At 33.4% G+C, this 51,921-nt stretch overlaps 3 protein-coding genes across 3 annotated transcripts; all 3 read left to right on the top strand.

Annotated features, from left to right (window-relative positions):
- Positions 1–1,585: 1,585 nt before the first annotated feature.
- LOC111712179 (uncharacterized) lies at positions 1,586–23,740 on the top strand. Its single transcript, XM_023486760.1, has 21 exons — positions 1,586–1,639; positions 2,708–2,788; positions 5,604–5,951; positions 6,196–6,461; positions 7,439–7,526; positions 8,073–8,218; positions 9,586–9,636; positions 10,363–10,407; positions 10,949–11,068; positions 13,074–13,163; positions 13,797–13,870; positions 14,942–15,032; positions 15,379–15,473; positions 15,548–15,605; positions 17,389–17,472; positions 17,647–17,688; positions 18,121–18,315; positions 19,681–19,920; positions 20,682–20,743; positions 21,186–21,369; positions 23,654–23,740. The coding sequence occupies exons 1-20, from the start codon at positions 1,619–1,621 to the stop codon at positions 21,353–21,355; spliced, it is 2,367 nt and encodes a 788-aa protein (XP_023342528.1). The 5' UTR covers positions 1,586–1,618; the 3' UTR covers positions 21,356–21,369; positions 23,654–23,740.
- Positions 23,741–27,959: 4,219 nt separating this feature from the next.
- On the top strand, positions 27,960–31,114 carry LOC111715704 (uncharacterized). Its single transcript, XM_023491103.1, has 6 exons — positions 27,960–28,053; positions 28,189–28,227; positions 28,594–28,751; positions 29,548–29,761; positions 29,956–30,192; positions 30,664–31,114. Exons 1-6 carry the CDS (start codon positions 28,045–28,047, stop codon positions 30,733–30,735), a joined length of 729 nt encoding a protein of 242 aa, XP_023346871.1. The 5' UTR covers positions 27,960–28,044; the 3' UTR covers positions 30,736–31,114.
- A 17,004-nt stretch (positions 31,115–48,118) lies between these two features.
- On the top strand, positions 48,119–49,193 carry LOC111713546 (uncharacterized). Its single transcript, XM_023488460.1, has 2 exons — positions 48,119–48,196; positions 48,459–49,193. The coding sequence occupies exons 1-2, from the start codon at positions 48,167–48,169 to the stop codon at positions 49,035–49,037; spliced, it is 609 nt and encodes a 202-aa protein (XP_023344228.1). The 5' UTR covers positions 48,119–48,166; the 3' UTR covers positions 49,038–49,193.
- The last annotated feature ends 2,728 nt before the right edge of the window (positions 49,194–51,921 follow it).

Here is a 51,921-nt window from a genome sequence, read left to right as displayed (position 1 = left end):
TTTCCTTTCTCTCCTATTATTGGTTAAACCGTACAGTAACTTTGTTCTGATTGGTTGAAATAATGTTGAGCTGATTTCCTATTGGTTGAAGGATCACGTGACCTTGCTGGAGGACGGATAGGGTAGAAAAGGTAAAACAGAAGGTAGGCTTGACAACGATGGAAAACCTGCTTTCTGATTGTCAGTGTAGATCTCGTCATCAATTGAAAACCACAGAATAATAAAAATATATAAACAAGTTAAATATAATAACGCGGTGGGAAAAGTCTATATTTTGCTACAAAACTAACACTAAACAGATAAAGTGAAACATAAATATTACAAAACTATTGTCTAGCTGTTTAAAAATATTGATATTTTAAAAATAGAACATAGATTCTATTTATGCATACAATTAAACCATTTGTCAATGTCATTATGAAAGTTTAGACATAACAAATTTTCATTCAATCTATCTTACAAAAAAAAAAATTTTGGTGGTTTATTTCAAAAATCAATTTAAAATGAAGATATTAGTTTATATTTAAAAATATTTTGATATTGCATGATGTGAAAAGATAAGATCTATCTATTAATACATATCCTGCATACTTGAATACCAGGACAGTGAATACATATCCTGTATACTTGAATACCAGGACAGTAAATACATATCCTGCATACTTGAATACCAGGACAGTAAATACATGCCAGAATAAAACGTGTTGCATATTTAAAATGTACATGTCTAGTGCTACAAAAAAGTATACTTAAGTTGGTGAGGTTAAACCACAGGCCTAAGCGTTGCGACAATTTAAAGTTGAGGCTGTCCAAACAATTGTTTCAGAATTGTCTAGCATTGTCCTCTAGTTTTGATTTTATGTAGCTCTTCAATAAGAAGAGTTATGATTGAAAACATTTTTAATCTTCCGTGCTATTTACTTGAACTTAACTTGAGTTTAACTTTTTATTTAATTTACAAAAATTGATTTTTATCCAATATTTTTTAAAACATTTAAAAAATAACATATTGAAATACTGCAATTTCAATTTAAAGTTTTTTAGATAAATAAAAATAACTTAAAAATAAAGGAAAAAAAGTTTTTAATCATGACTCCTTTTTTCCGATGAGCTGTTTAGAAGAACAAAGAACTTGAATTTCTTACATACAACCAAATAGATTTTTTCTTATATTGAGGAGTAAAATTAAGATATAGAGATTACAAAATCGTACCAGTTCTAGTAATTAAAAAAAACCTAGAAAAATTATTTTTAAATATCCGAAAAATTTATTTTAAACTATAAAAATTGTGACTTGACGCTGAATAGAATAATTATTAATATTTTACTTTGAAGTTAGAATTGAATTCCAGTGAACAAATAACTAACTCTATAACATGCACCTCTGTCCCTTTAGTAAAAGTAAATTCAACATAAATGAAGCATAAAGTCTGACCGCGTCAACCTTGTCGCACCGGCTACTCCTGTTGATTGTCTGCTTCATTAACCCAATGTCTGTGCGGCACAGTACAAACTGGGACCGGAAAGGTTGACCCGGCTCGGAAATTCAAATGTACTACGGCTGCCCGTGATAATAGCAATTTGTGAGTTTCCAGGGAAAAATGCAGAAAAATAAGCTATGCACGGGATGATTAAGCAGGTAACCGCTTCAAAAAAATACTTATGTTTTGTAAATATCTGTTACCATGATTACTACAGAAAAAATATTTGTTTTGATGTTCTTAATCTGACAATGAATTTTCTTCCTCTTCCTCCCTGGAACCTTCTGCACCTAATCATCAAATTCAATTGATTTATAAAATAAACATACATTGCTTGTATCCTTGCATCTTTTTTAAAGTTTAAACAATTATGCTAGTTTCCTAGTATTCTATTTTATTAGTATCTTTTCATCCTTTCATCCTTTACATTAAGTTCACAGTAGTATACTAAATAGTATTCTGTTATTCTGTTATTCTAGTATCCTAGTATTCCAGCATTCTTGTATTCTAGTATCCTAGCATCCCTGTATCCTTGTATCCTATAGTATTCCAGCATTCTTGTATCCTAGTATTCCTGCATCCCTCTATCCTTGTTTCCTAGTATCTATTTATATACTTTGCTTGTCTGTCTTGGTGTTATGTTTGTTTATATCCAATAAACGTTTAAACAGTTTACCCCGATATCGGGCTTAAATTGTTTGTGGGACCTCACGTGACCCCAGGGAAGGTTTATGAATTTGTCTCTAGCTAAATTCGATTTTTAAAAATTCGGAAAATCCAAGAATTTTTTTTTATAAAATCTACGAAATCTTCGTTTTTTGTTTTATAATGTTTACAAAGAGAAAATGTTTACAATTGAAATAGAAGATGGGCGCGAAGCACCCTAATAGCCAAGTATATATATATGCTTTGTTTGTCTATCTGTTTCTTTGTCCAATAAACGTCAAAACGGCTGAACCGATCGGGCCCAAATTTTTTGCGGGACCTCGCGTGACCCAAGGGAAGGTTTATGGATGATCGAATTTTCAAAAATTTGCCTGTAACAATATACGATTTTTGAAAATTTTGAATATCCACAATTTATTTTGATAAAATTCACGAAATTTTTGTTTGTTTTTGTTTTACAATGTATTCAAAGAGAACATGTTCACAATTGAAAATAAAATAGAATATGCATGGTGCGAAGCGCCCTAAAATCCTAGTATATTATATTTTATTTCCTTCAGTCTACCCAGCCTATACTATACGGTCAACCCGTGGATCCATCTATATTCTCTCCTATACCTGGAAACTTGAGAAACACAAAGGTGAAAAAGTACTCCTTCGATTATTTCATAATATGTTAAATTTCAAACTTAATTGAAATTAATGATACGCAAAATTCCCCTGTAAACTTAATATTTGATGGATTTACTATATGAATGTAAATATTTAACCACAGAGTGTCCCACGAAACATGACATTATCCCACCACAGAGTGTCCCACGAAACATGACATTATGCCACTCATTTTTTCAAAGATCTAAAACTACCTTCAAGTCATCACTTAATTTTCATGTTTCGCGGGACACCCTCATCTGTATATCTCTCTCTAATCTCTAATCTCTATTCTCTATTGTCCGTCTTCCTATCTTTCTTCTTTTCTGTCTATCTGTCTGTCAATCTGTCTGTCTATCTGTCTGTCTATCTGTCTGTTTATCTGGCCGTCTATCTGTCCGTCTATCTGTCCGTCTATCTGTCTGTTTATCTGTCTGTCTATCTGTCTGTCTATCTGTCCGTCTATCTGTCCGTCTATCTGTCCGTCTATCTGTCCGTCTATCTGTCTGTTTATCTGTCTGTCTATCTGTCTGTCTATCTGTCTGTTTATCTGTCTGTCTATCTGTCTGTCTATCTGTCTGTCTATCTGTCTGTCTATCTGTCTGTCTATAATGGAAGGTTTATTTGTCTACTCTACTCCTGTTATTATAATTAATCAAATCTGACAGACTTCTTAGACCAACATTACAATTTAGATTAAAAATGCAGAGGTCTTCATTAATAATAAATAGTTTATATGGTTTTATGGTTAGAACTCTGCAAAAACCTTCAATTTTCACACACTATTACAAAACAAATATTTACAAAACTATATTTTTAGTACTCAATCAGAAATAAAATCGTACGCATTTTCCACTTGTTTGGAAGCAAAAGTTAACTTGGAATTTATTAAATTTCACTGAATCAAAATCACCTCCGGCCTGTTAAACAAAAAATGAGTCTTTGCCACAAACTCTGAATTTCTAATCTCTATGTATGTGCAATCCAACGTCGTATACCTTAGATATTTCGAACTTTGATTTTTGATATATCAATAATCCAAGTTTAAGCTATTACAGGTTTCCACAATCAGGTTGCAAAGATATGCCGTACTCTTAAAAGTTCTTCACATAAACTGTATCAGTCCAGGTTCAACTAGTCCACGATTCAATTCTAACAGGACAGAATCCACACAGCTACAATCCCAGGAACTATCGGTGTCAATACGGACACTAGCAATCAATTGATCGATGTCTCAAACAGGACATGATCTACACCGCTACAATCCATTGGCTATCAAATAGATCAATACCAATACTTAAGGTACGATCTCACTTCGTATGTTTCAACGAAACCCAAATTACTCTACACAGTAATCAAAGCGGAGTTCTGGTTATAACTGATGTCTATTTCTAAATCTCCATGTTACATGTAGGTTCCAATACGTATTCACAATATTACGCTAATAGAATCGCATTATAAGTTTTACGTATTTAAGGATTGACGCAGTTAGATCCTTAAACATTGTACAACGCATATATATAGGTATGTTCAAACAGCATTTATTGCAGGGCTTAGACAATTTGAGTTTGTGGTAAAGAATCATGTTCCTTTTAGTTGACTAAAATCTGTGTTTTGTCATTCAAGTCTATTTTGGTGCTTTAAAAAATCAAAATAAATATTGTCCTTTTGGCAAAATAGTTCCGCAAGAGAAATTATTTTTTTTTAATGCTATTGTAATACGCGGAAGCATTTTTATTTTGAGGTATCCCTTTAGCATGAATAAAATAAAAGATGTAAAAATCATTAATTAGATATGGCTAACTTATGGTTTTCAGGATTACTTTTGTAACATGAATGAGTTAAAATATATCGAGAGTTGGAACTTTTAAATTAAAGTGTCTAAAATTGTGTAATAATGAATTTTAATAAAAATTTTAAATTAAATTCTGAGAATTGTCAGTTAGATTTTGAAAATATTTTCAATATCAGGAAAATATTGATTTGTCCTTGAAAACTTCAACCTCTGGTATAATGTATAGTGTATAAAGTAAAGGGTGTCTCAATAAACATGGGAATGACGAACCTTTCAGCTAGTTTTCCATAAATGTTAACAGATTGTATCAGGAAAAGGTCATACGTCTTACAAGCATTCCAAAACGTGGTCTGTTTCTATTTTTCTTGAAAATATTTGAAGATTTTATTTATCTATATATACATGTATAGGAAATATTAATTCAATATTATTATGTTCACGGGGAAATGACATATGAATCATTTGATATAAAGGTATTCACTTCATTATTATGTTTTTCAGGTCAAACTGTATCTATATATAAATTTGGCTTGTCTGTTTGTTTGTCTGTTTGTTTGTATCCAATAAACGTCAAAACGGCAGAACCGATCGGGCCCAAATTTTTTGTGGGACATCTAGGGACTCCAGGGAAGGTTTATGAATGATCAAAATTTCAAATATTTGTCTCCATCAAAATTCGATCTTGATTAAATTTTTGAAAATTTTGAAAATCCACGAAATTTTTTGTGAAAATCCGCGAATTATTTTTGTTTTGTTTTACGATGTACACAAAGAGAACATGTTCACAATTAATTTAGAAGATGGGCGCGAAGCGCCCTCTCAGGCTAGTAATGTATATTGTAATACAGATGACATGGAATACCAATACTGTAAATAGAGGGGGAGGCGTATACAGCAGAAAAATTACTGTATACGCCCCTGTTTAGAGAGCTGTATAATGATGAGTGTAAAAGTTTGAATCTGAAATGAATAAAGTTTATGTTTATAGGAAGCGAATAAAACTATTTCAGGTTGAAAGGAAGGAGAAACATGGAGGTGCGACAAGACAGGACGGTTTATCCGGGTTCTCTCAGAGTAGGGTTGGGAGCGGATCCAGGGTTGGGAGTTCAAGCTCTAGACTGGGAAGTGGTACACTCATAGGAAGTGCGTCACGATTAAACAGCACATCAGGACTGGGAAGTGTGTCAAGAATGAGCAGTTCGTCAAGAATAAACAGTGCGTCAAGAATGAATAGTGCGTCAAGATCACGAAATCGGTTGATGAGTCGTCAGGAGATGAAACCCGATGTTATCCGGGATATTCCTGGGTTTGGGTTCCAGCTCCAGGACGAAGACGGAGATAAAACTCCGGTAGCTCAGGTAAATACAGCGAATTCTTGCAACCAAGAGCTTAGAAAACAAAGTACTCCAGACCAATAGTTACACTAATGATTTCAATCCAAACTTTTAGTTTTAGGCAATTATAAAAAGATCCTTTCAATCATCCATAAAATCAAAAAGTTGTCTGGCATGAAATATTAAATAAATTAAATAGGAAAATAGTTAAAAATAAAAATACATTTATTTTTAAACTATTTCTTTCAGAGAAATATGACAATAAGAGTTGAGAATAGGAACCAGGGAACCCCACTACGGAGGAACCAGGGAACCCCACTACGGAGGAACAAGGGAACACCAGTACAGCGGATCCAGAGAACCTTTTGGTGTTAACTCCTACATGGAACCAGGATACATACAGAATACTTCAAGAGAACCATCCAGAACCCTCCAGTCGTTTCAAGAACCATATTCCCTTCACTCCTTCCGGGAACCTTATCCGCTCCAATCCGTCCGAGAGCAGGATGAGGAATGTTACAACAGAGAACTCAGGTAATAAAACTTGGAACAGGAAACCTGACAAGGTTATTAACAAGGGGAGGAGAAGAAAGGAGGTAGGTTGGATGAAGGTACTCACAAGGGTTACAAAAAGTAGAATGAAATAAAATAATATATTTAAATAAACAGGATTTTGTAAAATGTGAATATGATGTGTATTGATTGAATTCTTTGGTTCAGACAAATAGTAGAGGAACTGAATTTTTAAATTAGATAAGATAAACTAAAAAAAGGAAGAATTACAGGACGAAAATGGGTCTTGTTTCTCCTTGTTTTGCATATAGATTAGAGGAGTACAGGACGGGGATGAATCTAGTTTCTCCTTATATCATATTGTATTAAATAGAGTAGTACAGGACGGGTGTGGATCTAGTTTCTCCTTATATCATATTGTATTATATAGAGGAGTACAGGACGGGTGTGGATCTAGTTTCTCCTTATATCATATTGTATTATATACAGGATTACAGGACGGGTGTGTATCTAGTTTCTCCTTATATCATTTTGTGTTATATAGAGGAATACAGGACGGGTCTGGATCTAGTTTCTCCTGATATTATATTGTATTATATAGAGGAGTACAGGACCGGTGTGGATCTAGGTTCTCCTTACATCATGTTGTATTATAGAGGAGTACAGGACGGGTGTGGATCTAGTTTCTCCTTATATAATATTGTATTATATAGAGGAGTACAGGACAGGTGTGGATCTGGTTTCTCCTTATATCATATTGTATTATGTAGAGGAGTACAGGACGGGTGTGGATCTAGGTTCTCCTTATATAATATTGTATTATATAGAGGAGTACAGGACGGGTGTGGATCTAGTTTCTCCTTATATCATATTGTATTATATAGAGGAGTACAGGACGGGTGTGGATCTGGTTTCCCCTTATATAATATTGTATTATATAGAGGAGTACAGGACAGGTGTGGATCTGGTTTCTCCTTATATCATATTGTATTATATAGAGGAGTACAGGACGGGTGTGGATCTGGTTTCTCCTGGTCTAGTTTATATGACAGAGGAACTGACAGCTCGCTATCCTGGGCTGATGATGTAAGTGTTGAATTTAAATATTTGATTTCTTAATCCACGCATAAATTAACAGTGCATGAGTCGTATCTTAATATTTAAGTCAAATTTAAATCCGTCATTCAGCAGCCATTAAAAAAAAACTTAATAAGCCGTGCGTTTAGCTCCCAAACAGTGCATGAATTAAAACATACGTTGCATAGCCGATTGAAAAGAAAGCTATGAAAGGGAAGACAACCAATCAATAAACCCTTAATCACCGTGAATCAGCAAACGGGTGAGATTTTGAAAGCAAAGGAAGTGATCATGCGCTTCCAAATATCTAATCTTTGTACATACTTACTTGATGTCGTGAGCCTTCAATATTTTAAACAATGAATTTTGGCCGGTCAAAAAATCAAAGTTTAAAAATATCAAAGTTAAGATAAAATATCACATTGTAATGTAATTTTCAAAAAAAAATATTCTTTAGGAATTGCTTCTTTTTAAGTCAATAGGCTTCAAAGATACAGGAATTTGCGAGTAATCAGTTCCATTTTAACCCAAATGATAATATTAATATATTTGTAGGAATGTGAGAAAGCAACGACTGAGAATGTTCGGGTTATGTTGGACAGGATTAATGATTATTTTTACGAACCTAAACCCAGCTCCGGGATCCTTTCTGCACAGGAGATAGAGTGTCAAATCTGGAAGGATCATTTTCCCCATCTAAGGTGAAATTCATATCAAATTAATAAAGTAAATTTCAAATTAGATTAAAATCTTACACAATCTGCTTTTTGGTTAGAGATATTTAGAAGAACAAAAAAGATTTGAAATCATTTTTAATACTAGGGCGCAATATTTAAACTATAGACAAAACGAGATAAAAAGAAACCGTACAAGTAATTTAACAGGAGTCTTATTCTTTCCTTTAAAAAAGAACTTTATAGAACTCAGATTCGCAACGCCGGTACCCATAGGAGCTTTGTCTGATGCTCAAGATATCCATTATTTTCTTTTTGAAAATTGATTATTTTTAACTTTGTTTCTCTTTAAAGTAACTTGGAATCAGCGGAGGAAATTGTGAACATTACATAAAGCATTAAATTATCGAGAGTCTATTGAAATATTTTGCATTGTCCATTTCCTTTATATACGTAGTCTTCGAGATATTGAAAATTTTATTCTGTCTCATACTAACTCAACGGTTCTGTCCTATTCCCAGCAAGCTTTTACTTTCGATCACAATTTGACCGATTAGACAAACAATTTGCGTTGCTCTCCTAGATCTGTGGTTAGTCCAGGGTGCACACATCTATCACTGGTTAGTCCAGTGTGGACATATCTAGCCCTGGTTAGTCCAGGGTGAACACATCTAGCCCTGGTTAGTCCAGTGTGAACACATCTAGCCCTGGTTACTCCAGTGTGGACATATCTAGCCCTGGTTAGTCCAGGGTGAACACATCTAGCCCTGGTTAGTCCAGGGTGAACATATCTAGCCCTAGTTAGTCCAGGGTGAACACATCTATCCCTGGTTAGTCCAGGGTGAACACATCTATCCCTGGTTAGTCTAGGGTGAACACATCTATCCCTGGTTAGTCCAGGGTGAACACATCTATCCCTGGTTAGTCCAGGGTGAACACATCTATCCCTGGTTAGTCCAGGGTGAACACATCTAGCCCTGGTTAGTCTAGGGTGAACACATCTAGCTCTGGTTAGTCTAGAGTGAACACATCTATCCCTGGCTAGTCCAGAGTGAACACATCTATCCCTTTTTAGTCCAGAGTGAAGACATCTATCCCTGGTTAGTCCAGGGTGAACATATCTAGCCCTAGTTAGTCCAGGGTGAACACATCTAGCCCTGGTTAGTCCAGGGTGAAGACATCTATCTCTGGTTAGTCCAGAGTGAACACATCTAGCCCTGGCTAGTCCAGGATGAACTCATCTATCCCTTTTTAGTCCAGAGTGAACACATATAGCCCTGGCTAGTCCAGGATGAACTCATCTATCCCTGGTTAGTCCAGGGTGAACACATCTAGCCCTGGTTAGTCCAGGGTGCAATGTAGGGAGAACATTGTTTTAATCATTATATTTTCAGAGTGATAGGACAAGCAATTCATTTAGAGAAACCTTCTCATTTCAACCCCAGGCAATTATTTATATTTTTCTTCAAACGAATTGAAATTTTAAACTCTTTCAAAACATTTAAAATTTAATTAAATTTTCAACATTCTGTCAAAATTGTTTAAAATTAATGAATTTACAAGAGAGAGAGACTCAATGATAGCCTAGAATTATGTGGATTTGTTGTCTGAATTTAAATATACCCAAGATTTGAAGAAAAGATCTCAAATCTGCGTTAAACAATTAAATACGATTAGTTACAGGGTGTCCCAAAAAACATGGGAATTCAGTGACGAATTTGATATCGTCTTTGTAATGAATTAGCATTGTAATACCTAATTTCAAAAGCCATAATATTATTATGTCTGCTAGAGCTTCTTTTATGAAAAGGGTAAAAGACTGTAAAGATGTGTCTATAATGTCTCCGCAAGATGAACAGTGAAGACGGACAAGTTTACTCTGTTTGTTTACTGTAATTTTCTTGTTTTACTACAACCGTATGCAGTCAAAACATAAACAAACAAAATGTAAACATAGCAGACGAAACTCTTACAGATTACAGCTTCCTCAGTAGGTATCACTACACTAAATCAAAGAATTATTTGAAAAGACGATATCAAATTCGTCACTGAATTCCCATGTTTTTTGGGACACCCTGTACAATTTATTCTTTGTAAAATCAAATTTTTTTTCATATTAATTTATTTCAAAAAATTTATAAAGACGTATAAAAAATATCTGTATATTATAGTAGAAGTTCTTCAATGACTGGAAAAAGAAGAAATACAATAAAAAGGTTGGATTTTTAAAACCAATTTTGTTTATAATAAATTTGATTGTATGTTGGTATAGGAAATAATATACCTGTGCACTGTCCAATAAAGATTATTGTAAAATCTTTATAATTTTGCAATGCATATATTGCATATATTGCATATCTAGCTAAACCCTCTGGTTTATAATATTCAAATATGAAGTAGATAAAATTAGATTGAATCTTTCAACAGTTTATATATTATTATTATTATTATTATTATTATTATACAAATTTAACCCCCCCTCCTTGACATTTTAAACTTGTAAAAAAGGAGAAAAAAATGTAATGTTGCCAATTTCCCATTTTTCCTTCAAAGTTCTTGAAAATCATGTCAGTTCTCCCTTTAATTCTTGAAAATCATGTCAGTTCTCCCTTTAATTCTTGAAAATCATGTCAGTTCTCCCTTTAATTCTTGAAAATCATGCCAGTTCTCCCTTTAATTCTTGAAAATCATTAATTCTTAAAAATGAAAAATCCTGCTATTATTATTATTATTATCATGATTATGATTATTATTAAGATCCAAGACTGGAATGCTGGATAAGGCTGTGGATGAGAATGGGGTTGGGAGTACAGGGAGTACAAAAAAGAACTCAAAAAGAGGAGCAAATAAAAAGGAGAAGATTGCTGATAAAGAAAGGTTACTCTCATCTTATTATCTAGTGTCTCATGTACATTTATGTGTCCTATTACCAGAACCCTCTATACTTATTATTGCACCAAGTTATATTTTTCTTATCATGCAAATTATACATATGATGTGACCTTAACCAGAAAACTCTGAAATAGGAAGACGACTTTTATACTCAATTTAGGAAATGAAAATAAAGTTAACATTTACATTAACATTAACATTAACATTTACATTAACATTAACATTGACTTTAAACAATTCATTAAAGTTTTTGCTTGAAGGTTATAGTTGTCAGTATATAAAGTTAACATTAACATTAACATTAACATTGACTTTAAACAATTCATTAAAGTTTATGGTAAAGTAAACATTAACATTAACATCGATTTTAAACAATTCATTAAAGATTATGCTTGTCAGTAAGTTAACATTAACATTAACATTAACATTAACATTAACATTAACATTAACATTAACATTAACATTGACATTAACATTAACATTAACATTAACATTAACGTTAACATATATTGAGCTTGAACAATTCAATAAAGTTTTTGGTTGTCATAACATAAAGTTAACATTAACATTAACATTAACATGACTTTAAACAATTCATTAAAGTTTATGCTTGTCAGTATATAAAGTTAACATCAACATTAACATTAATATTAACATTAACATTAACTATAAACAATTCATTGAAGTTTATGGTTGTCAGAATATAAAGTTAACATTAACATTAACATTAACATTAACATTAACATTAACATTAACATTAACATTAACATTAACATTAACATTAACGTTAACATTAACATTGACTTTAAAATTAACATTAACATTGACTTTAACAATTGATGTTTATTTATAAGTTAATATCAATTAACATTAACATTTTTATGTTAATATTAACATTAATTAAATTTATTAAATCTTCAATGGTCTCATATAGAGCCTCTAATGTGGAGATCAAAGTTCATGTGAAACATTTGTACTGAATATATCCTTTGTTGCATATCACAAACTCCACTAGACAGAAGGTGGAGATCAAAGTTCATGTGAAACATTTGTACTGAATATATCCTTCGTTGTATATCATAAACTCCACTAGACGGAGGAAGAGATCAAAGTTCATGTGAAACATTTTTACTTAATATATCCTTTGTTCTATATCACAAACTCCACTAGACAGAAGGTGGAGATCAAAGTTCATGTGAAACATTTGTACTGAATATATCCTTCGTTGTATATCACAAACTCCACTAGACGGAGGAAGAGATCAAAGTTCATGTGAAACATTTTTACTGAATATATCCTTTGTTCTATATCACACACTCCACTATACAGAAGGTGGAGATCAAAGTTCATGTGAAACATTTGTACTGAATATCTCATTTGTTCTATATCATACACTCCACTATACAAAAGATGGAGATCAAAGTTCATGTGAAACATTTGTACTGAATATATCCTTTGTTCTATATCACACACTCCACTAGGCAGAAGGTGGGGATCAAAGTTCATGTGACACATTTGTACTGAATATATCCTTTGTTCTCTATAACACACTCCACTATACAGAAGGTGAAGATCAAAGTTCATGTGAAACATTTGTACTAAATATTTTCTTTGTTGTATATCACAAACTCCACTAGGCAGAAGGACCTCGTAGCACCTCTAGTTCTAAATTTACGCACAAGTTTATAAAAAGCATATTCTATTCGGTTTTATTAGAATTTCAAAACTTGCAAGATTTTAATTTAACTTGAGGTTTACATATATTTTATGTCTTGTATCCTATATCAATTATTCTGTATCTTATATCATGTGTATTCTGCATCCTGTATCTTAAGTCATGTTTTCCTGTATCCTATATCTTATATCCTGTGTGCTGTATCTTATTTCATATATCCTGTGTCCTATATCTTATATCCTGTATCCTGAATCTTCTGGCATGTATACTACTGTATCCTTTTTATCAATTGTTCTGTATCTGTATCTGACTAAGGCCAAATATGACTGAGGAAGACGACCAGGAAGAAGTTTATGCTGAACATGGAATCCTGGAAGACGACATTACTGTACCTGCTTATATAAGGTCAGAAACATTTTGTATACAAACTTTTAAAATATGTTTGATGGCTAATAGTGTTTACGATTTTATTTTCCTGATCTTGCAGAACCATTTTTTTTGCAAATCAATGATATATGCAAATATTCCCGTTATGCATATTTTTCCAATGATATTTATATAAAGAAACTGATTAATCGCCTTAAGCTCGAATTTTCTGAATTTCTTCCAAATAATTTTGCAACCATTGATTGTTTAGTCGAACAGTGAAACCCTAAATATTAAGAACATCTAAAGAATTTATGAAATGTTTACGGAAGTCTAAGTATTTGCGAAAATAGATAAATAGCCATGAATATGCCGGAACAGTTTAAAAGAGTTTCGTATAATCATTTAATTAAAAAACTAGATATCTGCAACATTCCATTATCAGAAAGTGAAGAATACGACATTTGCTACGTTCTTTTGATGTATTTATTATTTAGGGTTTAACTGTAGGATATTTAGACCTTTGATACTTTGATCATATCAGAATTCTTATTTTAAAACAAAAGACACATCCTGTTGCAAAGATAAAAGAATGAGAAAATCAAAGTTTGTGGCAAGTAATCAGTTCCTTTGATGTAAAAAAACTAATTTTACAATTATTTATGATTTCAGTGAAAAGTATGAGAGTAATCCGGAGAAGTATTTTGAGGAGAAACTGTTTTCTGCTTTACTGGATAAATTAATAGGTTTGAGGATTAAGATTATCAAACTTTTTTCATTATATTTTATCCTGATAAAAAGTAGTATTCTGTATTAAACCGTACACACTACACAGGGAATCTATATATATATAAATCTTCAAAGTTCATAGTTCTTCAAATGAATGTATAACCTTTATTAGGGAAAAGAAATTGAGTCTTTGCCACAAACTCAAATTTTCTAAATCCTATATCTATGCAACCGGATAATGTAAACCTTTGACATTTCAAATTTTAATTATTTTTTCTATCAGAAATTATTGTTTGAAATATCTAAGGTCTAAGAAATCGGGTTTCAAAGATAAATGAATTAGAAAATCAGAGTTTGTGGCAAAGACTCAATTCTATATCAATGTAAATATTTATGCAAAACAGAAAAATGCAGAGTTTCGGTGCATAGAACCGTTTTGGACAAAAAATATCCGCTAAAAATAAAATAAAGATTTATAAGTTTTTGTATACAGCTCATTCTTCACCCCTGTTGTTTTTCGGCAGTACCCCTTTAAAGGGACAGACCGCCAATGTAAGGTAGTTAAACTGAGTATGCAGAATTAAAAAATTAACTCTTGTCATCAAAAATAAGTATTCTTATTCAATTATTAGTTTCTATAATCTCTCTTTAATCACAGTGATTTTCTGCAGATTTTCTGGAATTTTTATAAAAAAGACGACATTTGAAGAATGTGAAGAAATCTGCGAAAAAATTCATAGAAAATAAGAAATTCAATAAAATGATGAAAAAGGAAATAATTATTTCTAACTTCAATTTATTGACAAATTTCTTTTGAGAAACATGTTCATAAACATCAAATTAGTTTTCTATAGAATTTTTACTATATTTTTAAATGTCATTATTTAATATTTTTTAAAAAACCGATTATGAAAACGTCCCACCCAAATTCATGATATTGAACGTCGACTTTGCGCTAAAACTTAGTAATTATACATAATGGAAACGTTTTATATGTATCAAATGAATCCTAAAGAATGTGTGCTCAAAACTGCATACCCAGTTTAATTACTTTACATAGTCCCTTTAAGAAACAACTTTTTCCCTAGGATGTGTTTCTGGTAATTTTAATCCAGCATTGACAGCTCTACAGGAGAAGATGCTGGAGAAAGAGGAGAACAAGATTAACAATATTAACGGGTAGTTTTTGACAATTGCTTTTTAATAAAATGAAGCAATAAATAAGTGTTATGTGTTCTAAAATGTTCATGTCTAAATCTACAAAAAGTTTATATGAGGTGGTGAGATAAAATCAAAAGCCAAGGAGTTGCGACACTTTAAAGTTGACCCAGTTTTGCAACTCTCCATAGCATTCTGGATCTATGGGTTGGGGCGAGGGGGTGGAGGCAAGATCAATGAGTAAATAGTATCCATCTCCTAGATATGCTCAGTATCCAGATCTCAGGTATGCAATCCATCTCCTAGATATGCTCAGTATCCATATCTCAGGTATGTAATCCATCTCCTAGATATGCTCATTATCCAGATCTCATGTATTCGATCCATCTCCTAGATATGCTCATTATCCAGATCTCATGTATTCGATCCATCTCCTAGATATGCTCAGTATCCAGATCTCAGGTATTCGATCCATCTCCTAGATATGCTCAGTATCCAGATCTCAGGTATTCGACCCATCTCCTAGATATGCTCAGAATCCAGATCTCAGGTATTCGATCCCTCTCCTAGATATGCTCAGTATCCAGATCTCAGGTAATCGATCCATCTCCTAGATATGCTCAGAATCCAATCTCAGGTATTCGATCCATCTCCTAGATATGCTCAGTATCTAGATCTCAGATATACGATTCATCTCCTAAATATGCTCAGTATCCAGATCTCAGGTATTCGATCCATCTCCTAGATATGCTCAGTATGATTCATGGCTATGACTCAGGGGTATGATTCATTTGGTGTACGTAAACATTTTACCGTCAGGCTGTATGTATATAATAGATACAGCAATCCCCATAATTGTTAACCTGAACTTACCTAGATATATTAAACATGAGCTACGTAACATGATTGAAACATGCATTGAGCTCAGATTTAATACGTTTATATCAATCCATCTTAATCCTTTAAATAAGTACATTTCACTTACATTTCCCTGAGAACATGTGTGGCTTAGCTACATTATATCAATCCTCGCTAATCTTATAAATACGTACATTAAACTTAAACTACGCTATATATATATATATATATATATTTCGACATAAAACTTGTAATCACATCAATTCACGTTAACTTGTAACATAAGATATCTAAAATAAATTAGTTGATATAGAGACTCAGCTTTTATTACAGTGTTGAGAGTAATTTGGTTCTCGTTTAAAATATGAGCAGAGATCATGGCCATTGGTTTGGCATTGCTAGATTACAACCTTGTGTCCATGTTGACATTGATAGCTGACAAGATCGTGCCCATTGGTTTGGCATTTATAGCTTACAAGCTTGTGTTCTTGTGGACATTGATAGCTGACAAGATCGTCCCCATTGGTTTGGCATTTATAGATTACAGCTTATGTCCTTGTTGACATTGATAAGTGACAAGATCATGCCCATTGATTTGGCATTTATAGATTACAGCTTGTGTCCTTGTTGACATTGATAGCTGACAAGATCGTGCCCATTGGTTTGGCATTTATAGATTATAAGCTTGTGTCCGTGTTGACATTGATAACTGACAAGATCGTGTCCATTGGTTTGGCATTTATAGATTACAAACTTGTGTTCTTTTTGACATTGATAGCTGACAAGATCGTGCCCATTGGTTTGGCATTTATATTACAAGCTTGTGTCCGTGTTGACATTGATAACTGACAAGATCGTGCCCATTGGTTTGGCATTTATAGATTACAAACTTGTGTTCTTTTTGACATTGATAGCTGACAAGATCGTGCCCATTGGTTTGGCATTTATAGTTTATAAGCTTGTGTCCGTGTTGACATTGATAACTGACAAGATCGTGTCCATTGGTTTGGCATTTATAGATTACAAACTTGTGTTCTTTTTGACATTGATAGCTGACAAGATCGTCCCCATTGGTTTGGCATTTATAGATTACAGCTTGTGTCCTTGTTGACATTGATAGCTGACAAGATCGTGCCCATTGGTTTGGCATTTATAGATTACAAGCATCTACTACATGTATAGTTCTGAAGAAGATGATGATGATGATAAATGATAATGATGTTGATGTTGATGTTGATGTTGATGTTGATGTTGATGTTGATGTTGATGTTGATGTTGATGTTGATGTTGATGTTGATGTTGATGTTGATGTTGATATTGATGTTGATGTTGATGTTGATGCTGATGTTGATGTTGATGTTGATGTTGATGTTGATGTTGATGTTGATGTTGATGTTGATGTTGATGTTGATGTTGATGTTGATTTTGATGTTGATGATGATGTTGATGTTGATGTTGATGTTAATGATTAGGAGGAGGATGATTATGATGATGATAATGATGATGATATGTATTCTAGTGATGATGATGATGATGATGAAGCAACTGCTCCTGTATCTCTACCAACTATCCGAAGTATGCCTGCCTCTGCTCCTACTGCTAGGAAACCTAGAGAATATATCAGACATTTAATAAATTTAATCAGACAATACTAATTATTTATTTCAAATCAATGTCAACTTGTTTGATTTAAATTGCAAAAAAGAAATTTATGTAATATTCTGTAAAATAAACTCTCCAATAATTTCTTATCTAATAAATTATTTCCCTGGTTCAGATTACATCATCCTTTCACAAATTCATCTGTATTAAATTCAAGGTAAAGAAATTAACATTCCGAATAATTACATGAGTTGGATCTGGGGAAAACTAAAAAAAAGTACTATTCTATGCAGGGGTGGCAATTGTCCGATTTACAAGTGACAAGGGTAAACTTAAAAGCTTTGTCTGAGGAATTACAAATCAATATTTACAATTTTGAAAACTGATCATTCCTAATATTGGTTTTTTAACGAATAAAAACGATAACATCTTGCACATTAATGATCAGATACATGCTTCAAGGTTCCTTTGTGAATCGGGCATTGCCATCTTGGCATGGAGGGTCACTTGAACTGGCAACATTCTCCTCCATGTTTATGCTTTCCCCAAAAAATTCATTTAATTTTTATCTGGTGGCAACAAAGATTTTTCAAAGAGGGGGGAAAATAATTTTTCAAATTAATCGATTGGTAAAAGTGTTTCATTTAAGTCGGACAAAGAGATCGAACTCGTTCAAGCTTGAAAGAAATAATATTTCAAACCGAACCCCGGAGCGGAGAAGAACCCCGGAGCGGAGAAGAACTGCAGGAACAAGATTAAATGATGGGTTGGAGAAGAGAAGAGAAAATATCAGTTTACAGAAAACTTCAAAACTTGGAAGTTCAACCAGCCTTGTCAGCCAAAAGTAAGTGACAGAGACTTTATCTGATTGGGACATATATATAGTACATATATACAGCTCATCTTCAAATTGGGATTTAAAGTGGCAACCTTTTGGTGGTAACCAGAAAACATCGGAATGAAAGGAGTATTTTTATTCTTATTTTACATGAAATGTTGCTATAAAGGATTTTTTATTTCTAAATGATTATTGTGTACTGGGACTGAATATAATGAAGTTTTAGCTACTGAATTACCTACTGCCGCGCAGGTTCAAATCTTGAATCACCGATTCAAAGTGAAAGGTTCATCGCCCGTCAAAAGTAAACTTCTATGTAAGGATCTCTGGTTTAAAAAGGCGGGACAACTTCCTCGCAGGATGATTTATTTTTCTATAAGAAAGTTCCTATGCAGTACACGATATACTTCATGGAGTACGTTGCATAACATTCCATTGAAGGAAGGACAAGTTCAGTTCTCATGGCATTGGGTCATTTTGAATCTATGTCCCGGAAAAAAAGTTTCTAGAAAAAAAACCTGGAAATAAAAAATTTGGAAAAAAGTACGAGATTTCTCAAGTCCTTGGAAAAATGTCACTTTTTGATAAAGTCTTGTGTTTTAAATTCCTGGGACTTTTTTCCTAAAATGGTATGGGGGCTGCCAATACAGTCTCAGAAAATAATATCACAGGAATAAAAGTCCTGAAGAAAATAAATCCAAGGAAGAAACACCTAGAAAAAAGGCCAAAGTCTTGGGAAAAGAAAAAAGTCCAAAGAAAGGTTGAAAATAAAGTCTCGAATTGGCAGGACTTTATTTTCAGAGACTTTTTAGTAAAAGGACTTTTTTAGTGCGAAATCTTAGGAGTTTTTACGGAAACTTTTTTAAAGAACCGGTCATTTTACAGTACGCCACGATGTACTGTCAAATGACTCTATACTGCCTTAGAGCTGAACTTTTTCTTCGTTTACTAGGAATGTTATACAACGTACTGCATGTAGTATATAGTGTAAAGTATATGTACAGCATGTGAACTTCCTTATAGAAAAATAAATCATCCTGCGAGGAAGTTAACCCGACGTTTTAAATCAGAGATCCTGACAAAGAAGTTTACCTTTAACAGGCGGAAATACGGTGCTCATTAGTATTTGAATCGGTGATTCAGGATTTGAACTGGCGAAAAGTGGTTCAGCAACCTGATTAATTTATTAAATTCGGTTCTTGTACAGTTTTAAAAACATGTCAGTCACAACAATATTACAAAATACAATTTTCTTAGCGACATTTCTCAATGAGAAGAAGAAACAAAGACGACTAGAATTTCACTGATTCCTGGTTACAACTGTATTTTACCGTATAGTTGTAAAGATTTAATAAGCAATATGTTTTCCAGGTCGGGTCGGAGAAGTAGGAGTGAGTCAAGTTCTCCGCCCTACACCCGGAACCCTTTATCCCTCCCTCCCATCACCAGGCCTAGAACTATGGGCGGAGAACGACCTTCAACCCTTGGACCTGAGAGATTAGTAGACGGGGAGAGGCCGAGTACCATGGGAGGGGTTCAGGTTCAATTCTCCGGAATTCTTGAAGGACGAAACCCTGATCCTCAGATATCAATATCTGGGAAAGGATTAAGGTAAGATTTTAACCTTGGTTGAATTGAATTTGAGATTTTTCAGCCTTAGGTTTGCATGACATTGATGAATATAAAACTATTCTATATTTAACATGAGTTTTCATTTTATACATTTAAATTTAATTGAATTGTTTTATTACAATACAAGTTACAACAAAGTGAATATTTTTGTGAAATATAAAGATTACTAGCTTAGGAGCCAGACAAACAGAGATTACAACTTTACATATATTTATATATATTTATATAGATTAGTATTGATCAGAATATACTTGATTTACTTCTAGACTAGAATATCTTTTAGTAGGACCTATAAAAATTGTGGAATAGTAAAATGATATTGAAGCAATCTTATAATAATAACCAGAAAACTCTGAAATGTGAAGACGACTTTATGGCAATACTGAAGTGTATATTGGATGTTGTTACAAAGCAAATTGTTTTACCAGACACTTATTTAATGAATAAATAAGTAAAATGGGTCTCTGCACAATTACCGTGCCCGTGTCGCATATTCATTGGACTATTTTAAGTCATGGCTTGAGTCTTAAAGTCGTCTTCCTATTCTAGAGTTTTCTGGTTGTCACTGTATGTGTATTTTGTGCTGTTATTAAGCAAATAGTTGATTACTAGTAGCTTGAAAATCAACGTTTTAAGTAAAATGTGTAATTGCCGCGTTGCATGTTCATTCATGAGCCAAGTCGTCTTCCTAATCCAGAGTTTTATGGGTTCCATTGTAGTTTTCAATAATATCTGTTTAGAAGAATGAACGAAGACACGAGTATACGTCCTCGAAGCAAATCTAAATCTACGCAACACTGGGGTGAGTGCAGTACGCTTTACGCAATTTACAGCACGTAGCCTTTTTTAAATTGCATACGGAAACAGGGAAACCTCTTTAAACATAGAAAATTACTCTATAGATGTTTTAATAACGATATCCACTTTTCTGCTTAGTCATATTTCATCTTTATAGAATTTAAGTAAATTAATAATTTTTAATAAATGATACAAATCAACATGTGAATTTCAAGAAAGCTTTTAATTAATCTAATATTAAAATATTTAGCAAAAGTGTATTATTTTGATATGTCATCATTTGTCGTTAAATAAAAGAGCAATAGTTTAATAGTATTTTACATGATTATTATTAAATTAAACCAAACTGGACGAATCTGTTTAAAGAAGTTCCCCGCGAATAATATATTTTGTAGTTGTAGTAATTAAATATATATAGATGTATTTAGCTGTTGTAAATATTATAGATTATGCCGGGATTAGAATCCCTGACCTTGAGTTGACCGACCTCAGGTTGGAATCAGCTGATCTCCAGGGGAAGGAAGGACCGAGGTCACGTGGTCTAAATACTACATCAGCGAAGAACAGATCTCGTTCTGCTCCTAAGCTTAGAAAACTTCGTCCTCTTAAGATTTAACAATTTCATAATAGGTATCACCTTACTCTTCCTAGATAGGTAGCACCTTATGTTTCCTAGATAGGTAGCACCTTAATCTTCCAAGATAGGTAGCACCTTACTCTTCCTAGATAGATAGAACCTTGCTCTTCCTAGATAGGCAGCACCTTACTCTTCCTAGATAGGTAGCACCTTACTCTTCCTAGATAAGTAGCACCAATTACTCTTCCTAGATAGGCAGCACCTTACTCTTCCTAGATAGGTAACACCTTACTCTTCCTTCCTAGAAAGGTAGTACCTTACTCTTCCTAGATTTGTAGTACCTTAGTTTCCTAGATATGTAGCAAATTACTCTTCCTAGATAGGTAGCACCTTACTCTTCCTAAGTAGGCAGCACCTTACTCTTCCTAGATAGGTAGCACCTTACTCTTCCTAGAAAGGTAGCACCTCACTCTTCCTAGATAGGCAGCACCTTACTCTTCCTAAATAGGTTGCACGTTACTCTTCCTAGATAGCCAGCACCTTACTCTTCCTAGATAGGCAGCACCTTACTCTTCCTAGATAGGTAGCACCTTACTCTTCCTAGATAGGTAGCACCTTACTCTTCCTAGATAGGTAGCACCTTACTCTTCCTAGATATGTAGTACCTTAGTTTCCTAGATATGTAGCACATTACTCTTCCTAGATAGGTAGCAACTTACTCTTCCTAGATAGGCAGCACCTTACTCTTTCTAAATAGGTTGCACGTTACTCTTCCTAGATAGCCAGCACCTTACTCGTCCTAGAAAGGTAGCACCTTACTCTTCCTAGATGGGTAGCACCTTACTCTTCCTAGATAAGTAGCACCAATTACTCTTCCTAGATAGGCAGCACCTTACTCTTCCTAGATAGGTAACACCTTACTCTTCCTAGAGAGGTAGTACCTTACTCTTCCTAGATATGTAGCACCTTAGTTTTCTAGATAGGTAGCACATAACTCTTCCTAGATAGGTAGTACCTTACTCTTCCTAGATAGGTAGCTCCTTAATCTTCCTAGATAGGTACCATCTTGTCATCTTCCTAGATGGGTAGTAGCACCTAATACTCTTCCTAGATAGGTAGCATTTAGTAATCTTCCTAGATAGTTAGCATCTAGTAATCTTCCTAGATAGATAGCATCTTGTCATCTTTCTAGGTAGGTAGCATCTTGTCATCTTCCTAGATAGATAGCATCTTGTCATCTTCCTAGGTAGGTAGCATCTTGTCATCTTCCTAGATGGGTAGTAGCACCTAATACTCTTTCTAGATTGGTAGCTCTGTACCGCGTACGCTCTTCCTAAATTCAGGGTGTCCCACGAAAATGACAGTTGGTGAATAGTTTGAAATGTCTTCTTCCATGATTTTTAAGTTTTTTGATACTAAAGAGATTAAAAAAATAGTATACGACAGTCGTATTATAGTAAAATTGATTTCAAAGTAAAATATATTTTTGTAAAAGACTTTTTATCTAAATAAACTGCACAAAATCTCTAATACAGTATATGGTAAAAGACATTCAAAACTATTCGCCAACTGTCATGCTTCGTCGGACACCCTGTAGGTTGAAAGGTAGAACAAAATACTCTTTCAAAAAAAGGAGCACTGAGTTTATGATTTTATTTATAAAAGCTTACTATCACTCTTCACTTCAAACTAAATAAGGATAAAAATCATAACAAATCAATGATAAATGTTAAATGTATAGGAAATGTGCTTTTATCTTGGAGGAAACAATTAAAAATTTAAAAATATGGTTGCTGTAAGATTGATCCTTGATAATTTTCTTGATTCTGTATTGTTTTCAAGACAAAAAAAATATTCAGATACAGGTTGTCCCAATAAACATGGGAATTCAGTGACGAATTCGATATCGTCTTTTCAAATAATTCTTTGATTTAGTATAGTAATACCTACTGAGAAAGCTGTAATCTGTAAGAGTTTCGTCTGCTATTTTCACATTTTGTTTGTTTATTATGACTGTACACGGTTGTACGCAGTATACAAACAGAGTAAACTTGTTCGTCTTCACTGTTCATCTTGCAAAGACGTTATAGACACATCTTTACAGTCCTTTCATAAAATAAACTCTAGCAGACATAATATTTTGAAATTAGGTATTACAATGCTAATTCATAACAAAGACGATATCCAATTCGTCACTGAATTCCCATGTTTTTGACAAATGCATGAGATCTGTTTTATTGTATTTACTGTGGTTTAGTTGAATTTCTAAATTCATTTAAATTGTTTAAGTTTTATGCTGCTCAAATTCAGATTTTTAATTGTAAAATTTATTTTTAGGTTCTCGCGCAAGTGTTAATAATACAAAGCCAACGAAAGAACGGAAGACGACTTATAACAACATCATTTATTCATGAACAGAGTAGTTATTATAATGTTTGAGAAAAGATGAATAGGTTTTATATATAGCAACAATTCTTTCTGGTTTTACAGACTTAAACCCCTTTTCCAAATCTTTAATCTACTTTTATTGTTTTTATTATTCATGTTTGTATCATAGGTCAAAATTATTTTAAAACCTGTTTTTATAATCATGATGGATTAAAGAAATCCAATCTCATTACATTATTGTCGTTAGCTCATGAAAATTGCAGATTGTAAAATTTTAAATTTAAATCTCTATTGTTTCTGAAATGTTTGATTCCATGTCTGGGGCCTAATTTAATAAATTGCAAGAAGTCGTTAAACTACGCATAGAGGCGGTTCAATCACGTGCAGGATGTCCCACGAAACATAACAGTTGGTGAATAGTTTTAAATGTCTTCTTCCACATACTGTATTAGATATTAAAGACTTTTTCCAGTTTATTTAATTAAAAAAATGTTTAACTCATTTATATTTTACTGTGACATTAATTCTACTATAGTATAACTGTCATATAAAAAATGTTATTAGTATCTTTAGTATCAAACAACTTATCAAATTATGGAAGAGAACATTCTAAACTATTCACCAACTGTCATGTTTCGTGGGACACCCTGTACGTACAGGGTGTCCCACATCATATAGTATCGTTCATAGCTCTAAATTTAGATTTAAGAGACTAATCAGAAAATTTAAAAAAAATTAAAAATTCAGAAAATGTAAAAGGCTAATTTAAAAATTTTCTTGTTGAAAATACCACGTTATTCGAGTATTATGTGCGTATTTGGCGTTAAAGCTTGAAGATAATTCAATGTGATATGGGACACTTTGTATCTTTTACTTAAACTTTGAATCCGTGATTCAGGATTTGATCCTGTCAGCACTTGAGAAGTAGTTGAACCGGTGGAGGGTAGTTCAACGACTTCTATTAAATCAGGTTCCTGGGAAAGACTGCTGTTTATTTCGGTTGATTGACTTTGACATTTAATTTTGAGAAACTAACAAAAAAATAATTAGAATTTATACTTTCATGGAAAACAATTGTTAAAAACATCGAATGCATTTACATTTAAATGATTAAATGTTTAAATGTTTAAATGTTTAAATGTTTAAATGCTTAAATGTTTAAATGTTTAAATGTTTAAATGTTTAAATGCTTAAATGTTTAAATGTTTAAATGTTTAAATGGCTTAAATGTTTAAATGTTTAAATGTTTAAATGGCTTAAATGTTTAAATGTTTAAATGTTTAAATGTTTAAATGTTTAAATGGCTTAAATGTTTAAATGTTTAAATGTTTAAATGCTTAAATGTTTAAATGGCTTAAATGTTTAAATGTTTAAATGTTTAAATGGCCTCTTTGATGATTTACCAAGAAAAGAAAAAGTTTATTGTTTATAAGGAATCATGAATATAAGGAGAGGAAACCGATTGTATAAATTCCGTACGTCTCATCTTTTGTGGAAAACCCTGTATTTTTGTAGATTTATCTGTTATATTTTCCAGGTTATGATGGATATTTCTTATTATAGTAAAGATATCTTTGAATACTAGTTGCTAAACTCTGATTGTATTTAATAATTTAATTTATTTTTAGAACTGAAGTACACAATAAGTAATTTTGAACTGTAGTTTATCAGACTAATATTTTCTAACTGATTACTTGTGCCAAACTCGAGCTTTAAGGGACTGTACACGAAATATTCAGTGGACCTCCTTACCGGTCTGATTCACAACGGTACATTTTAAACCTTTAACTGAACAATGATGAGGAAGATATCGTTGCTTCTCATTGAAAATGTTGAGTTCTGATGATATCCACATTTTTAGAAAATCTGAAATTAAAAATTAATAAATTTTTAGCTAGAAAACTATAACGTTTTATCCACAAATGATCTTACAAAAGTTGTAAATCGATTATGTCACTTCAAAACTGGAGGCTCGCATGATATCGCGTTTTCAGTCTGATTTATATCCAGAAATATTGTTAATGGTTGATATGTTAAACAACTCTTAAACAAGTTTAAGATTCACTCTTAATGTTTTAATTTGAATAATAAAATCTAAAAGTTTAGCCAAATTATTATTTCACTCATATTCTGTTCTAAGTTATGAGCAGTCCCATAGTATATAATTGTTATTATTTATGTAATTTCTGAAATATTTTCCATGTAATTTTCTGAAAAAAATATATAAAGCTTCTTTTCACTTTTAGTAATGTAAACAATACATATAATGCAGGGGCGTATGCAGGAATTCGTACAGGTAAGCTTAAATTTTTTCCATTAGGGGTCAACACTCAACACCCATTTGACCCTAAAAATCCCTTACAAACCGTAGATTTTTCTGATCCGAGGACGGGCTGAGCCCCAAAAGCCCCCCTACCCCTATACTTAGCTCTGAATGGACTGAAAGAGAAAAATACTAATTTTACTTATAAAGAATTGTCAACACTTGACGAATCACAAGTACGCAAATTTTAGACAAAATTTCACAAAAAAATCGTCTATATAATTATTTTAAATCTGTCTCTTAATTAATTTTCTGAATAAGCTGAACAAACTCTAATTTTCTAATCAGTGGCGGATATAAGGGGGGTTATTGGGGTTATTTACCCCCCCTAGAATCCTGGGGGTAAATACCCCCGAACATATATTCAGGCCCTGAATAGCAGGGGTTACTACACTTGCTGCCTCTTCAAGTTACAGTTGCCTTGACCCCTTCACTTCAAAAAGAAAATACATTCCCTATTGCTTAGTCTGCACTCAAGTAAATTCCGGCGCGCTTCGCGCGCCAAATTAAAAATTAATGACTAAAGACTAAAAAAATAGATTTTTGACTTTTAGGAACAAAATTAACGGATTAGAACAGGAATTTAGGAACAATTAAAAGATTGTTCAGGAATTAGGAACAAAAATAAATGATTGGGACAGGGATTTAGGAACAATTAAAAGATTGTTCAGGAATTAGGAACAAGAATAATGGATTTGGAAAGGGATTTAGGAACAATAAAAGATTGTTCAGGAATTAGGAACAAAAATATTGGATTAGGACAGGGATTTAAGGTGGGTCGGACACAGTATCAGGAACAGGAACAATAATAGGAACATTCGCAATTTAAGAACAAAAAGAAATTACTAGTTACTTACGAATTTCTAATTCTAAATTTATCGTTAACAATAACATTNTTCGAAGATCTGCTCAATTCTTCGCCGATCCGTTCCTTGGCGGACCCGTCGGACCTGGACCCATGGACGCTCCGTTTGTCCCCTACAGAATCCTTATATCCGCCCCTGTTTCTAATTGTGTAAATTCCTTTGATATTTCAAACAAATTTGACTGTTTGATCTTGCAGAATTTGAAATATCAAAGGTTGTAAAAATATAGAAGTATTAGACAATTTGAGTTTGAGGCAATATTTAGTTCCTTTGTACAACTAATATTTAGTTCCTTTGTACAACTAATTTAACTTTAAATATTCAATAATTCTTCAAGACTGTTTAGAGTTCTAAGAAAAGTAATTAGAACCAGGAAAATGAGGAAAAAATATTCTCATTTTGATTTTATAAATGACTGATTTTCTCTTAACTTACATAACTTCAAGTAAGACCACACCCACAATCAACGCATTGACTCATAAAAACGGGTAAAAAAAAATTATAAGTTGAAAAGGTAGAAAAAAATGCATGCACGTTTTGGACGAGACAGAACAGGGCTGCGTGCGCCAATATTTCACGCACTGTTGAAATTTAGTGCGCGCAAGCTTAAAAATATTCGGCGCTTGAATATTTTATCTTCACAACAATTTATAAAAATTTATTTTAAAAAATAATATGAAACGACATTTGAAACATTGCACTGATTGGTCCGTTTATATAATACAGTATGTAAATTGAACTATGTAAAAAATCAATTTGAGTTATTCGAGTTACTTATCTATTACATCGAAAACTGAGACACTTCACAAATCTAGCAGTGTGAGTAAAATCAGTAAAATCAGTAAAATCAGTGAAATCAGTATAATCTGTAAAATCGATGAAATTATCCATGGCATTGGCAATTGTCAAATTTTACTTTAGATCACCACATTTATCTTAGCAGCTTAACAAAAGTAACAAAAATGAAGTTCCTTAGTTGTCATTTAAGTAAACTTTATTGAAGGCCGACTTTCCCTCTGCCTGAATACTGCTTTCTCAACTGCCTGCGGTGGGATAATAATTGCCTAGATTTGAGGAGGCAGTTTGTCAGGTTTCCAGCGCAGCGTTGAGATCTCCAGTTTCCTGTCGGGAGTTGAACTCACCAATCCACCATGTTCATGGTAATAACCGGGGCCAGGGGGAGGTGGGGGAGGGGACAAAGAAACCTTTAATGACAATTAGAACAAAGCATTGATGTTTAAAAAACAAAGAATAAGGTTTAGAATATTCTTGTAAACTATTTTTATTATTTCTAGTTTCTTGTTGTGTCTTGCCTTCTGCCCTGCAGCCTCATGGTAAGAAAATCATTTTTCTCTTTTTTTTAAATTAAATTTTCAGAACGCTTCGCGTCTTTTTTTGTACTTTTGCCTGCAAATCGTCTTCTTCATACATTATAAAACAAAAACAATACAAAATCTGGCAAATCTTTCGTTTTCTTCGGTAGATTTTTTAAAGGATTTAAGTCTTTGCCACAAACTCAAATTTTCTAATCCCTATATCTCTGCAACCTGATGGAGTAAACCATCGAGATTTCAAACTTTATATACCGCATTGTTAGCAAATTATCCTTGAGGCTATGTGAGGACCTAAAAAAATTAGTCAAATCTATTTATAGAATTGCATAAAATACTGATGATGATGCAGTAACCATGTTTTTATAGGCTTTACCATCACCTACTGCGTTAAGAATGGTGCGTGAGGCCCAGGTGCCTCTGGTATTTGGTGCCCCTCCTCTAGGGTTTGGTGCCCCTGTACGATACAATGCCCCCAACTGTACCGTAGTTAACGATACTATCACCAGACAAGAATGCATACCAAGGTATTTTTTGAACAAATTTGAAAAAATACCAGAAGGAGAAAATTTATTATTATTCCAAGAAGAGTAAAAGAAAGGAGAGCTAGGGAAAAGGATTTGTTTACATATTAAGACATATTGACGTAATAGGACAGCTTAGGATCTAGTTTATTGTAAACAAGAGTGTACATAAGGTGTAGATAGCCTAGGCAGGATGAATTACTGTTTATCAAATGTTGTTTGTTTACAAAAAATAACTAGTTTTTAGCTGTTACAAATGTCATCAATTCATTTTTATATTTATTGTGACACCTTGTATCTCATATCTATATTCATATTTATTGTGACACCTTGTATCTCATATCTATATCCATATTTACTCTGACACCCTGTATCTCATATCTACATCCATATTTATTGTGACACCTTGTATCTCATATCTATATCCATATTTATTGTGACACCTTGTATCTCATATCTATATCCATTTTTATTGTGACACCCTGTATCTCATATCTATATCCATATTTTTTGTGACACCCTGTATCTCATATCTATATCCATATTTATTGTGACACCCTGTATCTCATATCTATATCCATATTTATTGTGACACCCTGTATCTCAGATCTATATCCATATTTATTGTGACACCCTGTATCTCAGATTAATATCCATATTTGTTATGACACCCTGTATCTCATATCTATATCCATATTTATTGTGACACCCTGTATCTCATATATATATCCATATTTATTGTGACACCCTGTATCTCATATCTATATCCATATTTATTGTGACACCCTGTATCTGGTAGAGCGGAGAATGTATGTGAGGATGTGGATATGCCGACCCAGAATATTGAATACGAGGACAAATGTACAAATATCACAACTACGCTCTGTACTCCAGTAATCCGAACTCTGGTTCTACCGGAGCAGGACGGATCCGGAGATGAATCAGAGGAAAGCTCCGGAGTAGTGGTTGAGGGAGAAGGATCTGGAGTTGATGAATCTGAGATTGTAATTGAGGTGAATACATTTTTCCTTTCTGATTTAGAAGATCAGCCTCAAGTTTTTGAATTTAAAGGGACTGTTAAATAAATTCCACTTGACTGACTAATGATCTAACGACCTTGACAAGTAATTGAAAAGTCGCTTTAAATAACTTTAATAAATAAATAACTTTAATAAACGGAAAAGTTGATTAATTGATTGATGATTAGGTTTCCCAAGAAGAGGAGGCGGCCTTGAAAGTTCGAAGATCTGCTCAATTCTTCGCCGATCCGTTCCTTGGCGGACCCGTCGGACCTGGACCCATGGACGCTCCGTTTGTCCCCCTAGGAGTCCCTGGACCCTATCTTGGTCCTGTGGTGGATGAGAAGTGTGAGGACCAGGTGGAGGAGCACTGCTTCAAGAACCCTGTTGTCAAGGAGTCTGTTGTCAGAGTCAAGGACTGCAAGGTAATATTTATAGCTTTTAATTAATCAGCAATTTTCCCGCCAAATTCCGATTTTTCTAAATTTTGGGAAATTTTACCTTAAAACATAAAATATTCACATTTAATATGTTTTTGCATTATTTTAAAAACAACTTTTTCGATAATTTTGATAATTTTAAGTTTTTAAATTAGTTTTTAAAAATTAACTCGTTTTGTTGTTAAAATCACAATTGATCGTGTCAGCTAAATTATAAAAGACCATTTATTTTAAAAAGTTTATACTCTTTGAACAATGCCGAAGACATCGTCGATTTATTTCCTAAATTATTTTATAGTCGGGGTCTGTTTTGATGAATATCAATCATTGATACCTAGTTTATAATTAATGGGTACCGATGTTAATTGTTGATGGTGCTCATAAGATGGCGTATCACTTGAAATTATGTTAATAATGTCTTAAAATTTTAAATAATTTATTTAAATTTTTGTTTAGATCATAACCAGCCTTGATTGTCAGGATATAGAAGAAGTTCTTCCAAGACTTGAATGCGAACCTGCAGAATAAACAAGCAAATCCATTATTACGTGAAAAAGTCAAATCAAATGAAAATGACCAAAAACTTTCCCTTTTGAAATAAAAACGAAACGCAATTTTTTTGTTCACGAAGAGAAACTGATAAACCCACAAAGGATGAGTCTTTTAAGACGACTTATAAACACGTTCCTTTTTGGTCGTCGTTTTTTCAAAACTTCCAGAAATCTCACCTGCAAGGAAATTTCTCTTATCCTCTGCAATCCCATCAATAACTGTAAAAGAACCAAGATATCCATTATCAACCTTTTTGTAAAATTCCAAAGAATAAGGCATCTAAATGTTTTAGTAAACAAACAAGGTCATCACATGATACGAAATTTAAAACAATTTTAATAAATAGTTAAAAATATTTTTGTATTTTTATTATTGTTTTTTTTTGTTGTTGTTTTTGTTGTGTATGATGATATAATGTGTATACTTCAGTCATTGTTTAACCCACCAAAACTTTGTCACTTTTAAAACAAGGTAATCCAAATGAATTTTTGTAAAATTCGTATAAAGTATGAGTGTTTCAAAAAGTTATAAGTCTAAATTTTTAAAAAAAATTGACTGGCTTTAGAAATTGAACAGTAAACCTTTAATAACCCTAGATATATTTACTTTAATGCTAATTAAAGGGCTGTGGCCTGGACGCCCCCCCCCCCTCCCTCAGACTATTTAGTTTACATAGATATACAGTGAAAAAATTAAGCCACCAAAAGAAGTAAAAATACTCTATCTGATTTTGAGTTGTAAATATTTTTTACGTATTCCTTCAAAGACGACATTTACCTCCACCGAATCTTGGAAATAATACCAACTAATTAGAGGACATGTCGTCTTTCTTTTTTCATTTGACACATAGGACGTTGTGCGCAGTTGGTCGATTTTTCTGTTGCCATCTATTGTACTTGACAACCTATTTGATAGAATTCTATAAAGTAAAATTACAATAAATATGAACTTGTATTTTCTGAATATACGACAGGGTTACCCGCAAAGGATGAGACTTCAGACACGATTGTATGAAATTAATGCTGTCTCTTTCCTTAGATTCAAGTTACTAATGCGAGGAGAGTTATTTCAGAGGTGTACGCATTTTTTGTACTGTCTTTGGGCGGAAAAGTAAACACAAAACGGATGTCACAGCCTGACATGGAATCCATTTTTACAAAAATAATCTATGAAATATTCTGGTCATATGAAACTATTATGTGAATTTTCAAAATTATCAAAATTTAATGCTTTTAACCTCCTCGGATACTAAGCTAACACTGATGCATCTATTCTTGTTTATAATTCCGCCCAGAGAGAACTGGTTTCAATATGTACGCAGAGTATTCACCAACGCAATTAACTTTCCTTGCCTTGTACCCTTGCTTATATTCACGATTCTCTGCAAATAAAAACTTTTTTTTTTCTTTGCAAAATCATCAAATGAGACATTTCAAGGTCACAATCAATGCAGAAGGCTTGATTTAAACTTTGAATCGTTAAAATTCAAGAGTTTCAAGTCGTCTTTACAGACTCATTCTTTGTAACTAGAAACATTGGAATATTTGTCATTTTTCTTTATTCTTCTTTTCATCAGAAAATATTGACTATATTATAAACATTTTGTTTAATTTTTTTAGTTTAACATAAGCGACTTTTTTGTTAAAGCTTTTTTTAAATATAAGAGATCTTTTGGTTGAATTGAAACGATTTTTTTAATAAGCGATTTTGTTAAAAATAAGAGTTTTTGTGTCACTTATTTGGCAGTTACCAACTTCTTCTTAAATATAAGCGTTTTCTTAATTGAAACAAAGCGATTTTTTTAAATAAGCGATATATGTTTAGCGATTTTTTGTCACCTGATCGGGTGCCATCCAACTTTTTCACCCGATTAGGCGACTTTTTATCGCTTAATTACGACTTTTTAATTTAGAGTGTATTTACCAAATCCACGTCGAGAATTTGTAATAAAAAGTTTGAAAGACGACATTTATCATTACACTGCTTACTTGTAATTATAATACTTCTTCTGTTTTGAGTCTGTATTAAAGTTAAATGATTATCACGTGTTTTTGTAATTCATAGCATACTACTAAACATGATTGAAAATGGATAACAACCTTGAATTTTATACTTTCTGATTGTCTGACTAACATAAGAATTAAGAGAAAACATCAGTTTTGATTTTGGATGTCACTAAGCATAAAAGAAATACCGATACGTCTAATAAGTTTCAATTTTTATCTCAAAAATTTTCGGAGAAATCAGATATTTAAATAACAATTTTTTATTTTAAAGGGAGTGTTCGCGAAAAATGAAAGGGGGTAGAGGTTGATATCAATTTTACTTCTATATGTTGCGGAGAAAATGTTTTAAAACGTCTAACACCTCAGAGCGTAGCGTCCATACAAATTCACGTAGTTGCATTTTTCCACTCAGATCGTAAATAATTCAGTTTTATTTAAAACTACTCATTCAGATATAATACCCAACAAGTTTCAAATTCAATTCGATGTATTCGTATATAGTTGATATTTCATAATGTTTATTTTTATTTTTTTTATGATCCGAGATTTACTTTTGAAAATTTTTGATAATGAAGACGACATTTTCATATTAATTTAAAAAAGATCTTATGAAATATCAACTTTATACGAATATGCATCGAATTGCATCGACAATTGTAGGTTGTAATGTATGAATGAGTGGTTTTAAATTATATTGAATTATTTACGATCTGATCTGAAAACTTTAGAATGGTGGATATCGAGATCAATGCTTGATCTCCTCTTTTTCCTGATTTCCAGATTAAATAATGCTTGTTCTCCTCTTAATATTAATCTCCAGATTAATTAAACGATTGGGATTAAGGATATCCCATTCTAAGGTTTTCAGCTCTGAGCGGAATAAGTAACTGAATTTGTATGCATTCTGCGCTCTTCGGTATGAGTCGTTCTTAATAATTTTCTCCTTTAACACGCAACAGATAGAAGTAAATTTATTAGCGATCGATATCGAATTCATTTCGACGTCAACCTAAACTCCCTTTTATTTGTTGCGAACACTCCCTTAAAGTAAATGGTTACAAATATAGAGTAATAAAACGAAGAGGTAAAGCTTAGCTCAGATGTACACAACCCACCTCCCTATTAATTAATTAATAGAGTGGTTGGTTGTATACATCACAATATGTTTACGTATCTAACGCTGTACACTTGTATATAGAGTGGTCGTATTTCTAAGGGGTGGTTTTATGTAGATATTTGAATATTAGTATTGATATTTAGATAGACACTAAATATGAATTGTAAACACAGGATTGTATACTGCAGTACATTCAAGTTCAGTTGTTTGTTATTTTAATACAGGTATGGATTGTAAACACAGGAGTGTATACTGCAGTACATTCAAGTTCAGTTGTTTGTTTATTTTAGTAAAAGTATGACTAAATATTGCATTGTAAAAACAGGATTGTATACTGCAGTACATTCAAGTTCAGTTGTTTGTTTATTCTAATAAAAGTATGACTAAATATTGAATCGTGAACACAGGATTGTATACTGCAGTACATTCAAGTTCAGTTGTTTGTTTATTTTAATACAAGTATGGATTGTAAACACAGGAGTGTATACTGTGCAGTACATTCAAGTTCAGTTGTTTGTTTATTTTAATAAAAGTATGACTAAATATTGCATCGTGAACACAGGATTGTATACTGCAGTACATTCAAGTTCAGTTGTTTGTTTATTCTAATACAAGTATGACTAAATATTGAATCGTGAAAACAGGATTGTATACTGCAGTACATTCAAGTTCAGCTGTTTGTTTATTCTAATACAAGTATGACTAAATATTGAATCGTGAAATTGTGCAAAAACAATTCTTCTTGTAAAATGTGAGTTTTTTTTAAATACCAAAAAATTGTGCACGGCTAGACCATTTAAGGTTGGGAGACTGCAAAGTATATCCTTCAAGTTGCATTTGCTCAAACCATTTTAAAGAAGGAGATATAAGTCAGGGGAAAAAACAAGTTTGAAGAAAAATGCAACAACATTGCTCTCAACTTTAGGACTAGGTGTGTATTAAAATGAATTTACAGTATTGTTTAATTTATAATATATGACAAAATTTTTAAAAAAAAAACTTAATATTTGGGACATAACTTTTTGCTAATAAATTGAAAACCTACAAATTTGAAATTTAGTTAATTCAATTATGGAATTCATATACACGCACCTCTACCTCTTTAGTAAACCTCTACTTTGGGGGTGGATACGTTTTTAGAATTATTTTTTTAAATTATTAAATAACGACGACATAAAATGTAAAAAAAATCTACAGTAAACTAATTAGTTTGCGCTCAAACTCAGGATTTACAAATATTTAAAAAGTTCTATATGTCTCAAATGAATCCTAAAGAAGCTTTCCACAACACTGCATACTCAATTCAACTACCTTACATAGCCGGTCTGTCCCTTTAAGCTTTTTCCAATCTTCAGTCTCTTTTTTATTCTTACAATTAATCTTCAAGATTTATAATCTAAATTTAACTTGTCTGTTTGTCTGTTTGTCTTTTTGTTGTGTCCAATAAACGTAATTTTTTGTGGGATCTCACAGACCTCACAGGTCACAGTTTAAATGTTTTTATATTAAATTAGTCTTCATATATTGATATATCTATTAATAAAAAAAGTATTTTAGTTTTGTTTTTACATAAAGAAGAAAATATGGTAGCGTGGAAAGCAACAGAGGGCGCGAACCGCCCTAATTCCCCTAATAGCCTAGTTTCAAAAACACCTTGTAATGCTTTATGCAGCCCACGTAGATCCAGGCTGCTTTGAATTTTTAAGACTGGGTCTACTTTGCAGTGTTGCAAAGCCTTAGCCTTTGATTTTACCGCACTACTTTTTAATTAAACTATTTTTTTTTACCTAATTGTATATTTTAGAACTTTAAAACACCTGCTTTTAGCTTTAGTATTTAAGAAGTAATTGATAAGTTATCATATATTTATGGCGTGAGAGTTTGCAACCTTAGGATTACAGTGAGCAGTTAGCAGCCTAGGATACTGACACTAATACCGCCCACTGAACTTTTTTTAATAAATTCAACATCCCCCCCCACAAGCCCCTCCTTTGCAGTGTGTTGAGCTATTATTTTTAGTTTATGCTTATATTGTTCAATACGTCCTTGGAGNGGGGGTGCAGAGGAGGGCGTGGTCATCTTCTCTTCAACCTACTATCTGCGTCTATTTATCCTAGCATCTATCTATCTATCTATCTGGAGCGATCTTTCTATTTTTCAATACATACAAAATATCTAATCTATCTATTTTCTATTTAAACAACATATCTAATCTATCTATTTTATATTTAAACAACATATCTAATCTATATATTTTCTATTTAAACAACATATCTAATCTTTCTATTTTTCTATTTAAAAAACATATCTAATCTTTCTATTTTCTATTTAAACAACATATCTAATATATCTATTTTACTATATAAACAACATATCTAATCTATCTATTTTAATATATAAACAACATATCTAATCTATCTATTTTTCTATTTAAACAGCATATCTAATCTATCTATTTTCTATTTGAACAACATATCTAATCTATTTCTTTTTCTATTTAAACAATTTATCTAATCTATTTATTTTTTATTTTAACAACATATCTAGTCTATTTATTTTTCTATTTAAACAAAATATCTAATCTATTTATTTTTCTATTTAAACAGCATATTTCATCTATCTATTTTTCTGTTTAAACAAAATATCTAAACTATCTATTTTTCTATTTAAGCACCAAATCTATCTATATATCTATCTATCTATCTATCTATTTATAAATCTATCTATCTTTGTATCTATCTATCTATGTATATATCTATCTGTATACTGCAGTACATTCAAGTTCAGTTGTTTGTTTATTTTAATAAAAGTATGACTAAATATTGCATTGTGAACACAGGATTGTATACTGCAGTACATTCAAGTTCAGTTGTTTGTTTATTCTAATACAAGTATGACTAAATATTGAATCGTGAAAACAGGATTATATCTATCTATAAATTTATCTATCTATCTATCTATCTATCCCTCAAACTTCAAACCATTTATAGAAAATAAAGAATTAATAAACCCACGATATAATCTGCAACTCTGATGAAGGCAAAAAAAGCTTAAAGATCACAAAAAGTTCAAACTAAAATAAGGATTTAAAAATCCATCCTTTGTTGATATTCGCTCCGGGGTTTTTCATTGTATCTGTAAGATTTTCTTAATCTTTTTTTGAAGGGTTCTTTCACATTTTAGGATTGTGGATTAATTAACAAAGATTATTCGTTTTTTGATGTCATTTGAATTAAAAGAATTCTCTGTTCCTTTAGAGATTTTGTGTAAAGTATCGTTAAACCATAACGCTGGATCTAGATCTTCTATGAAATAAAAAAGACATTCATATATATGTTGCCTATAGCCAGCCAACCGGCTGGACCGATTGGGTTGAAATTTTTTGTGGACACTCAGGGGTTTAGTGTTTTAGGCTAAAAAATCTGGATTTTTAAAGAAAATTCTGTTTTTTTTTCCACGGGCAACGCCGGGCCCTTCAGCTAGTATCTAATGTGGCTGCACTTGAAATTAAGGATAATTGGTTGATCCCTTCATTTTGGTTATCACGTTAAATTAAGGTTAATTGGTTGATCCCTTCATTTTAGTTATCACGTTAAATTAAGGTTAATTGGTTGATCCCTTCATTTTAGTTATCACGTTAAATTAAGGTTAATTGGTTGATCCCTTCATTTTGGTTATCACGTTAAATTAAGGTTAATTGGTTGATCCCTTCATTTTAGTTATCACGTTAAATAAAGGTTAATTGGTTGATCCCTTCATTTTGGTTATCACGTTAAATTAAGGTTAATTGGTTGATCCCTTCATTTTAGTTATCACGTTGAATTAAGGTTAATTGGTTGATCCCTTCATTTTAGTTATCACGTTAAATTAAGGTTAATTGGTTGATCCCTTCATTTTGGTTTTCACGTTAAATTAAGGTTAATTGGCTGATCCCTTCATTTTAGTTATCACGTTAAATAAAGGTTAATTGGTTGATCCCTTCATTTTAGTTATCACGTGAAATTAAGGTTAATTGGTTGATCCTTTCATTTTAGTTATCACGTTAAATTAAGGTTAATTGGTTGATCCCTTCATTTTAGTTATCACGTTAAATTAAGGTTAATTGGTTGATCCTTTCATTTTAGTTTTCACGTTAAATTAAGGTTAATTGGTTGATCCCTTCATTTTAGTTATCACGTTAAATTAAGGATAATTGGTTGATCCTTTCATTTTGGTTTTCACCTTAAATTAAGGTTAATTTCACGTTATATTGAAATCTTACATGTTTCAATAATAACTCATCTTATTGAAGAGCTAATGAGAAGAAGAAAAATGTTATGAATTTGTATTGTCACTAAATCAGGGGCCAGGGGGTTGGATCTTAGCTACCTCTCCGTGTGTTTAAAGGATATTATGAACTATAAGTCACACAGTACAAACATCAAATATGCAGTTCGCTTGGGGAGGTTTTGTATCTTGAATTTTACTTTGTTTTCTCAAAACCGTTTATTAACGATGAAATATTGCTCTGTAAAATACTGTAAAAGTACGTCTTCCTGTGAAAATGGAATCCTGCACGATAAAGGAGTAGTGGATTTTAATGGAAAATAAATTCTCCATTTAAGTATTTCCAGAAATCACCCCCGAGTACTGTAATATACAGATTGACCTTTGGAAGTGAAGTACATGGCCTGTACAATTAGTAAAGGATTAGCGTACATCATCACTCTATATACTATAACATCGTTGAACTAAATAAATTTGTTATTAAATGTTGCATCAATAATCGAGACTGGGGTCGACTTTGAAGTGTAGCAACTAACATATACTTTATGTAGCCCTAGACATAATAATGCATTTGTTTATTCCATTCAAAGGACATAAATATCTCAAAAGAATCTCCATTGTTCCTAACGAATCATGCTTTTATCATAATTTACAGTTTTTTGACCCCCTTCAAGCATATTTTGCAAGCATTCTTATAACTGATTATCAGAACCGTTCATCTCACGCCGAACCAAGCTAAAGTTCGGATGGAAAATAAATATTTTATAAAATCTCTGTTTTCCGGTGAATTAAAAAAAATATTGTTTTGGTTTCTGAATATTCAGTCTCCATAATAAAACTTGACGACTCTTTGAGTATATGGAGTAATTTCAATCATTGCATCATTTCCCCATCTCTGTGAGTTAGTTAGGCGTGATATACTCACACTCAAGGTTACAGTTTGATCAGCTTGATCTCAATAGAATCTGTCTCTGCAGTGTCATGCTATTTTATTCAAGCCCCCCATGCATATTAGAATATTTTAGGCTTGTTTATAAGAGTACATTCACCTAAATGTGTCCTTTATAAACTAAACTTGGGATACAGGAAACACATTTTTTAGGTTTTTACAAGAATTATCTGATTATCTGTACACAGTTTAAATTCTTCAACTTTTAATTGAGAAACTTTATAGACTTAGAGGCGTAGTTTCCTTTGGTATAATTAATAATTGCATATTTTTTTATTTTTACAAAAAATAAAACAATCTTAGTTTTTCATGGGTTGCAGAGATAGGGATTAGAAAATTTGAATTAGAGGCAAGTAACCACAAACCAGTTCCTTTCAATACTATGGCAAATGAAATCTATGGCAACTGCACTATTTATGGCAGACATGGTAAATTAAGCAAATTCCAGCTAGTAGAGGAATCATGCTGCAGAGGTTTTAGGATTTATACAGTCCAGTCGGCGTTTATATATATAAATATATAAAAAGACGACTTTCCTATTTTAATTTCGATTTTTGACAAGCTTTTATAATATAACAAGGGAGAAGCTGTTAATTGACAGTTTCTCTTTGTTTCCATGTTTACAAGTATCCATGCTGTTTGACTTGAAATCTGAAAATTGGAAATCAAAATTGATGTCGAAAGTCGTCTTCATTGTATTGATATATGCGACGACGACTATACGTAAACAAAGCTCCAATCATAGTGTATAGAATACGGTAAATGGACATGCACCCATCGCATGTACATTTACCGTATTTATCGTACTCAGAAATTAGGATTAGGAATGCTCTACTAAATTTGTACCGATCCTATCCTTAGTGCTTAGAATCCAGATTCGTTGGATTCGCAAGATTTTGGCTTCCTGGATCTGGATCCGCAAAAATATGCGGATCCACGGGTCCGGATTCAATGGACAAAACAACCAAATACTGCAAAATATATGTATACTCTCAAAACTCAAATCTGAAATATAAAAAAAGATAGATTGTAAAAATTTCCTGATTTCTGAATGGTTCATAAAGTTTAAGCATAAAAAAGTGAAAAAAATAACAAAAAATTTGAAAATCCTGCTCTGTTAAAAAAATTCAGTAAATTTTAAATAAATAACCTGGATCCGAATCCGGATCCATTTTTTTCAGTGCGGATCCAGGATCCGGATACTGATCCGGATCCGCATCAAAATTAAATGAATCCTAAGTACTGGTTTAAATTCACCCAAAGATTTGATATGTTTCAATATTTTATTAAAAGTACGGCATTTAAAAAGTGATTTTCATATTACTGGGTTTTACCAGTTACCTGTTACCAGTTAGGAGTGATGCATAGACTTGAAATCGTGTCGTCAAAGAGGGATTTCCAACCTTGACCTTTTAGGACAACAAGTGTAAATAAACTTGTATTTTAGGATACAGGGATGTCCCATCTTTAACCTTTATCAATCTCACTCATGAGTCAGGAGCTTGGAAAAACCAAGTTTAGTGACCAAAAAAGTCTTAAATAAAAATTCATAGGACTTGTTTTAAAATACTTTAATTGATATAATAACGAGGACTAACCAGGGCGAGATGCAACAATACCACCCTGGACTAACCGGGGCGAGATGCAACCATACCACCCTGGACTAACCAGGGCGAGATTCAACCATACCACCCTGGACCAACCAGGGCGAGATGCAACCATACCACCCTGGACTAACCGGGGCGAGATGCAACCATACCACCCTGGACTAGCCAGGGCGAGATGCAACCATACCGCCCTGGACTTACTAGGGCGAGATGCAACCATACCACCCTGGACTAACCAGGGCGAGATTCAACCATACCATCCTGGACCAACCAGGGCGAGACGCAACCATATCACCCTGGACCAACCAGGGCGAGATGCAACAATACCACCCTGGACTAACCAGGGCGAGATTCAACCATACCACCTTGGACTAACCAGGGCGAGATGCAACCATACCACCCTGGACTAGCCAGGGCGAGATGCAACCATACCACCCTGGACTAACTAGGGCAAGATTCAACCATATCACCCTGGACCAACCAGGACGAGATGCAACCATACCACCCTGGACTAACCGGGGCGAGATGCAACCATACCACCCTGGAATAACCAGGGCGAGATGCAACAATACCACCCTGGACTAACCAGGGCGAGATGCAACCATACCACCCTGGACTAACCAGGGCGAGATGCAACAATACCACCCTGGAATAACCAGGGCGAGATGCAACCATACCACCCTGGACCAACCAGGACGAGATGCAACCATACCACCCTGGACTAACCAGGGCGAGATGCAACAATACCACCCTGGAATAACCAGGGCGAGATGCAACCATACCACCCTGGACCAACCAGGACGAGATGCAACCATACCACCCTGGACTAACCGGGGCGAGATGCAACAATACCACCCTTGACTAGCCAGGGCGAGATGCAACCATCCACCCTGGACTAACCAGGGCGAGATGCAACAATACCACCCTGGACTAACCAGGGCGAGATGCAACCATACCACCCTGGACTAGCCAGGGCGAGATGCAACCATACCGCCCTGGACTAACTAGGGCAAGATGCAACCATACCACCCTGGAATAACCAGGACGAGATGCAACCATACCACCCTGGAATAACCAGGGCGAGATGCAACCATACCACCCTGGACTAACTAGGGCGAGATGCAACCATACCACCCTGGACTAGCCAGGGCGAGATGCAACCATACCGCCCTGGACTTACTAGGGCGAGATGCAACCATACCACCCTGGACTAACCAGGGCGAGATGCAACAATACCACCCTGGACTAACCGGGGCGAGATGCAATCATACTTTGGTCCATAATACAACAATCGTTAAACTAACGGAGTTGTGTTTTTTATACTTTTTCATTTTAAACGTATATGCTGACAAAAAAGAATAGATAAAAGAGAAAATTTGATGTTTAATAGGTCAAATTATGATTGATAGTCACAGCTTGCTGGGATAAGGCATGAACTGTTAAATAAACTGTTAATTCGAGTTTTTAAGAATTTTTTTTTATCCTATGTTACCCTTCAAAATTCAGACCATTTGGTCCAGCTGTTCAGCCAGCTATCGATAACATATACAAAAATATATATCTTCTTATAATAAGTTCAGTTCTATATTTATATATAGAGATTTATTAATAATTGTTTGTTTGTTTGTGTTTGTAACTCCAGGGTACTTCAAGTAGAAGTTTAGCGGAGTTCTCTGGTTCATAATTTTCTACATCTCCATCCAGGTTTTGTCATAAAGAGATTGAAAAGCTTGAGGTGTGGAGCATCTTTGATGTTATGTTCCAGGTTTCAACTACACGGTTTCTGAAGAATTTGTTCCTTATTTATAAGTTATGAGAGCAAAGCGCTTTATTATATAGATAGATAGAAGCCAAAACTAAATCTAAATTTAAAGTCTCCTCCGTTGTGGCCGTAATTAATCTTACATTAAACCCAGTCATGAAATGGAAAAACACAGCAATTGAGCAGTTTACACAGACCCATGTCACTTAATCAATTCATTTTCAAGCATCTAGTAAATCTATTTGCTTTATAACAGAATCTAATACACGTAAAATTGTTTTGATGTCGTCCTTATATTCTACAGTTTTATGGGTCTCACTGTAAACACAAATATTACCCCTAAAATCCAATATTTCTTCGGATTTGCATTCCAGTTTCTATTTATTGCGTTCTTCAAACTCAATCTGCAAGACCATATCTAGAGTAGGCGTTTATCTTTAAACAGTTTGTATACTCAGTATTGTTTAGCCCACATTTTACTCATCCTTCCCATCCTTCTCATCCTACTCATTTTACTCATCCCACCCATCCTACTCATCCTACTCATCTTACATTCTACTTATCCTACTTATCCTACTCATCCAATTCATCCTACTTATTATCCAACTCATCCTACTTATTCAACTCATCCTTCCCATCCTTCTCATCCTACTCATCCCACCCATCCTACTCATCCTACTTATCCTAAACATTTTACTCATTCTACTCATCTAACTCATCCTACTCATCTAACTCATCCTACTCACCCTACTCACCCTACTCACCCTACTCATCCTACTCATCCTTCTCATCCTTCTCATCCTACTAATCCTACTAATCCTACTAATCCTACTCATCCTTCACATCCTTGCCATCCTTCCGATCCTTCTCATCCTTTCCATCCTTCCCATCCTTCCCATCCTTCTCATCATTCTCGTCCTACTCATCCTACTCATCCATCCCATCCTACTCATCCTTCTCATCCTACTTATCCTTCTCATTCTACTCATTCTATTCATCCTCATCCAACTCACCCTACTCCATCTATTTATCCTAATCATCCTTCTACTCCTACTCCCCCTATTTATCCTACTCATCCTTTAACAACAACTCCGCCTATTCATGAAAATTATTCTCTCTCATCCTACTCATACTGCTCATCTCTATTTTTCTACTCCCTCCTACGCATCTTTCTTCCTACTCATCCTTCTACTCCTACTCATCTTTCTCATCTCTATTCTTCTACTCCTACAACTCCTCTCTCTCTCCTACTACTCATCCAGCTTTTTTCTACTTCTCCTACTCATCCTTCTCATCTCTTTTCTTCTATTCCTCTTACTCATCTCCCTTCCTACTCATCCTACTCATTTCTCTTCATCTACTCCTCCAAGTCATTCTTTTCCTAAATCTCCCTATGCCTCTCCTCCTTCTCTTCAATCTCCTTTTTTCAAAAAAAAACGTCCTTCTTCTTCTTTTCCTCCTATACTTCTAGATTCTACTAATCCTTCTCCCCCTTCTCCTCCAACTGCTAGATTCTACTGATTCTTCTCCTCCTACTTCTCCTACTCCTAGATTCTCCTGATCCTTCTCTCCCTTCTCCTCCTACTCCTAGATACTTCTGATCCTTCTCTCCCTTTTCCTTCTACTCCTAGATACTTCTGATCCTTCTCCCCGTTCTCCTCCTACTCCTAGATACTTCTGATCCTTCTCTCCCTTCTCCTTATACTCCTAGATACTTCTGATCCTTCTCTCCCTTCTCCTCCTACTCCTAGATACTTCTGATCCTTCTCCCCCTTCTCCTTCTACTCCTAGATACTACTGATCCTTCTCTCCCTTCTCCTCATACTCCTAGATACTACTGATCCTTCTCTCCCTTCTCCTCCTACTCCTAGATACTTCTGATCCTTCTCCCCCTTTTCCTCCTTCTGCTAGATACTATACTGATCCTTCTCTCACTTCTCCTCCTACTCCTAGATTCTACTAATCCTTCTCCCCCTTCTCCTCCTACTCCTAGATTCTACTGATCCGTCTGATTCTTCTCCTCCTACTTCTCCTACTCCTAGATAATACGGAGCCTTCTCCCCCTTCTCCTTCTACTGTTCTTACTCATGGTCCTACTCATTCTGAATCCAGATTCAAGTTTTGCAAAACCAAACTGGAATCCGCCCTTCTTCTAGTCTCCCATTCTAGTTTAATTTACCCGGACTTTATAAAACCAAAGTACATATTTTTAATGAAGCTTAAACCCCATTACTGGAGATATTATTAGATTGAACCAGAAATATTATCTACTCAAAACAATTTGTTAAACAATTGTTAAACAATTTGTTTTTTAAGGGAATGTAAAAAACTGAATCCATTGCAAAAAGTTTAATTTTAAGTGAAGGCTTTATCATTTGAACTTTATAGAATTTGCATTTCATTATAAAACATCAGTTTAAAAACCCAAACTTAATCTTTAACGAGACAATGACACGGATCTTGAAACCCGTTTTTTATGATGTATTTCCAGGCGTAGGGGATTAATTATTAGACGAGTCAAAAAACAGGTTTTAGACGGCCATCTTTAACTAAAGCTACATTTTACAGGGTGGCTCAGAAGAAAAATCAGAATTAACGTAACTGATCTTCTGTTTTGATTGTTCTAAAAGTCAAAGCTCATTCTTAAAATCCGTAGAAGTTATTTCTGCGCCCAATGAAGAATTCCAGTCCAGTCTTAGAATATGTAACTTGACAAAACACAAAAGCTCTAACCTTTCTCCGACCTAAACCCATTCATGACGCAATATTGAGTGTTTGCTAGAGAAGGTGATTGACCTCAGCTTAATTTCTTAAATTCGTTTTGATGCATTGTCTGTACCCTGCCTCGGGACAAAATCTGGTTTTAATACTAAATTCATCGTTTACAAAAAGCACGTATAGACAGCATTTAGGCCTTAAAGGGTATTGGATCATTTTATGACTTTGAAAATGCGGTTTAGTGAATGGGACTGTACATGTACAGTGATAACCAGGAAACTCTGAAATAAGAAGACGACTTTTATTCGCACTTTAGGACTTAAACTAGTTCAATGAATCTTAGACAGTGTAAATAGACCCATTACACTTAAAAAGTGCTTTGCTAAGTTACTAGTGGCAATCTTTGCAGTTGCTTTGTAACAACATCAAAACGCCTAAGTATTGCTATAATGTCGTCTTTATATTCCATTGTTTTTTTTGTTATGACCTTAATTCAAGGTGACCCTGATTCACAACAGTACGCTTAAACTTTTGTCTGATTCAGGATGAATAAGATATTTCAATTTTTCAAGCTGAAAATATATTATTTTTTGATTGGTGTGCTCTGTAACAATGACTTGTGGATCTGTGTTGAAGAGACAATGAGTTTAACACTTATTAAGAAAGAAAAACGACAATTTTCTTCCCAATTGTTACTCTGAAGATGAAGATGATTCGTTCATAATTCGCGAAGTTATAAACAACTTTTTATTTCTCTTTCTATACATGCTGAAGGCTCACTAACAATCGGACCAGCGCGGCGTGACTGCCAGATATCGTGGAAGCTAAAAATCCTTCAAATATATCAGATCCAATCTTTAAACATTGAAAACAAAATATTTAACTTTAGTATTGTAAAAACCAGGATTAATTTATCAACATATTTGACAGATTACAGATGAGCCTATACCTTGATTCATGAATCGAAAATAGGTAGCTCATCAATCGATCCCTTATGGTACAGGGTGTCCCAATAAACATGGGAAACGTGTGACGATCTTGATATTATCTTTGAATACGATTATTTTTTTTAGTGCTGTGATGCCTACATGGAAAGCTGTAATCCGTAAATGTGTTGTCTGCAAGAGTTAAACGAACTGTAAAGGAAAAATGAAAGAGGGTATAGACTGAAACCTAAGAACTTTAGGAGGTGATCGAAACCGAAAAGAGTTCTATCTGATGTTCCTGTCTCGAGAAATTATTATATAAACTAAGTAAAAATTATAACGAAACTAATATACATAAGCTGGCATAAGATTCTAAGTTTTAAACAGATCATATTCAGCAAGTATACGCAACCAATCTGATAACGACGATATCCCAGAGGAGCCAGAAAAACTCAGGTTTGCTCCAATTATCATTTGAATTTAATATTTCTTTATTTTTAATAAATATAATTGATAATATAACTGATACGTCCATATCACGTGATGACCAGAACTCCCACCAATGACAATGCAGTATCATAGAGACGGAGACACGTGACTATGATACTGCACCGAACATCAGACAGAACTCTTATAGGTCTCGATCAACTCCCAAATTCTTGGGTTTGAGTCTATACCCACTTTTATTTTTCCTGTACAATCCCTTTAAGAATTTGTTTGTTTGTCTTTTGATTGCATACTAGAGCTGTTGAACAATTAGTAAAAAGAGAAATTCTTATATACAAACAAAGTACAGTTCAAGTTCAACTATTATCCTACAGAAATGTTACAGAACATTATATAAACATATGCAGAATAACTAAACAGCGGAGATCCTTTTACCGTTTCGTAAAATAAGCTCTATGCCTCTAAACTCTATTGACCATTGAAATTTGAATGACTAATTTGGTTTTCATAATGAGGTGAATTCCTTCTTCCATATGTATCTTTAAAAATTGTTCGTTTAGATAATTAAAAAAATTAAATCTGAACGAAACCTATAATTTTTAAATTACAAAAAAGGCAGACCACATTTTGGAAATGACAGAAGTATAGGTATTTAAGTACTTTAAAGGTCGACCCTTAGTCGTGATGTTAATAGGGTATCATGTTTATAAACGTATTATATCAAATGGGGTCCTTGAAAGGATTTACCATGACAATAACTACTTGAAAAAAAGTTTTAAATAACATTTTCAAAATTTGTAAAGTAGAATCAAAGTCGATATTAACTCAATTACTTAAAGAAATATCTGAAATGTTCACATGGAATGCAATGTTTAACCAACATTTAATAACTTAATTATCCCCTGTATACAATATTGTTAAATAATACAGAGTAGAGTACAGACAGACAAAATATATCAAGGTTGTAATGTAAGGAAAGTTAATTGCAGTTGCGTATACTCTGCGTACATATTGAAACCAGTTCTCTCTGGACGGAATTTGTAAACAAGAATAGATGCATCAGTATTCGTTTAGTATCCGAGGAGGTTAAAAGCATTAAATTTTGATAATTTTGATAATTCACATAATAGTTTCCTATGACCAGAAAATTTCATTGATTTTTTATGTGAAAGATGGATCCCATGTCAGGCTTCGACATCCGTCGTGTGTTTACATTACCGTTCATAGACAGTACACTGCAGTGCAAAAGATGCGTACACCTCTGATATAACTTTCCTTACATTACAACCTTGAAATATATAATCATTAGTAAGTTCATCTTGTCAAAACTTATTTATATAATGAAAAAGATCAGGGATGATTAATTACAAACAAACAAACAAAAATCAAAAATCAAATAAAAAAATTTTGAATTTCTTTTTTTTCCTTTTTTTTACTATGTACTTTAAAGAGTACTTTTTGCACATTCATTAACTTTTAATGTTTAGTGTTCTTAACTATTCTTTATTTGTAAATATACTAAATTATATCTGTAGGATGTTGTTAAATATTTAAATGTTAAACAAGGGAAGGATTTTGTCACTTCAGCACGAGCTCTGCTCGTGGGAAGATGATCGCGGCATTCGGGCTTTTCAACCAGGTCAATAATTAATATCAATCAATAATTTAATCAAATAGTCATTAATTGAATCATTGCATCAATCAATAAATTAACAATCCATCAATGAATCAATGGATAAATGAATCAATAAATCAATGAATCAATGAATGAATTAATTAATTTAATAAATCAATAAATAAGCAATCAAATAAAAATAAATCAATTTTAAAATGGATCTTTATGGTCTATAAAATGAAGAATTGATTCAATATCTTACTCATCATATTGATCAATTTTTCAGATAGTGACTCTGACACTGAGCTTAATCCTGGTTGTTTCTGCCCATAAATCTGCCCCCAAGCTGACATCTAACTTGTACCACACACTCCTCAAGTCCAAGTGCTTAGTGAAGAATAATCAGCAGCATATCTGCCATCAGATCCAGCAACCACGGTGTAGACTGGAGATTGTAGAGAGTGAAGAACTAGTGGTTGAGAGAGAGTGCAAGAATGTTGTTGATATTGTCTGCAGTGATCCATCTGAAATTGAAGAACATCAAGATCAAACACATGATTTTCTTCTCAAACGAGCAGAGCAAGCTGTGTATCTTCCTGAACATGTAGGAAAACTAAGCATAGGTCCTCAGCTAGAGTTCTATGGACCATATCTACTTGTTGATCTAATGGCTCAAGGAGTATGCCGAGAAGTGAGTGTAGAGAAGTGCATAGAGCGCCCAGTGTTAAGATTAGTTAGTTTACCTGTGGAGAACTGTCAGCTTGTTCCTAGCCTGACCTGCTCAGCTAGTAGTCAACCTGCAGTCTGTCAACCCAATCTAGTTTCTTATGCAAGAGAATATTCAGATTACTTTAGATACAATTAGAGCTACAGTGAGACCCTTAAATCTGTGGAATAAGAAGACGACTTTTTAACATTTTAAAGTGAATTTGATGATGTCAGAACCAGTAGTTTTGAAAATTAACTTATTATATTCAATGGAAAATTAAAAACATAAATCGAATCCAACAGTCGTCTTCCTATTCCTCAGTATTATGAGTCTCACTGTATACATATACAAATATCTTTAAACTTTGTATTTAAAATAAAGAGCTTATACCCATTTGATATTATTTTTTGTATTTAAACATTTGATTTTATTATTTTCTGAAACCTGAATTGTGAGAGAAAAAAACTGCCCGGGGTTAACACACCCTTAGGCAAGTTCGAAGTGCCTCACCCTTATGTCAATAATTAGTCGTAAAAAAACAATTGTGGGAAAATTCGTTATTTACATCTGCGACATCGGTTTGTTAAATATTAAAAATAATGATGAAATTGCTTAATTATTGTTCAGAGTAGAGTACAGACAGACAAAATATATCAAGGTTGTAATGTAAGGAAAGTTAATTGCAGTTGCGTATACTCTGCGCACATATTGAAACCAGTTCTCTCTGGACGGAATTTGTAAACAAGAATAGATGCATCAGTGTTCGTTTAGTATCCGAGAAGGTTGAAAGCATTAAATTTTGATAATTTTGATAATTCACATGATAGTTTCCTATGACCAGAATATTTCATTGATTTTTTATGTGAAAGATAGATCCCATGTCAGGCTTCGACATCCGTCTTGTGTTTACATTACCGCCCAGACAGTACACTGCAGTACAAAAGATGCGTACACCTCTAAAATAACTTTCCTTGAATTATAACCTTGGGTATGTTGAAATTCATATCATACAGGGTTACCCACAAAGGATGAGACATCAGAGACGACTTTACGTAATTTATACTCTCTGTTTCCTTATATTCATGATTCCCTGCAACTGTTAACTTATTTCATTCTTTGATAAATCATTTAATAAGCTATTAAAAGACTACATCAAAGGCTGAGTACCTTATCTAACCTTGGGATCGTCATATTTATAAGTTTTAGGTCGTCATTACAGTCTAATCTTTTATTTGTAACCCTGTATAGTGTTATTATTGCTTGAAAGTACTGTAAGCAAAATTTCATGTGACCCTGCAATTAAAAGCTATGTCTGATCAAGTATGAGTTAGATATCACTGTTTATTATTTAGAAGAAAAAATTTCGATTGTGACCTAGAACATATAGAACTTAAGAACACTTTAAGCCTAGAAAAATGACAATAGTTTCCCCTTTATTGAACCAGATAAAGGTTTCGAAAGTAACGTTGTGAATCGGGCATTGTCATATTTTTTAATGGAGGGTCACTTGAAATTACGCGTATAGTCCCTTAAAAAATAACGAGTTCGGTCAATTGATAAATCTCTGCAGTTATTCACTTAGTGAACACGATTCTATGATTAGAGATTTGTTTTATCACGAGGAAACATTATATACCAAGGTCTATTTCCTCTAATTACTGATTATGTTCATCATTATGAATCTATTAAACCATTGTAATAATCAGAACTAAGAGTTGGCGAAGTATGCACTGTACAGTGATCCGAAACATGCAAGCTCTAACGCAAAAGACGATGCGACGTTTGCTAATTACTTCTATCATATCTAAAGCTAAAAAACAAGTGCTTTATAAAAGTTCTAAGATGTATATGGTTACAAAAACGGACAATCAAGTAAGTGGGGGGTAAAATCCAATGTCAAGGCAATGTGACACTTGAAGTCGATCCAGTCTTAAAAACCTTTTATAGCCGTCTGATTCAGTAGCCACATAAATCTATTAACACTGGAAAAAAGGGAGTTCATGCCCCCCCCCCTCCTCGAATAAACTCAAAATAAATCTACTCCTTCAGTATGAAACTACTAACAGGAGAGAGACAGAAACTATTTCAAACAAATGTTTTAAAAAACCTGTCTCTCTCGTACTATCTGTGTTTTCTGCAAGTCAACAACTCTAGCACACATAAGGATTACCCACGAAGGATGAGACTTCAGAGACGACTGTACAGAATTGGTTCAGTCTATTCACTGTGCCATTCATGGTTTAAAGACTATTTTTGTAAGGCGGAACCTCAAATTCAACCTTTAAATGATGTAGGTTAAACTTTGTTCAGATTTTAACTCCATTTTTTTTTTAAACACATGACATACAAATAAATTCATTAGTAAGTGGAATTTTTGATTTATCCACAAACTTTCAGAGAAGTTTTAGCTAAACTTTTAATTTAATTTTATTTAAATCTTTGGCTTCTATACCTCTAACAATTTAACCTCAGAGGCTAAATACTTCTTTTTAAGTAGTTTCTTAATAATTTCTTTAGTATGCAAGGAGTTAACTTAAATCCTTAAACTTAAAAGTTAATACAATGGATATCTAGTTCGGTCCGCCCCCACAGAAACTTTTTTATATTTAATATAAATCTGTTGCTTAATTATTCAGACGGTTTCTATGGACAAAATAATTCTTTGGATTATTTTTTGGGGGGTGGATGGCCAGAATATCTACACATTTCTTTAATTAAAAAATTTACGCAATGGATATCAAGTCTAAGTCTATCCCCTACTAAAGTGTAGGCCTCTGTTCTGATATTAATTAAATGTTATTATTAAATATTTGATTACTGCCTATTCTAATAAGCTTTTGACATAGGAAGTGCGTGCCTTTAAATGCATTTAATTTGTTATAACTAATGTAATGCAAAATCAAATTATTTACAATGATACGTATTTTCCGTCATGAGTAAGGGCGGTTTTGAAATTCTAGTCCAGTCAGGTGTACATCGCACGTACATAAATGTACATTGTACAATGTACATGCTTATACAGAATAAAAAGTGTCTTAAT

Source organism: Eurytemora carolleeae, unplaced genomic scaffold, assembly GCF_000591075.1.
Source record: "Eurytemora carolleeae unplaced genomic scaffold, Eaff_2.0 scaffold19, whole genome shotgun sequence".
Classification (NCBI taxonomy): Eukaryota; Metazoa; Arthropoda; class Copepoda; order Calanoida; family Temoridae; genus Eurytemora; species Eurytemora carolleeae.
This window is presented reverse-complemented; position numbering and strand designations above follow the sequence as displayed.

Excerpts from the sequence above, each read along its gene's own strand:
- LOC111713546 (XM_023488460.1), top strand. The coding sequence starts at position 48,167 with ATGATCGCGGCATTCGGGCTTTTCAACCAG. Across the intron at positions 48,197-48,458 it reads CATTCGGGCTTTTCAACCAG|ATAGTGACTCTGACACTGAG; the intron begins GTCAATAATTAA and ends TCAATTTTTCAG.
- LOC111712179 (XM_023486760.1), top strand. The coding sequence starts at position 1,619 with ATGCACGGGATGATTAAGCAG. Across the intron at positions 6,462-7,438 it reads TGTTACAACAGAGAACTCAG|AGGAGTACAGGACGGGTGTG; the intron begins GTAATAAAACTT and ends TGTATTATATAG. Across the intron at positions 15,474-15,547 it reads GCTCAGTATCCAGATCTCAG|AATCCAGATCTCAGGTATTC; the intron begins GTATTCGATCCA and ends AGATATGCTCAG.
- LOC111715704 (XM_023491103.1), top strand. Across the intron at positions 28,228-28,593 it reads TTCTGCCCTGCAGCCTCATG|GCTTTACCATCACCTACTGC; the intron begins GTAAGAAAATCA and ends ATGTTTTTATAG. Across the intron at positions 28,752-29,547 it reads AGACAAGAATGCATACCAAG|AGCGGAGAATGTATGTGAGG; the intron begins GTATTTTTTGAA and ends TGTATCTGGTAG.